Below are 67,500 nucleotides of genomic sequence, written 5' to 3'. Positions count from 1 at the left end.
CTGCACAAGGATGACAGGATGGCTGTGCAATTGTCCAGCATCTGTGTGGGTGATGGGGATTTGAACTCAGGTCCTCAGTTTGCATGGCAACCGCTTTACCCACTGAGCTGGGGAAAGCTAACGGGAGGGGGATCTGGGCAGAGAGAACTGTTTTTGCAACAGTTCCTGGGGTAGGAAGAGGCTGAGCTTCCCAGGGGCCTTGACTGGAGGCAGGTTGGCAAGCAGGCTGTGTGTATGAGCATGCCTCCACCCAGCAAACAAATTAAGACAATGTTTTTAAAGGCACGCATGAGGCCAGGGGTGCCATCCCTAGCACTACATAAACCAAGTGTTGTGGCTCACACCTACCATCCCAGCACTCGGATGTGGAGACAAGAGGATCAGGAGTTATCCTCAGCAGCAAACCAAGTTGGAGGCCAGCCTGGGCTACATGAGTCTCTGTCTCAAAACACAGAAGACAAACAGAAGACTGGGTGCGAACATTCTAGAACCCATCAAGTAAGACACCATATTGGTGTGTTACAAAAAGTTTTAATAAACAAAGTCAGGTGGGCCGCACACCTTTAATCCAGCACTCAGGAGGCAGAGGCAGAGGCAGAGGCAGAGGCAGAGGCAGAGGCAGAGGCAGAGGCAGAGGCAGAGGCAGAGCAGAGCAGAGGCAGAGGCAGAGGAGGCAGGTGGATCTCTGAGTTTGACATCAGCTTGGTCTACAGAGCAAGTTCTAGGACAGCCAGGGCTACACAGAGAGACCCTGTCTTGAGCACCCCCTCCACACACAAATAAAAACAAAAAACAAACAAAAATCAAAAGAAAGCACTCTTAGTAAACAAAACTGAAGCAAGAGAGGATCCTTCTTCTGTCTCTGTCTCTCTGTCTCTGTCTCTGTCTCTGCCTCTCTCTGTGTCTCTGCCTCTCTCTCTGTCTCTGCCACTGCCTCTCCCTCTCTCTCTCAGGTGCTCCCAGTTCTCTGGTAGGGGGCACTGTGGTGGCTGAAGGAGGGAGGTAGTGAGCTGCTAGTCACCCAGACAGAGACAATGTGACCCCCAAGGGGGACTCCCACAGCCCTGGCTGTCAGCCAGGCGGGTACCAGGAACTGCTTCTTAGATGTGGGATCTAACCTGAGCCCCTGCCCGCCCACAGCACAGTGCCTCCTGGGGTTTCCACATTCGATACCTGTCTACCTGCGAAGCCACTTCCTGTCTGTCTGTCTGCCAGCCTGACACCTGGCATGTCCCCTGCCTGGCTTCCTTGTTGACAACCCAGGAAGAACCCTCCTTGGAGCTACCAGGCTCCAAGGGTCTCCCAGGTCACACCCTGGCTTTGTTATTGGCCCCTCTGGGCATCTTCCAGCAACAGACACCCCTGGGAATCACTGCAGCCTGGGTCCTCGCACCATCAGTTTTCTCTTGGGGACATTGTTCAAGAATTTTTCAGGAAGGGCCAACTCCCAGAAGAGACCTTCCCTGACTGCCCCGCCCACAGGTGCCTAAACCCCGGTTTCAAACACTAAGTGATATCAAGGGCTTGGGAGATGGCTGGGTGGGTAAGAGTGTTCGGTGAGCAAGCAAGAGGGCCTGAGTTCCTCCCCCAGCCACATGCAGAAGGGCAGGCATGGCTATGTGCCTGCCATTCCAGGGTCGCCAGCATCGCTCCGGCTTCAGTGAGAGAGCCTGCCTCGTGGGAATATGGTGGAGAGTGGCAGAGCAGGGCACCAGGAATCCGTGTATGCCCAGAAGTGAACACACCTGTACACACAGGTTCATACAGAACTCACACACCAAATAACACAATAAATTAAATGATCAAAAACCAAAGCTTGTCTGCACAGCTTAGTCACCATTATTGACACTATTGTAATAATCTCTTCTTAAAATTTTTGTTACCTTTTTTATTTACTATGTGTGTATAAGGGGGGGTGAATGCCAGGCTGTGAAGACACCTGTAAGAGCTGGTTTTCTCTTTCCACTGTGTGCTACCAGGCGAATAACCCAGGCCTTGAGGCTTGGCAACAATCACCTTTACCCAGTGAGTCATCCTGCCAGCTCCTCTTTTTACTTTTAATTTCTTTTTTTTTTTTTTATTGAGATGGAGCTCATGTAGCCCAGCCTGGCCTTGAACTCCTGACCCTCCACCCTCTGCCTCCAGATGCCTCCAGGTGCCGGGACGGCAGGTGTTTATATCGCCATGCCAGGATGTTTTTACTTTGACAGAATCTCACTGGGGTTGCTCAGGCTGCCTTTGTGTTTGCAATCCTCCTGCCTCAGCCTCTCCAGAAGTTGGGATGATAAGATGGCTGGGTGGCTGCCACATCTTCAGCTCTGGCTCCATAAGACCCCCTTCCCACTTCACTTCTTCCAGGAGGCTTCACAGAAGTCCCCCATCCCTGACCCGTTGACTCAAGACCCATGGGCATTGGGCACAGGCCAGTGTCTGCTGTGTTCAAGCACCTTGAATCCCAGCTGCGTGTGTTTGGTATTTTTTTCCAGCCACCCCATGTTGACACAGGCTGGCACTTCTGGAAAGAGCTAGACCCTTAACCCGCTTGCACCCCACCCCACCCCCACCCTCTACCTGTCATTGATGGCAGATAACAGCCTCGAGCTGTGGTTTATAGAGAACCCAAATTGTTAACAGCGGGTCAGAGAGCAGAGATTCAAGTTCCTTCCTCCAGCATGGTGATGCTTTCTTTCACAAAGTGAAGACACCCTAGAGGGCAGCTTGTCTTGGGGACAGTTTGGTTTTCTGGAGTTGAGGCTTGAGGCTGGCAGGGGGCAGGCAGGCATCCTGTCTCCACTAGATACAGAAGTCAGGCTCCAGAGTGCATTCATGCTGTTGTGTATGGTTTCACACTAGTCCAGGTTCTTCAGGACAGCACCGTGGAGCTCCCGAGGGGGAGCCTGAAGGCCCTGAGGCTGTGATGGGGAGATGGGGCCCTGACAAAGCATGCACACAGGTAAAGTTGGAAAAGAATATGCAAACCCTCCATGGAGGCCCATGTGCTCTGGCCCTAGCTGCCCTCTGCTTCCATCTTGCCCATTCCAACAAACCTGCTTCCCAGCTGTCCCAGGATCACACCAGGGACAGTCCTTCACACTGGCTGTTGCCTCAAATCTGAAAGCTGTTCCTAACACTGTTGTGTTTCCTGCTCACATGTCCTGCTCAGTGTTCTTAACCTCGTCAGCTAAAATGCCCCCTCACCTGCAAACTCGCTTCTCCAATCAATTTTCCCATGTTACAAAGATTTTATCAAGCCAGGCATTGGTGGCGCATGCCTTTAATCCCAGCACTCGGGAGGCAAAGGCAGGTGGATCTCTGTGAATTCGAGACCAGACTGGTCTCCAGAGTGAGTTCTAGGATAGGCTCCAAAGCCACAGAGAAACCCTGTCTCAAAAAACCAAATACAAAAAAAAAAAAAACAAAAGACACAAAACAGCATCCATGGCAGGGGTGGAGGTTTACATTTATTTATTTATTTGCATTTATGTGGACGGGCAGGCACATGTGTGCCACAGTGTTCATGTGGCGGTCAGGGGGTGACTTGTGGGAGCAGGTTCTCTCCTTCCATCATGTGGGTCTCAGGCTGCTAGGCTTGGCTGCAAGTGGCTCTACCCACTGAGCCTTCTCCCCAGCCCTCTGTGGTGTCTGGGTAGCTCAATGCTGCTCCACCTCAGGGGTGACACTGGCACTAATGTGGGGAGGTCTCTGAGCTGACACAGATGCTGGCTGTACTTGCTTTCCGTACATGGCCTTATTGCACATCTGCCAACCTGCACTTGGGAGGCTGAGGCAGGAGGATGGAGAGTTCAAGACCCACCTGGGCTGCAGAGTAAGGCCCTGACTCAAGATACCAGCCATGAGTTCCTGAGTTCCTGAGGTCTGATGTTTTGGGCTCTCTCATTGTCTGTCTGTATCTCTCTCTCTCTCTCTCTCTCTCTCTCTTCCAGTAACTATTTGGGGAGCACATGTGTGTGAACTTATGCGTATGTGCGAGCATGTGTGTGTGTGTGTGTGTGTGTGTGTGTGTGTGTGTGTGTGTGTGGTCACTTCACTTTGGGTTATGTCATTGAGTGTCTTCTCCACCTCACACAGTAAGGTGGGGTCTCCTGCTGAACTGGAGGCTACGGGCTCTGTTCAGCATGCACTTGAGTACTGGGATCTGAACTCATGCCCCCTGCTTGTGTGGCAAATGCTTTACTGACTGGGCCTTTTCCAGGCCCCCTGAACCAGCAGCTAACTTCCAGGGTAATAGCTCTATTTGGAGTCAGGTTTGACCTTCCTCAAAGTCGGCCCAGGAGCCTCTGTAGCTGTTGCCTGTGTGGTTCTGAATCCTAAGGCGCTGGTGTCCCTCAAATCCATCCTCAGCACCCTGACATGGCAGACTTCATGCAAACATCAGGTTTCCATGTATCATTTGCTGTGCTAGGGCCCCACTCACTGTCCAACATGTTTTTATGATCTGGGTTTTCTCTCTTGAAAAGGTTATGGAAGGCTTCAGTGGGGGTTCCTGCTGCACCCCTGGGGGCCTGCACCCAAACAGGGACCCCCGAGAGGCAGCTTCACTGCCACAGGCAGGAGAGCAGGCCCCAGTGGAGGCTGAGATGCCTGGCAAGTGAGAATCTTTGGGCCCTGGGAGCCACCTGGGGTGAGGGTTCCAGTAGGCTTCCCTGAAGCTGGCAAGTGTCCTATCATGGAGGGAATTTAAGTCAAGGGATGTTTGGATTCCTGGACAATGTTCTATAGGGACTTCGGCACTCGGAGGAAAATTTGGATGGGATTGAGCTCTCTACCCACCTAGACTTTGCTCTCCAGTTTGAAAGGATTTCTGGAAAAAATTCTTTACAATTTTTTTACAGGGTCTCAGTCTATAGCCCAGGGTAGTCTGAAACTTTAAGCAGATGGCACACACGCCACCATTACCCGGTTACTTTTGTTTATTAAAAGTTTTGTATTTATCTGTTTCTGTGTGTGCTTGCATGCACACATGTTATGGCATGCATGTCGAGGTCAGAAGACAACCCGTGGAGATGGGTTCTCTTTCTACCACGTGTGTCCCGGGGTGGAACGCATGCCATCCAGGTGGCGGCCAGCACCTTTCCCTGCTGATCCTTTATTGTTTCTTTGAATCGGGATCTTATGCTGTAGCTCCCTAGAGAACATTCTACCACTTGTTGGGATCTCTTTCTCTGCCCTCCTGTCTGGAACCTGAGTATGCAGGTCTCTTTCTCTGAGCCTTGGTTTCTGGGTCCATAAAACCAGTTTTCCAATGTGCAAGGAGACATAGCCTATCCGGCCAGTACTTGGGAAACTAAGGCAAGAGGATCTTGAGTTCAAGGTCCTCTTGGGCTACACAGAGAGCTTGGGACCCGCCTGTACTATATGAAACATGGTTCTGGGGGCGTGGCTCAGGGGTGGAGCCTCTGCCTAGAATAGCCCAGTGAGGGGCTGTGTTTGGCTCAGCTATAGAACACTGGCATAGCATGTTTGAGGTCCTGGGTTCCTTCGCCAGCTCAGCAAATGTATGACTGAAATGGCGACTAGAGAAGAGTGTTTCTTTAGCTGGATTTGTTAGGGTGTCAGGAGCCCCATGCCCTGTCCCCTCCCTCTGTACAGTCACCCCCTGGTCCCCCAGTGCTCAGATCTGCCCCCAGGCTGCCATTTGCTGCCAGTCAGTGTAGAAGTGGCAGTGTAGGGTAGAGCTTGCAGGTGGCTGTCACGAGCCCGTGGTAGCAAAGGGGAAATGGGGCTTTTGTGGTCTCTGGGTCCTCTATTTGCATGGCCACTTTTACATAGAAACCTTTCCAGGCTGTGATCAGACGCCTTGCACTGGACTGTGGGGTCAGGGCCCAGGGACAGCAGCTGCCTGTGAGTTCCATTTTGAGAGAACATTATACCATGTCTTCTTAGAAAGAAAACAGCCAGGGCTGGAGAGATGGCTCAGAGGTTAAGAGCACTGGCTGCTCTTCCAGAGGTCCTGAGTTCAATTCCCAGCAACCACATGGTGGCTCACAACCATCTGTAATGAGATTTGGTGCCAGAACACTGTATACAAAATAAATAAATCTTTAAACAAAGAAAGAAGACAGCCAGCACCCCAGGTCCCCCTGCCTTCCCCTGACATCTGGGAGAAGGTGATACCTTTTCTGAGGTCAGTGGGAACACTGATCCTGTGGAGGTGACAGTAACTACTGGCCAAGCCTTTCCCAAGTGTGCCCTCTGACATGGCAGGGAACTCCTCTAGGAAATGTCACACCCCAGCCTAACTGTTCAGCTGAGGGAACTGAAGTTAGAGAGGAAGGCTGAGCAGACTAAGTAGCCATTGACCTGCCTCTACCCGAGACTGGTGAAATAGCCACTTAGGAAGGAGTGCAGATCTCACACCATTGAGTCAGGCTGTAGACACTAGCCTAGAGTCCTGGGTGCCAGGGCTGGGAACCAGTTCAGGGTCCCACCCTCTTGGTGGCCAGAACAAAAAGTGGCTACTTAAAGCAGATAGGTTTGTTGTTGTGTTAAATTTTGTGTAGGTGTGTCTGGGGGCGGGGCGGGGGGGGGGAGGTGGGGGCCCTTGGAGACCTGAAGAGAACACTGGAGTTACAGGTGGTTCTAAGCCTCCATGTGGGTGCTGGGAACTGAACTCAGGTCCTCTGCAAGAGCAGCAGGTGCTCTTAACCATCGAGCCAGCTCTCCAGCCCTGCTCTGTTTCTGAGACACACTCTTTCTCTGTAGCCTAGGCTAGCTTTAATCTCATGCCAATCCTGCCTCAGTTTCCAAGTGCTGAAATAACAGGTGGGGGCCACTACACTCAGTCCCCTGCCCCTTTTTTTCCAATACAGGGTTTCTCTGTGTAGCCTTGGCTGTCCTGGAACTTGCTTTGTAGACCAGGCTGGCCTCAAACTGTCTCTGCCTCCTGAATGCTGGGACTAAAGGGTGTGTGTCACTGTCCCTGGAACATTTTTTTGTTTGTTTTTAATTGCATTTATCTGTGTGAGTGTGTGTGTGTGTGTGTGTGTGTGTGTGTGTGTGTGTGTGTGTGTGTGTCGCAGCACAATGCAGACATCAGAGGACAACTTGTAGGAGTCAGTTCTTCCCTAGCACCTAGTGGGTCCTGGGATGTCAGGCTTGGCAGCAAGCACTTTTAACCACAGAGACATTTCGCTAGCTCATGTATTAGATTTTTAGAGACAGAGTCTCACTCTGCAGTCCAGGCTGGCCTTGAACTTCAAGCAATCCTTTTGCTTCAGCATTCTGAGTGAGGTATGACAGGCACAAGCCACCACACCCAGCTCTTTTCTGTTTGAATTTTGTTTTGTTGTGTTGTTTTTAACAGAGTCTTACTATGTAGTCCAGGCTGGTCTCCAGCTGGCAGTGATCCTCCTGCCTCCATGTCTGAGTGCTGGGGCCACAAGCTCTGCCGCCATGCTCACCTCCCAGAGCCTCCTTGGTGCAGACTGTGCCCTCCCAACCCCCAGCCCTCAACCTCTTTGCTGTTTCCTCCTCAAAGTAGCTTTCTCAGAAAAGCCACCTCTGCCATCGTCCGCAGCTTGTGAAATGTCCTCTGCGTTGCCTGGCATTGGCAGGCATGAAGAGCTCCATGTGCAATCATGCAGGGGACTTGTGGTTCAGCGAGCGCCACCTATGGGTGGGCTGAAGCGATGCTCTTCCCCTGGGATGGGAGTCCACTGTGAGGCCACCCTCCAGGAACACAGGACAGGAAAAGAACAAGGCCATGGCAGCCAGGTCAGCTCCCTCTTATGTGGAACCCTGCAGTCTGGCTTTGCTGAGCCTGTTTCCCCTCTGGGAAGTAGGATGAGCCAACCCCCCCTCCCCCACACACTTGGTTATGGATGTCTCAGTTCCTGGCACTGGGAGGCCTTAAAATATGCACACTGTAACCTGGTGTGATGGTATACACTCTCAACCCCTGTGCTTGGTGACAGAGGCAGGCGGATCTCTGTGAATCCCAGGCCAGCTTGGTCTACATAAAGAACACACACACACACACACACACACACACACACACGCACGCACGCACGCACGCACGCACGCACGCACGCACGCACGCATGCACGCACGCACGCTCCGAGGCAGGGTTTCTCTATGTACTGCCCTGGAAGCCTTAGGACATTTAGCCAGAGGCAGCTGCAGGTCCCAGTCTCCTGCTTGTGGAGCACACTGTCCTAGGTAGCAACTTTCTCTAGTCTAAGTTTCAGAGCTGTATGGCTGGCTTGCTGGCTGGTAGCGAGCCTCCCGTCACGACACAGAGGCCAACCCAGAGGAAGGAGTTCAGGCCTGCAGCCCTTTGGCCTGTGGCCTCAGACAAGAGAAGCCTTGACTCCTATTCCTCACTGAGGCTTAAGGACGTTGAGGGACATGTGCTCACACTGAGTCCATTCTTGGGGTACAGAAACTGAGGCTCAAAGTGGCTTTTCAGGCATAGAGGCTGAGAACTGCATTCTGGGTGGGGTCTGGCCCAGTTATATCTGGCACAGCCGTTCCCTTTGGGTGGCTGCAGCTGCCCGGGTGGGGGCCATAGTGCCTGCTTCAGCACTTGTCCTGGCAGGTGCCGGTGGCCGCTTTACATAGCCACGCTTGGTGGCCCTCACCCACCTCTCCTGGCTTTGACAGGGGCTGTGCAGACACAGAAAGCTCAGGCCTCTGTCTCACTTCTACTTTTCACTTTTACTAGCCTGGGGAGGAATCGCTTGTCAAAAGGACCTGGTAGCTGGGGTGTGTGCTCCACCTGGATGCAGTAGTGAAGGTGGAACTGAGTTCGAATCCCAACTCTGCTTCTGTCTGGGCAGCCAAGTAACAGGAGAAGGGGTCAGCATAGACTGTGGTGGCTAGGGCCTCTGGACTGCTATATGGCCTCAGGCTAGTGCCTTCACTTCTCTGGGCCTCCATTCAAAACTCTGGAAGATGAAAATTATAGTGGTATCTTTATAAACTGTCAATCTGCTCCAGCTTGTGTTCGGTGGCCTTTTGGCTTGGAACTCACAGAGATTCCCCCCTGCTTCTGCCTCCTGAGTGCGCAGGAATTAAAGGTGTATGCCACTATGCCTAGTTTTCCTCTTTTTAAAGAATACTTTAAAGCCACATTTATTTATTTACTTTATTGTGTTTGTATAGGTCAGTGGACAACCTACAGGACACGGTCCTGGGGATCAGACTCAGATTGTCAGTGGCAAGTAAGCCCCTTTATTTGCTGAACTGTTATGTTGCTGACTGTTTCTTTTCTTTTCTTTTTTAGTTTTTTGAGACAGGGTTTCTCTGTGTAGCTTTGGAGCCTATCCTGGCACTCGCTCTGCCTCCCGAGTGCTGGGATTAAAGTTGTGCGCCATCAACGCCCAGAGCTGACTTTTTATTTTAGGGTGTGTTTCTTTCTTTTCTGAGATAGGGTTTCTGTCTATAGCCCAAGCTGGCCTAGATTTCACTATGTAGCTAAAGCTGGTCTCAAATGTTTTGCAATCCTCCTGCTTCAGCCTCCCAAATGTTGAGATAACAGCTTCCAGCCAATACACCACCTGTTCTTTTCTTGTTTTTATGAAACCGAGTCTCATGTAGCTCAGGCTAGCCCCAAACCCTGTATATAACTCCTGATCCTCCTGCCTCCACATCTGGAATGCTGTGTTTATGCTGGGGGTGAATTTCAGGCTTCAGTGCATGCTTGGCAAGCACTCTACAAACTGAGCCCCAGCACCAGGCCCTGGCTAGTATTTTTTTTTTTTTTTAATTAGGAACAAGCTTGTTTCACATGTCAATCCCTTGTCCCTCTCCCTCTCCCTCCCCACACCCTCACCCCTCCTACCCCACCCCGACCTACCCTCCCACCCCATCTGGCTAGTATTTTTAATCGTTTATTTTTTATTTTTAATGGCGTATGTGTGTCTATATGTGGGCTTGTGCACATCAGTGCAGGTGCCCTCTTGGGACAGAGGTGCTGGCTCCCCAGGAGCTGGCGTTACAGTGGTTAGGAGCCCCTTGACATGGGTGCTGGGAACCAAAACCTCACCTCTGCATATGCTCTTGCCCACTGCACCCCTACTTACTTATTTTAGATTATATTTGTGTGTGTGTTGACCTGCATGTATGCATATGCACTGCATATGTATCTACTGCCTGCACAGAGGTCATCAGATCCCCTGGAGCCAGAGTTACAGACGGCTGGGAGCTGCCATGTGGGTGCTGGGAACTGGGTACTCTGCAAGAGCAGCCAGTGCTCTTAGCTGCTGAGCCACCTCTTCAGCTCAGGGTCCTGTTTTCACTTGAACATGAGTCTCCCTCACAGGCTGGTTTAGTCTGGAACCTTCAGACAAGGCCCTGGCCTCCCAATTGGTTTTTCACCTAGGACAGAATCCAAGGACTCTGAAAGGAAACGCAGGCCCAGAGAGGTAAAGCCACCTGCTTGGGTTGTCCTGCAGCGGCACACAAGAGGTTGTGTCTCTGGAGAGGATTTGTGCGATCTGGTCCTCATGTCCGTGGAGCCTCAGGCTTTGAGGGTTGTGGACACACAGCCTTCCTCTGGGGAACAGTCTGCTCAGAGCAGGAGCCGAGTCTGGCTTAAATAGCGGCTCCCAAAATATCAGGCCAAGGATAGGCTGAGTCCGGAGCGGGCGCGGTTGGCTCACGTCGCGGTTTCCTGCTTGCTAAGATGTTTCCTGCTGATATCCCACTGGCAGCCTTATCTGTGACCAGGGGACACTCAGGGGACACTCAGGGGACAGGCTGTCCTGGCCCTGGTAGGGGCTATGAGGACCAGGAGGAGGTAGGGCCTAGGCGGCTGCCGCTGGGCATCTGCATACATACGTTTTGGGAATGAGCACTGTACTGGGAGTCCTGCGGCCCTGAAAATCTTTTACCACCTTCCAGGCCTCCATGTCCCTCAAGGAGCTCCAATCTGGGGGACACAGATGTCCCCGACCGTGCAACCTCAGGGGTCTGCTGCAGGCAGGGTGAGAACACAAAATGTCTGTCTGGAAGAGGGACACAGCATGTGAGGTTTAAAACACACAGAGGAGTTCACCAGGAAGATGTCACGGAAGGGATGGCCAGGCAAAGGGGACGGCGTGTGCAATGCTTAGAGTCAAGTTATGCTGCCCCGCTCCCCGGGGAGGACATGGAGGGCATAGGATGGAATAAAGTGTGCACGCACGCGTGTGCCTCTGTGTGTGTGTGTGTGTGTGTGTGTGTGTGTGTGTGTGTGTGTGTGTGTGTGCACGCACGCACACATGCACATGGTGGCCACGGAGAAGTCAGAGGACAACTTGGGGTAGTCAGTTCTCTTCTTCTACCATGTGGACCCCTGCAAATTGGACTCAGGCCCTGCGGCTTGGCATTGGCAGTCAGCACCTTCACCCACTGAGCTGCCTCCTCGCCTGGAAATCTGATTCTGTCTCTGCCCTCACTGACCAAGACAGACTTTGGGAGAATTCTTTTGCTATTGATGTGGTTGTGGTTTTGATATAGGGTCTTGTTCTGTGGCCCAAGCTGGCATGGAGCTCATATCTCCTGCCTCAGCCTCCCCAGTGCAGGCACGGGACCTGGCTCAAAAACACTGTTCTTTTACCTTAAAGGTGTTTTTGTTTTTGTTGTTGTTGTTTTTTCTTTTTTTTATGGGAGGCACGCAGTTCTTGAGACCGGGTTTCTCTGTGGACCAGGCTGGCCTTGAACTTAGAGATCCACCTGCCTCTGCCTCCTAAATGCTGGGATTAAAGGTGTGTGCCACCACCACCTGGTTTAAAAAGTGTTTTTATTGTAAACTTATTATTGCAAATACATAAATGACACCCAATATATATGTCTGCCTGTATGCCTGTGCATGTGTGGACATTTGCATTTGTGGATGGTCAGAAGGAAGTCGACTGCTAGGAATTCACCCAACATTGAAGTCATACATGAGTGACAGAGACATCCTTTACTTGAGGCAGGATGTGGCAGGTGAGATGATAGCTTACTGGGTAAAGGCACTTGCCATCAAGCCTGAGAACCTTAGTACTCGGAGCACACATGCACACTCAAATAATGTGATTTTTAAAAATTAATAAAAAGATAAATGTTAAAACAAGCTATATGGTATGTGTGGTGTACGTGGTATGTGTGTATGTGATATGTGTGTAATGTGTGTGTGTGTGTGGTGTGTGTGTGTGGTGTGTATATGTGTGGTGTGTATATGTGTGGTGTGTATATATGTGGTGTGTGTGGTGTACATGTTGTGTGCGTATGTGATGTGTGTGTGTGTGTGTGTGTGTGTGTGTGTGTAGGTTTACTGTGGAGTACTACTCAGCCTTGAAAAGGAGCAGAGCTTTGATATACATTGTCACAGGACAGACCCTGAGAACGAGACCTTGAGTGGCAGAGCCAGGCACAGAAGGCCCTGTCACAGCATGTGATCCACCACCATGCAAGATCCACATCAAGCCAGGTAATTGACACAGGAAGCAGACCACAGGCTGCAGGGGCTGGGGTGGGTGGCTATGATTACTCCTGGTATGGGATGGGTTTCCTTCTGGGTAAATGGAATGTTCTGGAAGTAGGTGGAAGTGATACTTGTACTACATTTACTGCCGAGCAGTACATTCTACAAATGCATGTCATATGGTTTTAAGTTCAATTAAAATGTTAAGGGCTAGGGATATAGCTTAGTTGTTATGGTGCTTGTAGCTCAGTTGGCAGAGTGATTGCCTGGTATGCACTTCCAGCATAAGCCAGATGTGGTGGTGCTCCACCATTGTCTCCTCATCACTGGGGGTGTGAATGCTGGGGGTCTGCAGTTCATGTCAACCTCTGCTTGACAGGTAAAATAAAATAAAGCTGTGTGTGATGGCACACATCTTTAATTCCAGCACTCAGACACCAAAGCAAGAAGATCCATTCAAGTTTGTGGCCAACCTGGGCTACTTAGTTTAACTCTATTCCCTAAAACTACACACATACATTTATTTGTGTATTTATTACTCTTTTTAAAAATTATTTGTGTGTGTACATGTGAGTGGTGTATGCACACGTTAGCCACGGTCCGGCTGTGTCGCTTTCCACCTTACCCATTGAGTCAGGGTCTCGTTGAACCTGAGGCCAGGCTGGCAGCCAGTGCGCCCCAGCATCGTCCATCTCCCCCCACCCCACCCCCCGGGCAGTGCTGGGATTACAGGCTCGCAGCCTGCCTTACACAAGGGTGCCAGGATCCGAACTCGGGTCTCCATGCTTACACAGAAAGTGCTCTTCCCTCTGCACCCTCAAAGCCCACTAAGTACCGACTTTCCAGTGTTTGACAGGGGTGGACCCAGGGCGGAATACTACGCTGTCATGGCAGAATTCTGGGGTTCTTCCTTGTCTGGAGACCTTGACCATGAGGCCACTGGCGTCCGGCATGCATCCCCCCAATCCCACCACAGACTCACCCTGAGAGTTCAGGGCCTCCTGAGCCTATTTCCCAGACAAATCATGGAGGCTCAGATGCCAACAAGGGAGCCAGCCAGTCAGGACCAGTGGGCCCCAGCGCCCTCGAGCCCTCCCTCCTGTGCAGCAGGTGTAGTGGGCAATGGCCACGTGACCACACCCCGCCCACAAACTCTCACGTGGTTCGCCTGCTGCTGCCAGGCCTGCTGGGAAGCTGTCCCAGGTGCAGCCTGTTTCTCTTGGAAGCAGTTTGGGTGGGGAGGGGCGGGAAACAGCGGGGTGGGGTGGGGAAAGCTGAAGGGCAGCTTCTGCAGGAAGGGGCTGCTGTGGGCTCCTGCCTGCTGGGTCTCCTGCACCTCCCGGGACTCAGTGTGCTTCTGTGGGGATGCATCCGGAGCGGCCACTGCCTGCAGACTCAGGCAGTGTGCGTGTGAGTGTGTTGTGTGCTGTGTGTGTGTGTGTCTGTGTGGAGAGTGTGTGAGCAGGTGCTGTGTGTATGTGTGGAGAGTGTGTGTGTATGTGTGTGTGCTGTGTGTGCTGTGTGTGTGTGTGCTGTGTGTGAGTGTGTGCTTTGTGTGAGTGTGTGAGTGTATGTGTGTGCTGTGTGTGTGCATTGTGAAGAGTGTGTGTGTGTGCTGTGTGTATGTGTGGAGAGTGTATGTGTGAATGTGTGCTGTGTGTGTAGAGTGTGTAAGTGCGTGTGTGTGCTGTGTGTGTGTAGAGTGTGTGCCCTGTGTGAGTGTGTGGAGTATGTGCAGTGTATGTCGTATGTGCCCTGTGTGTGTGTGTGTGTGTGTGTGTGTGTGTAGAGTGTGTGCAGTGTATGTAGTATGTGGAGTGTGTGGCATGTGGGTGTGCTCAGATTGACGTACCTGCATGTGCACAGAGGCCACAGAAGTGTGTCAGTCAGGCATCACCCTCTGTCATTCTCTGGCTCACTTCTTTGAGGCAGAGTCTTTTCCTGAACTTAGACTGTCTTTTGGGAATGCTGTCATCCCACTGACCCTTTTGCCCCCCTCAATGTTGGGGCTATGGGTGTTTTGGGGGCTCCTAGCTCATTACATGGATGCTCAGATCAAAACTCCAGTATGCATGCTTGCATAGCAAGTGTTTGTAACTGCTGACCCATCTCACTCTCCCGCCCCTTGGGAGAGACTTTTTTTCCGGTGTAGCCACTGGGAGCTTGTGCACCTGTGAACAGGCTTTCATGTTCCTATAGTAAGCAGCTGTCATGAAAAGTAACGGAGTCACCAAGAGGAGGAGGAGGAGCAGGAGGAGGAGGAGCAGGAGGAGGAGGAGGACTAGTTGGGAAGAGAAAGGGGATCAGTGGTATTGGAGGAACAGGAGGGTGAATACACTCAAAATGCATCGCGTGTGTGTTATGGAAACATGAGTGAAATTCAATATGTATAATTCATATAATATGTGAAATAAAAACTCCAGGGCACAGAGGTAAAGGTAGTTGTTGGGCCTCCAGAACTGTTGTGGCTCAAGAAGGTAGACATGGTCAGTTTCCAGCAGGTCCAGCAGAGGGCCAGGGCCTGGATTGCAAAGTGGTTGTAACCTGCATGAGCTAGTCCCTCTGGCAGGGCTGCAAACAGAGCCTGATATCACTAAGTGTTGGCATGGATTCAGAGCAACTGGAACATTCTCACTCGCTGCGTGGAAGAAAAGAGGCTTACCAGCTCGGAGAACTGCAGCACCCATTAGGCTGAGCTCAGATTTCACCCATAATCCAAACATTCTCTCCTGGACACTGGCCACACATCTGCCACCATGTGAAAGGCATGCTTGGATTAGCTTAATGCCCAAGAGCTCATGATAGAACTGTGTGCAGTCACGACAAAAACGAACGAGGTCCATGGCACACAGAAAAGTAGGAGAGTGATAAAGGTCAGATTTTGCGTGAAAGCCAGGCGTTGGTAGCACACACCTTTAATCCCAGCACTCGGGAGGCAGAGGCAGGCGGATCTCTGTGAGTTTGAGGCCAGCCAGGTCTACAGAGCTACACAGAGAAACTCTGTCTTGGAAAAAAAAAAAAGCAGTTAGGTAGAAAAGAGCGACCGCTGAGTCTGCTGATGTGAAGACACTCAAGTACAGAAGCCGTAGGAGAAACTGTTGACAACCAGCCAGGGATGGCTCACTGGCTGTGGGCGCTTGCAGACGACCAGATAGCTTCCCAGCACCCATGCAGGACAGCTACAACTGCCTGGAACTCCAGCTCCAGGAATCTGACACGGTCTCCTGGCCCCTGTGGGCTCTCATGTGCATTCAGACAAACACATAATAAAGAGAAATCTTAAAACAACTGAATCTAGCTAATGGTTTTAGCTGACATCTTTCTCTAGGAAGGAGAATGACCACAACCAAGGGCATCCAGGAAGGGTTCATGTGGCTCTGATCATGTGCAGTGGTGAGCCAGTGTCAGGAGGCGCATTTAAGGGGGACTTGAGTTTGTGTGTGGCTCAGGGGTGGAGCCCCTCTGCCCAGAACCCACCAGTAAGGGTCTGGGAGACAAAGTATATTCCACCCCCAGGTTGGGAGAGGGTGGATATTGGGTGGTGTGGGGCAATGTGGAGGGGAGGGGCGTGGCTGTCAAGCATTGAGCTGGGGCGCAGTTCACGCTGGGTGGTGGAAGAAGCAGGTGTGCCTTGCGAGGAGCAGGCGAGGAATTCCAAGACACCACCTTCCTACTTTGCCAAGAGCAAGGATTTTCACAAAGAAAAAAGAATTGCGGAGAAACCCTGTTTTGAAAAACCAGTAAATAAATAAATAAATTCCACTACTGGGAATCCACTTAAAGGAAGGAAGGCTGATGTTCAGACTGGTGTTTGTGCATAGGGTTTTTCGAAGGTAGAAGAACCCATGCACCTGCCAACAGACGAGCAGTTAGACTTGTCCAACAGCCTAATATTCCCACTCAGACACAGAAAGGAATGATGCGGTTACCTGTGCCACAGTAAGACGAAACTGAAATGTTGCTGAGTGACAGCGGACATGTAAGGCCCCACAGTGTGTGACCTCACTGACATAAGGCATCCAGACCAGCCCAATCCACACAGACGGCAGCAGAGCAATGGTTTGCAGGACTTGAGGAAGCCCGTGAGGATCATGGTAGGAGATGTGGTAGGATTATCAGAGGCCGCACAATATTGCCACTGTTTTGAATGCCACCAAATTGCTCATTTCAGAATCCCCTGTGAGCCTGGTGAGAGAAAGAGAGAGAGAGAGAGAGAGAGAGAGAGAGAGAGAGAGAGAGAGAGAGAGAGGACCAGAGCCTGGGCCCCAAGGACCCAAATGACAGCAACACTGTGTCTCTAATCCCAGTGCTCCTGCAGCCAGATGGGAGCAGAGGCAGGGCAGTCATCTGAGTGCCCAAGGAACCCTGCCTTGAACAGGGTGGAAGGCGAGGCCACACCTGAGGGTGTTCCCTGGTATCCATATGCATGCAATGTTACATATGAGCCCCCCTAAATCAGTGGTTCTCACATGTGGGTCATGCCCCTTTGGCAAACCTCATCGTTAAAGTAGTGCAATCACAGTTATGAAGTAGTAATGTTATGTGGGGGTCACCACAGCATGAGGAACTGTGTTTAAGGGTGGCAGCATTAGGAGGGTTGAGAGCTGCTGCCCCAAATAATAAAAAATAAATTATCAGCTCCATGGTACCTGAATTTCACCTCAGTTTAGAAACTTAAGTCCTATTGAGCAGTGGTGGCGATCACCTTTAATCCCAGTACTTGGGAGGCAGAGGCAGGCGGATCTCTGTGAGTTCGGAGACCAGCCTGGTCTACAAGAGCTAGCAGCCTCCAAAGTCACATAGAAACCCTGTCTCGAAAAACAAACAAAAAAAAAAAAAAAAGAAAGAAAGAAAGAAAGAAAAGATAAAAAGAAAAAACAAAACAAAAAACCCAAAACCAAAAAAACTGTAAGTCCTGCTCAGCAGTGGTGGCGCACGCCTTTAATTCCAGGACTCAGGAGGCAGAGGCAGGAGGCTCTGTGATTTCAAGGCCAGCCTGGTCTCCAGAGAGAATTCAGGACAGCCAGGGCCACAACAGAGAAGTGCTGTCTTGACAAAACAAACATGTTAAATCAGGCATAGCGCTTCATGCACCCTGACTTAATATAACAAACCAGGGTTGGGCTGTGTCTCACTTGGCAGAGAATTTGCCTGGCCTGCATGGAGCCCAGGGTTCAATCCCAAGCACTGGAAAAACTGGGTGGCACAGAGGTGGAGGCAGGAGGATCCTGAGTTCCAGGTCCTTCCTGGTTAAGAGCACTAGATGTTCTTGCAGTGGGTGGGGGTTGGGTTCCCAGAACCCACATAGTGGCTCACAACCATCTGTAGACTTTCATGTGGTGCGCACACACTCATGCAGATCAAACACCCAGAGCTAGAACATCCAACCCTGTGGGTCCCCAGCCTGCCAGCCGCCTTGTTTGTGGACAGCTATTTCTAACCCGCGTGTGCCCTCTAGTGGCCAAAATTGGAAGAGTCCCATGGAAAAGTCTGCGCAACCCAAGCATGTGACAGCGCATTGACAACCAGACCTTGGGGACACAGACAACTGTAGAGCCAGAGACAGCTCTGTGCTTGCGTGTGTGCGTGCGTGTGCGCTTGTGCGTGAGTGTGAAAGGTTGGGCATGATTTCTGCCATGCACGTCAAGACGTGGCTGACAACACAGCAGGCCGTGTTGCAGCGGCAAAGGATGGGAGGGGCAGGGGCAGTGTGGGGACAGAGGGAACCAGCAGAGCAGGGGGTGAGGGTTTTTCTCTGAGGCACTGGAGAGCCATGGTAGGCTTTTGAGTAGGGGAGGGAGATAATCGCAATTATAATCTTATTAAAAGCGGCCTTAGGGGCGTTGGTGGCGCACGCCTTTAATCCCAGCACTCCGGAGGCAGAGGCAGAGGCAGGCGGATCTCTGTGAGTTCGAGGCCAGCCTGGTCTCCAGAGCGAGTGCCAGGATAGGCTCCAAAGCTACACAGAGAAACCCTGTCTCGAAAAACAAACAAAAAGAATGGGGCTAGAGAGATGGCTCAGAGCACCGACTGCTCTTCCAGAAGTTCTGAGTTCAATTCCCAACACCCACATGGTGTCTCACAATCATCTGTAATGGAATCTGGTGCCCTCTTCTGGTGTGCAGATATACATGGAAGCAGAACGTTGTATACATAATAAACTCTTTTTTAAAAAAGCGGCCTTAGGTCATGCCAAACACCATCATTTTGGGCCTTTGGGGGTCCCGTGTGTGGGGTGTGCATCTGGACACCTGACCATGCTTACTGATTTTATTTTTGCGGTGCAGAGGCTGCAGCCCAGAGCCCTCTGCATGCTGGGTGGTACCCACCCTAGGGCTGGCACGTTTGAGGTCACTGTCTGAGGAATGTGGTTCAGCCTTTGGGGACACTTAAGTGTGTAACTGGGGTTGGGGTTTTCCCTAAGTTGGTTGGAAATGTCACGTGGCTATCCCACTTCTTTGAAAAGCCTATCTGTCTGGTTTTTGAAGGTCGTGTATATTTTTTCCTCTGGTTGCCTTAAAGATGTTTTTTATCATTTTTCTCACTTTGTGCTTTACCTAAGTGTAGCTGTAAAGATGAGTGAATAAATAAACATAAGAACTATTTTTTTGGGGGGGAGGATAGGTTTTCTCTGTGTAGCTCTGATTGTCTTGGAACTCTGGAGACCAGGCTGGCCCTGGACTCAGAAATCCACCTGTCTCTGCCTCTGCCTCCTGAGTGCTGGGATTAAAGGTGTGTGCTACCACTCCTGGTTTATGCAATAGCTAGTCTTAAAAGAGCCAAGAAGATGGTAGAGTGGGTAAAGGTGTCACCTAGTCTGACAACCAGAGGGGAGAACGATTCCTCAAAGGTGTCCTCTGACCTCCACACCAAATACACAAGTGGAAGTGAGCAGGGTGGTGGGATAGCCTTTAATCCCATCACTCATGTGGCAGAGGCAGGCAGTTCTGCACATTACAGATTAGCTTGGTTACATAATGAAGCTATCTCAAATAAACAACCTGTTCCCCCAGGGGTTGCTGAATACCCATTCACAAGGGACCCTCCATGCGGCCCAGTCCACATCAGACTCCATTTTGCTGTATTGGTGTAACTGAGCACTGTAGGCTGGGCACAAGCACACCTTCAGGGGCTCTCACCTTTAAACCCGGCACTCAGAAAGCAGAAGCAGGATAGCTCAGGGAGCTCAAGGCCAGCCTGGTCTACATAGTGAGTTCCAGGACAGCCAGGGCTGTCTCAAAACAAGTAAAACCAATACCAACAACAAGAACAGAAGTCTGCCTTAACAGTTCTAGAGGCTGCCATGTTTTCTGGCACCTTCTCATGTTATCTCAGGGCAAGAGGGCAAAATGCACAGACTCTGTCCATTGGGAATACTTGTTTTTTTTCTTTGTAGTGTGGAGACAGAGTCCAGAGGTTTATGTGTGCCAGATGCCAACTTTTTTTTAAACATTTATTTTTATGGGGCAGGGGAGCTGGCTCAGTAGTTAAGAACATATGCTGTTCTCACAATGGACCGGAGTTTGGTTCCCAGCATCCATGTTGGCTCACAACCTCTAACTCTAGTTGCCTGGGCCATCCAATGTCCTCTTCTGGAATCTCTGGGTATCCACATACGTATGTACCTACCACACCCACAAATAAGCAGACAAATAATAAATCTTTAAATCTCTAATTTATGTTTTTGGGTATGGGTGTTTTACCTGCATGTATGCATGTGTGCATGAAGGCCAGAAGAGGGCATTGGATCCCCTGGAACTGGGGTTTACAGAGTTGTGAGCCTCCTTGTGGGTGCTTGGGTGAAACCCGGATCCCTGTGAGACAGCCACCTCTCCATCCCCTTCGCCCACTTCCTGTTATCTGGTGAGACAGAGTATTATGGTCCTTTCCCCATCCTCCAAAGTGCTGGAGTCACAGCATGGGCCTCCACACCTACCTTGATTCTTTTTATCATGAGCGTGCACGCTGGCTCACACGGAGGTCAGAGGGCAGCTTTTGGGAGTTGATTGTCTCTGTCTTGCATGGGCATCCCAAGGACTGAACTCAGGTCCTCAACTTGGCAGCAAGCCCTTTCACCTGCTGTGCCATCTGGCCAGCTGCTGGTTCTGGTTCTTTTTTTTTTTTTTTTTTTTTTGGTTTTTTGAGACAGGGTTTCTCTGTGTAGCTTTGGATCCTATCCTGGCACTCACTCTGGAGACCAGGCTGGCCTCGAACTCACAGGTACTGGTTCTTACACTGGCCAGTAGACTGCAGACCAGCTTCCCTCCTGGTGTCTGTGTTCTGAGAGGCTGGCGCTTGGCCTTGCTGCCTGCTTGGGGTTGAGTGTTGGATATCTCTGTGCTCTCTGATGACCCAGCCTGCTCTTCTGTTGTTTGGCTGTCATTTCTTCTTGTTGGTGCCCAGGGCAGAACCCAGAACCCTGAACATCTCTGTCCCTCAGTGGTGGGTAGGTTTTGGGTGGCTGCACTAAAACAGGATGCACAGAGCCACAAACTGCAGTGCGACAGACCCGTGGAGGTCGACAGGGGAGCAGGACAGTGTCTGGAGTGGGCAGCCTCGGAGACACTGGTGGATAAGGCAGGGCCGAGAAGCCTCCAGGCGCTGGCAGGCTCTGCTCTAGGCCGTGAGCTAGGATCTGGCCTTGTTGTACTAGGAAGGTTATTCTTGGCCATGGGAAGTGACATGAGCATGACTCATCCCAAGTAGGAGTGTGATGACAAGGAACGGCAGGAGAGCAAAGGCCACAGACAGACAGGGGGACACAACTTCCAAGCCCATTGGAACTTGTAACTCGGTAACCAGTCTGGGGGCCCAGCCCAGGTGGGAACACGGGAGTCTCCAAGTTCAGACCACCAGAGGAAGGCTACCATCCACAGGAGACAGCAGGCTAGAGACCCAGAGAGGACAATCTACACTGTGTCCCTCTTAGAAGGGTTCCAGCTACTATGGGGAAGGCCCATTAGTCCCTCACTGCTAGGCCTACTTTGCTGCAACCCAGGGCGCCCAGGTGGACCTGAACCACACAGCACGCAGCAAGTGTAACAAATGGACTTTAATGTAACTGTCACACCCAGGGGTGGAGAGCAAGGTGGCTTTGTACAGTGACAGTAGCCCATGCCTGCCCAGGTACCCTCGGGGGCAAAGGCTGAGGCCATGCACCCTCTTGGGGAAACACTGATGTGGCCAAGGGCTGGCATGGGAAGCATAGCCAGCCAGACAACTATCCTGGACATGGACCAGGGTGGAGAGGGGACAGCTGCCCTCACGAAGTGCTGCATGGTGACTGCACAGGACACATGTAGGAAGGTGATGGGACAGCAGCAAATGACAATGACAATGATCAATATGCTCAACAAAATGGCAACAAAAGGAGACCCTGGTGGTGGTGAGGATGGAGTCCACAGGGTGGTGAGTGGCCAGGCATGTGGCACCGGGAGCCGAGGCTCAATCTGGCTTGTCCCTGGGGGAGGCTGGCAGGCTCTCCCTTCCCACCCTGGACCAGAACGGGACCAGGGAATGGTTCTGCGTGGGTGCGCAGGGTTGACAGGAGGGTGGCTCCTGTCCAGAGCCACCCCTCAGCTGCGGTTTCGATGCGTGTGGCAGGTGTGTCCTGAGGCCGGGTGGGCGGGGGTGGTTGCAGAGGTCCCTCACTGAGTCCGGAGCTGGTAATCTGGAAACACGGGCACCACGCAGAGACATGGGGCACCCACCCTCAGCTCCACATGGGAAGCCCCAGCCCAGAAAGACCTCTGCAGGTCTTGCCAGGCAGCCAGGCAGCCAGGCACTCACCTCCGTTCTGTGTGATGTAGCGCACCCAGGGGAGGGCCTGGTAGCCACTCTTCTCAATGATCTTCAGGTAGCGCACCTGGACACAAGGGCCCTGATTGTGCTGTACCCCACCAGTACCCCTCACTTAAGGGGCAAGGCCAGGGGGGCAGGCCTGGCACAGCAGGAGGGGCTGCGGAGCATGGGGGGGGCTGCAGAGCAGGAGGGGCTGCTCGCTTTTCCCTTAGTGACCTTGACCTTTGCAGGGGACCAGGATGTGTCTTTCAACCATGCTCTTTCTGAGGGGCCCCAAGGAAATAGGCCCCATGCCAGGATGCGGGTCTGGGGTTTCTGCTGTGACTCTGGGGTCACATGTCGCAGGCAGCCAGCCCTGGCACACTCATACCTGGATGCCAGAGGTAGTGAAATAGGGGATCTCGAACTTGACACTGATGGGAGGCTTGCCCTCCTTGTCTTCGGCTTCCACACTGGGAAGACCAAAGTGGGCCCGCATCAGGTACTCCTTGCCACCCTGGGGAGCCAATGCAGGAGGCAGTTAGGCAATTGCCCAGCTGTCTGGCCCATAACCAATGTGCTGTCTCCCCGACTGGGTGGGCTGTAAAGAGGCTCCACCAGCTCCTAGGAAGACAGGGTGCTGCCAAGCCAGACTGGCCATGGTGGGAAAGGGAGCCTGGGAATACACTAGGGAGGGGGTGTGTTCCATTGCACTGCCCCTCCTACTTGGTCTCAGAACGTGTGAGATTAAAACCAAAAAGGTCCAAGGGGACTATGAACACACAAGGGATGGCATTGAATGAAGGATGGGCTTAGGTTCCCAGGAGCCCAGCAATAACTTGGAGGTGGTTTGAGAGCAGGTCAGTTAGGACTGGCTGGGATCTTTGCCCTGCCCTGGCCAGGAAGAGCACAGGCCTAGGCCTGGCTGTCCCCTGTGCCTGGCACCCTGGTTCTAGCTATATCTGGGACAACATGGCCTTTAGTCTCCTGAGCTCAGGCCAGGGGGAACAGGAGTGGCTATAAGTAGGGCCCTGCTTAGAAGCTAGGGTACAGCAGGGCTGAGCCTTGACTCCTGCAAAGGCTCTCTGCATCAGCTCCCAGTCGTAAACAGCACCATGAAGTCTCCATGGGAGATGGTGAAAATAACATTCCAACTTTGGACACCCAACAACAAGGCCAGGAGGAAATGGAATGTGAAGATCTACCCATAGGAAAACTAGGCAAACTGAGTGTAAGCTGGGCCTACTGGCTCAGCATTCAGGAAACAGAGGCAGGAGGATGGTGGCAAGTTCAAGGTCAGACTGGAATACATGGTGAATCTGAGGTCAGTCTAAGGTACATGGTAATTTCAGGGACAACCTAGGATACATGATGAATTTCAGGCCAGCCTGGGCTACATGGTTAGGAGGTCACTCAGGGCTACAAAGCTGAGTTGCAGACCAGAGACTACACAGGGAGACCGTTTCCAACAAAGTCCCCACAAAACAAAAACACAAAACTACTTCTATTTGTAAAAAATGGCATTCCAGGGCTGAGAGATAGCTCAGAGGTTAAGAGTACTGGCTGCTCTTCCAGAGGTCCTGAGTTCAATTCCCAGCAACCACATGGTGGCTCCCAACCATCTATAATGAGATCTGGTGCCCTCTTCTGGACTGCAGGGATACATGCAGACAGAAAACTGTGTACATAATACATAAATAAATCTTAAAAAAAAAAAAAAAGAAAGCCGGGCATTGGTGGCGCACGCCTTTAATCCCAGCACTCGGGAGGCTGAGGCAGGTGGATCTCTGTGAGTTCGAGACCAGCCTGGTCTACAAGAGCTAGTTCCAGGACAGCCTCCAAAGCCACAGAGAAACCTTGTCTCGAAAAACAAACAAACAAACAATAAATACATAAATAAAAAAGAAAGAAAAAAGGGACTGGAGAGATGGCTCAGAGGTTAAGCGCACTGGCTGCTCTTCCAGAGGTCCTGAGTTCAATTCCCAGCAACCACATGGTGGCTCACAACCATCCCTTTGAGATCTGGTGCCCTCCTCTGGTATACAGATATACATGGGAGCAGAATATGTAGTATACATAATAAATAAATAAAACCTTTTTTTAAAAAAAAAAAAAAGAAAGAAAGAAAAAGAAATGGCATTCATGCCAGGCGTTGGTGGCGCATGCCTTTAATCCCAGCACTCCGGAGGCAGAGGCAGCCGGATCTCTGTGAGTTCGAGGCCAGCCTGGGCTCCAGAGCAAGCGCCAGGATAGGCTCCAAAGCTACACAGAGAAACCCTGTCTCGAAAAACAAAAAACAAACAAAAAAAAGGCATTCCATGTTACATGGTAGATTTTGTAGGTGCCCAGGGAGAGCTCAGAGAAGGGACATCAACACTGATGTGAAATTACCAGTGAGTGAGCTGAACGAAATGGGGACTGGGTCAGCATATGTTCATAAATAACGACTAAGGAAGCATGAGGATGGGTGTGGTGCAGGTCTTTAACCCCAGCACTAGGGAGGCAGAGGCAGCAGAAGCAGGTGGAACTCTGTGAGTTTGAGCCAGCCTGGTCTACACAATGACTTCAAGTCAGCCAGTGCTACACAGTAAGATCCAAACTCAAAACAAAAACAAAAACATGGAGGACAAGAAGAAGCCAGAGCCCTCATGCACCTCTGAGGGGCATGTGACATGGTGCCATTTCTAAACAAAACACTTTGCAAGCCATTCAGAAATTCTGCTTGTGGGTGTGCCTGAATGGGGGCAGGGCAGGGGACCAGAGTGCCTGTCAATGGAAAGGGAAGGGACACAGTATGGAGAGTCATCTGGTCTTAAAAAGGGCTTCAGTAATATTCAGGACACTGATGAACTTTGAGGATACTGTGCCACATGACAAAAGGCTGATTCCATTTATAGGTGGTCCCCCGTGGTCTTCAAAATCAGAAAGAAAGTGAAATAGTGTGAAATAATGGTCACCAAGGGTCAGGGGCAAGGAGTAGGTACATCACAGGGAAACACATCTTTTTCCTTTTTTATTTTTTTTTTTTTTGAGACAGGGTTTCTCTGTATAATAGTCCTGGCTGACCCGGAACTCACTCTGTAGATCAGGCTGGTCTCCAACTCACAGAGATCGGCCTGCATCTGCCTCTGGACTGCTGGATTAAAGGCCTGTGCCACCACTTGAAAACATATTTTTGAGTTAACTCTGCATGAGGGCAGTGGGCACTGGACAGCATCTACCCTGAGCCTGGCCATCCTTCCTGCTTATACTCCGACTCCACTCAAGGCTCTGAGGCCAGGGGTGCAGTACTTGGTGTGCCTTGGGAAAGGGTAGAGAAGAAGTTGGCCTTGGCTCTCAGTATCTGAAATGCTACAGGTCAGCACAGACGAAGACCAGGGCAGAGGTGGCAGGGCAGGGTCCAAACATAGTGTGAACCTTTTATAGTGGCTGTGTTGGGGCACCAAGGGCAAGGTCTCCTGGGATGGATCTGCGGCCTGTCCTCCCCCAGCCCTGCTGGGATACAGAGAGGAACTGCACCTGTGTTTCTGGGACCAGGATGCCACTCCCCAGGGCTGCCCCTTGCTCCCAAGAACACTGTCCCAGAGGAGGTGGTTACGTGAGGGGGGCTGTTCAGGGATATGAATATAGAGCTCACCGGAAAGGACTTGATGGACCACACGATCTCGCTGTTCTCGGGGACCCACTTGACACTCCCCACTGTAGTCTTGAACTTGGGCGAGTCAGCGTCGTTGGGGACTGGTATGTGAATCTCTACGTTGTTGGCTGTTGACCGCCGCTTGAACTGGCTCTTGGCCTGCAAGGAGGCCCCGGGCAGAGGCTCTGGAGGATGCAGGGAAGGGAGTCTAGCCACCCCCCGCCCCTCGACTGACTGCCACTACCAGAGCCACACAGTCCCTACCTGGCAGTGCCCACACCTGCAGGGCTCTCCCTCCTGTCCTAGGCCTTCAAGGTGCCCATCCCTCCCTCTAGGACAAGGTGAACACAGGACAGGCTGGCCTCCTTGTTCCTGCTGCGGAGGCAGCTCCAGGAGGCAGGCTGCCCACTCTCCCACTCACCTTGATCATGTACTCGATTCGGCTGTGGGAATGCTTCTCAATCACAGACTCGATCCAGATCAAAGGCTTCACCTGTGGGACGCAGGAAGGCACTCACACCAAGTCTCACTTTACTGAGGAGAAACTGAGGCCTGATCTTCCAGGAGGCAAGTGGTGGGGCAGCCTCCCTAGGCTCCTATGAAGGTGGAGCAGCTATCACTGCCCAGCAGTCTGCCCAAGAAAGTCAGCAACGGGCACGGCTACCACACACCTATGGGGCTGGAAGGTGCCCAGAGGGTGTGTGAGAACTGAAGCCGAGCTTTCCTGGGAACCTACTACCCTGGGAGACACTCACATGGGTGTTGAGGCGGTAGGACATGAGTTCGAACTCTCCATCGGGTGGGATGAACGAGATGGTGCGGTCGTTCTCAAAGCGTGACAGCCGCACACACTGGTGAAACTTCACGTCCTCCAATTCCACCGACTTGCTCTTCCCTCCTATGTGGGGCAGGGGTGAGGTTGGCATGGAGTTTAGAGACCTCCTACTGCCAAGACCACCCTGGCAGACCAGAGCCTGCCCCAAACTCAGAAGACATCCCTGTCTGTGTACACAACTGTCTGTCATCCTACCTCCACACCTCAGCCTGACACTGGCATGGAGTCCCGGGGTCTGGGCCCCTGTGCCATACCAACTCTATAGAAGTCAGAGAACAGCTGGTCAGGACACATTTGCTAAGTGGCTGTGGGTGGCACTATGGTGTCCCACTCACTTCAGAGGGCCCAGGAACCTGGAACTAGGGCCTAGGCAACGTGGTCAATGAGGAGCCCTAGAAGCCTAGGAATGCCTACAAGTGCTGTGCTCTGCCATTGGAAGCCACACCACAGAAAGAGCCCGGCCTTGGTGTGTGACCTCCCAACAGCCCACACTCAAAGGGAAGGGGCAGAGGATGGGGCCAGGCTCCACTCCAGGCCTCACTGATGAGAACCTTAGCCTCTGCCACCCTCTTGACAGTTTCACATTGTAGTCCACGGTAGCCTCCAACTCATAATCTTCTCACCCGGGTCTGCTAGGTCACTGTTGACTGTTTCCTGATCTGCACCCTAGCCTTTGAGGTCTTTTGAGCAATGAGAACTTCTTTGTTCCATCTTATTCACTGTGTATGAGCGGTGTGTGCTGCGTGGCCTCGCAGCAGTGGAGGACAACCTGCAGGAACTGGCTCTCCTTCCACCACTCGGGCTCAAGTGACCTCACAAAGGTCGTGGGGGAGTCAGTCTCCTGGGGCAAGACTGACCCAGCCTCTGAAGTGCTCCTGGTACTCACGGCCTGTGTTGTCGAAGAGGACCTTGTCATTGAGGCCCAGGCGCAGCTCGGGCATGCCTGAGAGGAAGACCCGCATCTTGATGGAGCCCACAATCTCACTGCGCAGCACGTTACCGTTGGCACTGACCTGGGGACAGCGGGGACTATATAAGGTGTGACCTCCATGACTCTGACTTAATTGCAGACCCGACTTTCTCCCCAGTGTTTGTCCTGAGGAGGACAAGCAGATGAGCTAGAGGAGGTGCTAGGGTTCTGCAGCATGGAGGGCTGGTGACGCCCCACTTCCAGAGGCAGACGGGCACTTGTCTAAGCAGAAGGAAGCCCAAGCCCAGTTTTACACACTCAGCAACTGGACTGTGGGGTTTGGTGACATCACCACAGAGGGCCTACTCAAACCTAGACAGGCCATGGGCTACCAGCAGGCACTACCTGAGATTGGCAAATGACACACAAACATGGCTGCTGCTTCACTGGCGTGTCTTCCAAAGTTGCAGCCCAATGTTGAAAGGATGACACCAGAAAGGTGGGTGCAGGGCACACCAGCACAACCTGAAGCATGTGTTTATGTTTATGTCAGTTCTCACTGCACTGCCGATGACAGGGAAGCCTTAGGGAATTCCCAGGTCCGGTGGTCCTCAAGGAAGCACTATCTTGAGTGTGATCCATCATTTGCCAAAATAGTGTCATGCAATACACAGCTAAAGGCACTTTGCAGACACCACTAAGATAATCCTGAGACAAAGATGGAGGCTCAAGAAGAAACAACAGAGCCCTTAAATGTCCCATGACCCACAGGGAGAAGGGGACGAGACAGAACAGGAAGCAGAAAAGAAGGCAAAACAGCAGCCCTTAGTCCAGAAACTCAGTGAGTACATATGGTCTAACAGCAATCACAAGACAGAGACTAGGGCTGGGAAGTGGCTCAGCCATGCAAGCATAAGGACCTGAGTTCAAGGCCCCAGAGCCCCATAAAGTCGGTATTTATTGTAAGCACCTGCATTGGAAGCGGGGAGCCCCCCCAACTTTGGGGTCTCCAAGCCTGGTGTAGACAGCAATAAACAAGCAAACAAGAAAAGGACCATCTCAAACGAGGTGGAAGGAAGGCTCAGGGCTGACACCTAAGATTGTCCTCTGACCTCCACTGTAGCAACCATGCACTTGCATTCAAACACATTCTCTTTCTTTCTCACTCAAAATGGATTTTCCTTTGCGGGGGAGGTAAAGTCTACTATGGAACTCAGACTGGCTTCAAAATTATGATTTTGTTGCTTCAGTCTTCTAGTTTCTGGAAAGACAGATGGGTGCTACTAGGCACCGTCTCAGGTTAGGTTTTAAAAATGATGCTCCTGCTGGGCACTGGTGGCGCACGCCTTTAATACCAGCACTCAGGAGGCAGAGGCAGGCAGATCTCTGTGAGTTCGAGGCCAGCCTGGTCTCCAGAGCGAGTGCCAGGATAGGCTTCAAAGCCACACAGAGAAACCCTGTCTCGGAAAACAAAACCAAAACCAAAACCAAACAAACAAAAAAATGATGCTCCTACCAGAACTCACTTTGATTAAGATGTGGGCAGATTCCAAGTAGAAGGACAAGGTGTGGTGGTCTGAAAGAAATGCCGTCCTCAGCCTCAGGCATTTGAACATGGTCCCCCGTTGGTGCTGTTCAGGGGGGCTTACTTAGAAGGTGTGGTCTTGCTGGAGAATGGTGGGGATGGGCTTTCAGGTTTCAAAGCCTCATGCCATTCCCTGTTCACACTGTCTGTTTCATGTTTGCAGCCAGAGGGCTCAGCGCTCAGCTCCAGACACCATGTCTGCCACTTGCCATGCTGGCCCTGACATTATGGACCCTAACCCTCTAGAAACCATACGCCCAGTAAACTCTCTCTTAATAAGCTGCCCTGGTCACGGTGTTTTACCATAGCAGGAGAAAAGCAACTAATACAAAGGGAAGTGCAGTGATAGAGGAAGAGCCAGCAGGCGTGGGGGTACACTCCTGTCGTCCCAGCACTGGGAACCTGAGGCAGGCAGATGTCTGTGTGTTCAAGTATGGTAGTGCTGTCTGTCTTACTCAATGTGGACTCTCTGTACTAGTGCCAGATGCTTCAAGCTCAGGCTGTTCCCCTTTCTGTCTTCTCACCATCTGCTCAGTTGGCTCACTAGAGAAAAAGACTGTCAGCATCAGTATTTAGCATCATGCTCAATTCTTTTGCTTTGAATAAAGAGGCAGAGACATCTCATTTAGCTCAGAGATTTCCATGAGTTCCATGCCAGCCAGGGCTAAATAGAAAGACCTTGTACTAGAACAAAACAAAACCAAGGCCAGGTATGGAGGTGCACAGCTTTAACCCCAGCACTTTGGGGGCAAAAGCAAATGGATCTCTGAGAATTCCAGGCCAGCCAGGGCTACATAGTGAGACCCTTTTACAAAAGCCAAACTACAATAAACAAACCAAACCAAAGGAAACAGGTTGTAAGAGCATACACTATCCAAGACCTAATAAAAAAAACCCACTGGGACCAGGTTCCCAGCACTCATGTCAGGAGGCTTACAACAGTGACTGCAACTTCAGTGGACCCTACTCCTTTACTGGCCTCTGTGGGTACACACACACACACACACACACACACACACACACACACACACACTACACATATACACACCCTTCATGCAGATACACACAAGTACATACATACATACATGTACAAATACACATACATACACCCCTGAATGCACGCACGCACATACACACACACCATGAAAATGTTTTGCCTGATGTGATGGTAACTTTTGACTGTTCACCTGACAGCTCTAGAGTCACCCAGGAGACAGACCTCTGGGTAGAGGCAGGTCTGGGAGTCTCTAGATTGGGTTAACTGAGTTATGAAGGCCCACCCAGCATGTGAGGGCCCCTTCCCACAAGCTGCAGTTCTGGATGAGTGAAAGGAAGGAAGCAAGCAGAACCGCAGCCTTCTTCGATCTGATTCCTGACTGTGGACACCATGTGACAGCTGCCTATACTCCTGTCATCAAACTTCCCAACTGTGACAGGCTGTGATGCAGAATGAACCCTTTGTCCCTGAAGTTGCACCTGTCAGATATTTTGTGACAGTCAGACAAGTAACTAATACACCCTGTGCACAGAGCTCCTGGGGTCCACACCTACTACCACAAACACCAAACACCAAGCAAGGAACACACAACCCAAAAGCACAAGCCACCCAAGATCTCAGCATTCTAGAAAAGTAGCAGTCTTGGGATATGTGATCTTTTGGGGTCTCTTGGTAACAGAGCTGGCTTTCCAGCTTTATAATGCTTTATGAGTTTGGTTTTACATGTGTGCACATGCCTGTGTGTGAGCGCCTGGAGGCCACAGTTTCACATCAAGTATCTTGCCCTATGATTCCCCCTCCTTTGTTTGAGGCAGGGTCTCTTACTGAGTTGGAGATCTCATTTGGCTGGGCTACCCTGTCCTTAACCATCAGTGCTGGGGTTACAGTGTACACCACCCCACTCAGCTTCCACTCGTGTGCTGGGATCGGAACTTTTGTCCTCACACTTGTACCTAAGCATTCTGCTGATATACCTATTTTTTTACTTAAAATGTTATTTTGACTGTGTATGAGTGTATATGATAAGTATTTGTCGGGTGTCACCACCTCCATGTGGAGGCCAGAAGACAACTTTGTGGTGTTCTCTCCTTTCACCTTTCTCAGGCCTCTGGGGATGGAGCTTGGTCATTAGGCTTAAACAGCAACTTGGCTCACTGAGCCATCTCCTTGGCCCTGTATTTCTTAAGTTGTAATTATTATTTGTGTGTGTGAGTGCACATGTGTGAGGTGCAACTTGCAGGAGTCAGTTCTCTTTTCCCACCATAGGTCCCAGGATGGAAAGCAGATGGTCAGGCTTTGTGAGAAGCCCTTTACCTGCTGAGTCATCTTGGGGACCCTTCTAGTTTTGTTTTTCTTAGACAGTGTGACCTGGAAGGTTTAGAACTCGAGGTCCCCCTACCTCAGTCTCTCAAAGCCACCACAATGTTGTCCCTACAGATTCTAAGTGAGAGGGAGGCTGGGTCTCTCCAATGGCCAAAACTAAGCCCTGCCATCTGCTGCCAAGGCCTAGGATTACACACCTGACAGCTCTGCTGGTTTTCAGTCTTATCCCTCTGACTTTCACCCTGGAAAAGCGGCAAGTTAGGAAAGGAAGGGAAAAGTTGGCCTACCAAGAGGTTAACCGCCTCAATGACGTCCAGGAACACTTCGTTCTTCCGGTACTTGATGCCCTCCGAGCGCCAGGACACAGCATTGGTGACAGTGGCCGGGGGGCGAGGGGCCCCGGTTTCCAGCTTGTGGCCTTCCTGAGTGATGTACCTATGGGGCCACCCACTCAGTTATAGAGGGGAACATGCAATGTTGGGCCTTGACACCGGGGTGGGGCTATGGAGCAGGGAAGGCCCAACCACTGGAAGTACCCACATCAGCAGGCTCCCGGGAGCGGCCTCTCACTAGGTATGGTGTGGCTGGCTATGGTGAGTGGGCTGTACACATTTACTTTCAGAGGCAAGGTGCTGGTGTAGGGTGGGAACGGGGAGTCAAGTAGTCAGCATTGTGGGCACCTGGAAGGGACTGAGCCCTGGGCCACCCACTGACCCCACCCCACCAGAAAAGCAGAGTGGCAGCTTTCCCTGGTCTCCCTGTCAAGTGGGGAGCTGGCATCCCAGGCTGCACTGTCCAGGACACGTGGCCTGCTCCTGTCAGCCCCGCACTCACTCCTGCAGGATCTTGCTGTCCGTGGTCTGGGGGTAGCCAAAGTCCATGAGCTCGTCCAGCAGCTCGTAGATGATGACGAAGTTGTCCCGGATGCTCTCCTCCTCCAGCTCCTTAAAGTACTCGGAGAAGACCTGGGCGCGGTGCACAAGAGCAGGCCTCAGCCCAGACCCAAGGGCCATTCTGCCCTCCCCATGGGTGATGCTCCCCGTGGGAGACAGCACAGGCCCTGAACTCAAGAGTCTGAACATGGCCTACAGGCACTGGCCAGGAGGAATGGCCCTTTGTTACAGCTACCTGAGGCTTCTGCAGGTCAAATCCAACTCTGCCTGTCACCCCTGCCGCTTGAGTCAAGGCTGCTGCCTACCTCCCTAAGGTGTTGGCTGTAGGGCTGTAAACAAGCATCTCCATTTCAATGGGCAGGTAGGAGGCTAGGGAGGGGACCAAGGAGGGGTACCAAGAGGCCAGTCCTCATACTGACATGAAAGCAAGCCCGGCATTAGAACAAGTGGGAAAGGCCAGCCATGGGGAGAAACCTGGCACATCCCTGCATCCCTGCTCACCACAGCACCCCGTCACATCCTGCCCACCCGCCAGAGGCGGCAAGGCTTGGCTCTTCACAGTGGGCCTGTTCACAAGGAAGTCACCTGGGGGCTCTCCCAGTGGGCTCCCTGGCTCCATCCCCAGCCCCCAGCTAAGAGGCACCTAAGAGGGAGGAGACACAGGGAAAGGGTTCCCCACCCCCAGAAGCACTCAGTTGAAACCCAAAACCAGCCCTGGAGCCCTTGCTCAACACCAGCAGCAAACAAAGAGTTTGCTATGGCTCTGCTGCCTTCATCCCAGCTGACTCAGCAATCCAAAGGTGTCCTGGTAAAGCTGTGTGCTAACCAGCACCAGACTGCATATTCCTACACGTCCCCAAGACCCAGCCTGTGCACTTAACTGACCCCAAGCCCCTATGTCCAGGCACAGGCCCTGGATCACACTATGCACCCTCCTGCCCCAGTACGCTTGCATAGTCATGATGTCTCCCCATCTTGTTCACTTTCTTGGGGATGCAACGAAGGCCAAGACCTGCAAGGAGGTTGAGGATCACCTGGGTATACAATGCTACAATCCCTCACCAAAGCCCTTCCCAGGAGGAAGTCCCACCACTGAGGGTCTTACCTGCACCACCTTATAGAGGAAGGAGAATACCAGCGACACACAAGCATTCTTTTTTGAAGTGGCGACCACTGCATGGTGGCAGAGTCAAGGAGCCTTCTGGAACTAGGATACCACATCACAGACCATCCCACCCCCATGTCTGCCTGCACCAGCTGCACGCTAGCTGTCCATTGGGCCCAAGATTAGGAGGACCAAGCCCCAAATCTGAGCCAGGCCAAGGACATGTGGTAAGCAGTCAGTGGAACCTTGGGGGGACACAGAAAGTGGAAGGCTTAAGGGGTGACTTCTGGATCCTGCATTTGGGAGCAAGGCTGGGAGAGCCTAGCTGGGTGGGGAAGCAACCAGGGTCAGGACTGTCTGTCTGTCTACTGTGCAGCTTTCTACTTTTCCTGGGAAGATGTTACACACATCTACTCCCCCCCAGATAGGGAGCCCAGGGAAGACCCTTGGAAGCTGCCCACTGGTCCATATAAAGTCTGGTTATAGGGAAGCCAACACAGGCTGGAAAATAGTTAAGTCTTCTGGCATTCCTGTGAAATATCCTGCTATTTTGTGTGCTCTTCAAACACATGATTATGGCCTGGGCAAATGGATGGGTCACACACACATGAATCAACCTGTCCCATAAGAGACTAGCAGGCAGATTTCACAGGGCCTGTGCCTATCAGTGAGGGATGCAAATATTTCCTTACTAATGTGGAGACAGCCACAGGCCTCTTACAAGCGTTTTCGTGCAAGTTAAGGGGCTCTAGTCAGCCCAAGCATGGCAAACAAGTCTCCAGCGGGCCTTACCTTTCTTCCCCATTTCTAGCCACCAACATTTAGTCCCTTATTTGGCCACTTCCTCCTCCTGATGCTGACTACCAAGGTCCAACTGTCAAAGTATTGAAATTCAACAATCAAAAGCCCCTTTTGGGTCCCTTAATTAACATGCCCAATCAAAATTAAACACCTCAGCCTAACATGGGGTTTCCCTTTTATCTTTATAAACCGCCATTTGCCTATGGGCGGAGTGTGTCTCGTCTATCCAGAGGCAGTCCTTTGTCCCCTAGGACAAACATCCCTTCCCTGTCCCCCTTGTTCCCTTCCCCTTCTCCCTCATCCTCCATCTTCTATCTTTGTCACTTATTGCCCGCCCTCTGTCCCTTTGGGGCAAATATTTCTCCTTTGTGCTGAGAACTTGGTTTTGGGGTCCTGAGCCCATAATTCACAAGTGAGCAACAGAGGAAGCTACCATTAAGGGTCTCACCCAACTAAGCACTATATATGGTTGTCCACGAAGAACAGAAGGTGACAGAGACAAATATTTCACTAACACTGACGTACAGAATCCACTGAAGACAACCAGGTGCAATGGTACTTCCACCTACATTACAACCCAACCGAGGCTTGGCTAACTGAAAGGAAAAATGGGGTGCAGGAGAGATGGCTCAGTGGTTAAGAGCAGTGGTGGCTCTTCTAGAGGATCTGAGTTCAATCCCTAGCACTCACACAGCGGCTTATTACTGTCTGTAACTCTAGTCGTGGGATGGGGTGGGGTGGATCCAATGCCTTCTTGTAACCTGCATAGGCAGTATACACAGACATACATGCAGGCAAAATATCCTTACACACAAAATAGAAATTAAAAAAATGTTAAAAGAAAAATAGGTTGTTAAAATAGGTAAAGAGTTTAAAATTGCTCCCTACATGGCTGGAAAAAGACACTCCCAGAGGTCATAAGGTTATTGAATGAAAATCCAAGTGCTGGGGTGGGCTACCTGAAGGGACACTAGCCTGCTGGAGCATGTGACTCTGACAGGCCTTGCCCTTCTCTCCATTCCCTATGCTTTGCTAAAAATCCTTAGATTACAGCCCTAAACCTAGCCACCATGTCTATTCCCTTATTTGGCTCCTCCTGAGGCTGATCCCTAAGGTCTAGTAATCAAAAGCAAAGATTCTGAGACCAGATCAGCTGCCTGGAAGAAGCAGAAACCAGCAGAAGTAGCTGCCTGGCAGAGGGTTAGACCAGAGTCACTGGGAAGGGACACTCTCCAGTCTGCTGAGCTGCCTGCAGGCTGTACAGTGTGCTTGCTCCAGGTCCCCAGCTTTCTTGAGCTGTCACCATGCTGGGGTGGGCTTTGGTGACAGCAGCTGTCTTTGAGTCATTTCTGCTCCTGTAAGTTACCCCTCACCCATACTCCTATAGTAACTGCAGTAAAACTCACTGGTTCATCAAGTTGGACTTCAGTGGTGTCCATACTTTGGACTTTGGTCTGTCTCAAGCTCCCTATGTAATGTCTTCCCAGCACATAGCACCTTCCTAGCCTTGCAGACTGCACTAGGCCAATCACACTTTTTACAGAAACCTCGATCCACAATGACTGTGCTGGCACACCCTGCCTACCAGCTTCCTGTTTCCCTTTCCCATCAGCCTGAGCTACCAGGGAAGGCCTGTGGCCAGTCCCCCAAGTCCCTATTTACGCCACACCCATGCCCAAACCTGTGTGCCGGGCAGGAAGGCCTGAGAAGGAGGGAGAAGGCCATGTCCACTTGAACCTTGCTCCAACTATAGAACACAGGGTCCAGGAAACCCAGAGGACAGCAACGGGTGGGGCAGTGGTGGAGGATGCCCCAATGCAGGGGTGGGGCAGGTGCAAGCCTTCTTATGCCCCTGCTGCCACACTGAGGTACTATGGTGGCAGGCACTTGACTGCTGATCCAACAAGCGTCTCACCTATTCCTGCAGCTGGGTGGCCACTTTAGAGCTTGGCTTCAAAGGATAGCCACCTTTGTCTTAGAGGTCTCAGGACACCTATTTCCTCTCCAGAGCTATCCTCAGGAATTCTGGAGATGGGGATATTTCTGGAATCCACCCTGAGTAGGAGGCACCTATCATCACAGCTAATCTGTGGCTCCAGGGGCATGCCTGGGTGGGAGGGTGGGGCAGGAGCTGCAAGGCCAGTACACCTGTGCATAGGAAGAGGCAGCATTGCACCTGTTGGGGGCACACACACACACACTTACTTCCTGACCCTGAGGGAACCTGCAGTTGCAGAGCTGGTGTGCCCCAGTTTACTGCAGTCAAACCCTGACAGGCCTGCCCGAAGCCCTAAGTGGTAGTTATATCCATGGTGGGCTTCCAGCTGATAGCACGCTTTGTTTGAGGCTAAAGAGGGGCTGGGGAGGCAGGTCATGAGAACTCCCCACCCCTACTCCTACGCCATTTTCCTCATTTGTCCACTCCTGCCTCTGACAGTCTGGCCACCCCATCCAAAGACCTACCCTGTTTAACATGACAGGCCTCCAAAGGCCAGCCTCGGGCCCAGCTGGTCCCACTCTCGTTACAGGTCCCTCCCTCCCCTGGGCTGCAGCTTCTGGGATACTTAGCATTCCCTAAAGGGTCCTTTGGCTGCCCAGCTGTCCTGTGCTAGTGGGTAGGCATGTCACCCCCAAGACCCCGCTCCGCAGCACAGGGATACGGTACAGGTTGTTGTGCTTAATCCACATGAAACGAACGCCACCATGGGCCAGGATAGGTGACAGCATGCCCTCCTCCTCCTTCTCCATCAGGATGGGCATGAAGTGCTCCACCTCTGCCATATCCACATCCCCGCGGTAGTTCCGGCAGATGAGTACCTGCATCGGGAAGGAAAGAAGGGTTGGCATCCACTCTCAAGTGCCTGGGGTAGGGGTGGGAAGTCCTGTGAAGGGACAGGACTTCAGGCCAGTTTGACTTCCACAAGTTCCACCACAAGGCTCTCCTGCCGTGACAGGGCAGGGCAGGGCAGAGCAGGGCAGGGCAGGGGCAAGCCCCACCCCAAGAGCACTCCAGGCAGACCGGTGGGCGCACTCGGCTTCTGATAGCATCGGGCATCTGATCCCCCCCAGGAGTACAAGTTCATAGAACCTCACTGGGGCCTGTACAAGTATAGCCCTGCCTTGGTCTTCCTCCCCACACAGAGGGTCTGAGCCACTGACACGAGAGTTAATAATGACCCAGTGGCTCCTCCTGGAGACAGTTATGGTAGAGAGGAAGTTATGTGTGGCAGTGCTCAGACACTCAAAGGAGAATGGAACTGGGCCCAATGAGCCCAGGCCAGTCTCAAATCCACTATATATAGCCAATGATGACCCTGAACGCCTGTTCTCCTGCTGCTACCTTCTAAGTGCTGAGACGACAGGCATGAGTTACCACCCCCAGCCAACATATATGAACACTTCAGTGGCTGAATTTTAAACAGACCCAGACCAGAGACAAGGACATGTCTTTCAACAGATGCACAGAGCATCTGGGTCCATACCATCCCAAAGCACTCCACCCTTCAGTTCCAGGACCCCAGGATAACAGAATCTGAGGGCCTTCCAATCTCTATGCCTAGGTGCCTGGAGATAGCTACTCTGACAAGAAAGATGCCTGTAGCTTTTGCTTTGTTAAAATGATTTCACTGTGTAGCCCAGGCTAGCCTCAAACTCATGGCAATGCTAAGTGCTGGGATTATAGGCACTTCAAATGCAACGTGTGTGTGTGTGTGTGTGTGTGTGTGTGTGTGTGTGTGTGTGTGTGTGTGTGTAGTACATGAGTCTGAGTGTGGAGGCCAGGAGTTGACATGGGATGTTTTCCTCAACCTTACATATTGAGCAGAGTATTTCCATAGTGTAGTGGTTGTCACACTCGCCGCACAGATTGAGCAGGGTCTCTCACCTGAGCTCAGAGCTTCCCACCTCGGCTATCCAGCATGATCCCAGGATCCTGGGGCACCATACCCTCCTGCCATTTATGTGAGTTCTGGGGATCTGAACGCAGACCATTATAGTTACATAGCAAGCACTTTCCCTGCTGAAAATACTCTACCAAACATGGTGACACACATTTCTAATCCTAATGCTACAGCCTGGTCTACAAAGTGAGTTCCAGAACAGCCAAGGCTACACAGAGAGATCCTATCTAAAAAACAAACAAAAAATCCCAGGGTTGCTGGGCAGTAGTGGCACACACCTTTATTCCTAGCACTTGGGGGGCAGAGGCAGGCAGATCTCTGACTTCAAGGCCAATCTGGTCTACAGAGCCAGCTCCAGTACAGCCAGGCTATACAGAGAAACCCTGGCTCAAAAAAACAAACAAATAAATCCCAGGGGTTAAAGAAATAGCTCACTGGCTGGAGAGATGGCTCAGAGGTTAAGAGCACTGGCTGCTCTTCCAGAGGTCTTTAGTTCAATTCCCAGCAACCACATGGTGGCTCACAACCATCTATAATGAGATCTGGTACCCTCTTCTGGACTGCAGGGATACATGCAGACAGAATACAGAAAAAATATATATATATATATATTTGGGGCTGGAGAGAGGGCTCAGAGGTTAAGAGCATTGCTTGCTCTTCCAAAGGTCCTGAGTTCGATTCCCAGTAACCACATGGTGGCTCACAACCATCTATAATGAGATCTGGTGCCCTCTTCTGGCATCCAAGCATACATGTAAGCAGAATACTGTGTACATAATAAATAAATAATTAAAAAAAAAAAAAAAGAAATGGCTCACTGCTTAAGTCCATTGCTGTTCAGAGGCCCAGGTTCAGTTCGTAGCATCCACATTAGGTAACTCACAGCTGCTTGAAACTCCAGCTCCAGGGGATCTGATTTCTTCTGACCTCCAAGGGCACCTGCACTCTTGTGCACATACCCAATCTCTCTCTCTCTCTCTCTCTCTCTCTCTCTCTCTCTCTCTCTCTCACACACACACACACACACACACACACACACAAGAAATTTTACAATGTAAATCACCCTTTCTATGCAGAGTTAGCTGAGCACAGATACAGAAGGTGAAAGCAGGACATGGGACTCTGAGATACAGGACACGAGGATGGGCAGGGTGGGCTCTACCCTCAGAGTCACTGTGCACCCTGGGGACCCTGAAGAAATTCGATGGAAGCACGAGTGGCTACAAGGGAGGTGCCATGTGGGAGCTGTGGGTGAGGGCTGAGAACGGGGTGGCAGTGCCATCTTATCACACTGCCTGCTGTTAGCATGGGTGGTTGGCGGTATGGCAGAGCTGCAGCTCCCCTGAGCTGCTGTGGTGCATGGGTACCACCTGCCTCAGAACCTGTCACTTCAGAAAACATTCTGTCTCTGTTGCTTTCAGCTGGGACAGTGTAGCAAAAGTGGTTCCTTTCTTTCCTAAGCGCTTAGGCCTTGTAGGGGACATAGCACCCACTGGGTAAACTTCTGAGTCTGATGTTGGGCCGAGGGACTGCCCTTTGCCTGCTCTGATTCCTGTTTTACAGATAGAGACTACAGTGCCCAGAGAGGCAGACTTAGACTACACAGGTCCTTGTGAGTAACAGGGGGCAGCCTGGGGTTTTGCCTTCAGTGCCCAGAAGGACAGCATCAAGAAGAAGGAGGGGAAACCAGCACCCCAGACCTAGGGTCACCAGGGCCACACTGCCAAGCAGGGAAGCTGAGGGGCAGCTGTGGGAGAATAGAGAGCAGCCAAGCATTCTTGGAGGACCTCCTGCTTGCCAAAGGTGGCCACAGTAACCAGCAAGTCAGCCTGGCACAGTGTCATAAGGTTGTCTTGATTTTGGAATGAGGCAGGGAGCTCTACAGCCTCTCTGAGGAACTTTCTAGAGGCAGGTCTGCTTACATACCATCATGGGACCTCCTTCCTGGAACTGCAGTGCCCTGGGGCCTCCTCCCATTGGTGCCCTAAAGTGCCACCACTAGTCTGTGGGCTGCCTTATACCACGCATGACAACTTGGATACCTGTCACCTCCTCAGAACCATCTCAGGTGCCCAGCTCTGCCTGGAAGTCTTTTGTAATTTTCTCTGACTGCCAAAGAGAAGGCAAGCAACCTAACTGTTAGGCCTGTGGAGCCTAAATTCCATGCTCTTTGTGCCTTGTGCAGGGCCAGGCCTGAATCACACCTACAATAACCCAGATAAGATTCTTTGGACCAGCCGGGAAGGCAAAGCTCAGAGATGCCATGGGAGGTATCTATGGCCACACACCTCAGCTGTAAAGATGGGCTGAACCTACACGTGAGTCTAGTTCTACAGCTTGAGTCCAGGATGGATCACCTGCTAAGCACCACTGAGGTGTTTGCTAAAGGAACAGGCAAGCCATGACAGACAGCCCATGTACCTCTAGGCCAGGGCAAAAGGCAGAGCATGTGCCATAAGGCCTAGAGAACACTGTGCCTACTCAGGTTCCCAGAAGGCTGTGGAGGAAGCCCAGATTGGGGACTCACCAGCTGTTGACCTTGGGTGGCATCCAAGGCAGGCACACATTCTAGGGACTGAGGAAGAGGCTGGAGCTAGGGCACACCTCCTCTTCACTTCTGGACACCTCTAGCTCTTCCATGTGGGCTGGACACCAGTGTTCTTTGTTTACTGTGGCTGGACCTGTTCTGGTAGCTTCCAAATATAAAAGGCTGGCCACCTGCCTTCTACCTTGATGGATTGAGGGATAGTGATAGCCCATTTCTGAAGGCTGATCATATATTCCAGTAAGAGGTTTTTGCATTGGGCTTACTGTGGTTCCCTGGCAGAGCGCTCATTGAACAGACTTGAGACACTTGGGGTTATTGCCTCTGCATCACAAAACCACAAATTAGCCATATCCAGATACCATGTAAAAGAGCCATGTACATGCCAGACGGTGGTGGTGTACACCTTTAATTCCAGCACGCCTGAGGCAGAGGCAGGCCTATCTGAGGTCAAGGCCAGTCTGGTCTACAGAGTGTGCTCAGCGACGCCTGAGCTACACAGAGAAACCTTGTCTTATAAAACCAAGGGGTGCTTCTGGGAAATACAGACAGGCAGATCCATGTAGTTTAAAGGCCAGGCAGCCTCGCTGAATCAGTCCAGCGACTGAGTGTGATAACAAGAGCCCATGTAAGGGTAGCAGGGTCTCCTTCCTCCACACACATGTGCAAACCCACACAAACACACACAGATGAAGTTTTCTTTCTCAGACACCCCTGGGGAAGATGCCTGGACCCTGATTCCTTCCAGGGCCTTCATGTCTCAGTCAGGAAAGCTTTCTGTCCCCCAGCTGGGGCTGCTAGTCCGTTATGAACACACGGTCCCAACAGTCATTCATGTATCTGTGCTTTTCCATGTGCTGAGAGCCATGACAGATTCTGCCCACCCGTGGGGCCCAGGGCTTAGCACCCTGCCTGGCTTCTCTGAAAACATAAGCTGAAAGCAAGGATGCTTGAGGTGGGACTTCCAGATGGCTACTTCCCAGTCATCAGTGTGACTCTAGGCAAGCAAGTCTGTTTCCCCTCAGCAAGACGGCATTCCTATCACTCGCCTCTCTGAACCCAATGTCACAGGAAGCGCAGCTGCTCTCGGGAGAAAGCGGAGCAAGGGGCCGACCTGAGGACACAGTCCCCGCCACGCCTCCGGCCAAGGGTCGCGCGATCCCGGGGCGCGGGTCCTCAGCTTCCGGACCCGGCGGGAGAGGGGCAAAGCCGACGGTCACCTAGCAACCACAGCCCACCCAGTAAGCTAAGGAGGGGGCGGGACTCTCAAAGACCACCGGCCGTTTCCTAGCAACAGGACAGGGTCCGCAAGTGAGGCTGCCCCGCCTGCCCAACGCCCTGGCAGGGTTGGACGGCCAGTTACCTAGCAACAGGGTGGGTCCCGGCAGGGCGAGGCCCCGCTGTTGCCTGGCAACGCGGAGGGTGGAGAGCCCTTCAATACCTTGCCTTTCAGGTCCAGTACGTAGACGGCGCTGGCGGACATGGCGTCTTTGGAAGGCCTCGGCAATAGCCGAGGGCGGCGGCAACGGCAGGAACTGCCGGCGTTCAGCAAGGCCCGGCGCGCCCCGCGACACTTCCCTTCCACTTCCGGTCCATGGAGCAGCGCGCGGACCGTTATGTCCGGTCTGAGGGGCAAGCCGCGAGTGCGCACATGCGCAGCAACATAGGTGCAGGCGCAGTACGAACTTTGTGGCAGTATTTTTCATCCACTGCTGAAGAGGGCCGGAAGTAAGTCCCGGAGGGCGGACCCTCCCTAGTGGGCGTGGCCTGAGGGGCCTGGGCGGGGCCATCGGGCTGTGGCTGGCTGACTGGAGGTGGAAGCCGGGTGAACGCTTTCAAACCCGCTGCTGTGGGTTTGAAAGCGGAACCGATTTGGGTCAGCCTTGCATTCGACAGCAGTCTAGTAAACCAATATCCCGTCACCAGCTGTGATTCGCTGTCAGGTGGCGATTAAAGGAAGTCAGTCTCTGAATGGCAATCAAAACTTATCAGTAATCGCCTCTGTCAACTTATCAGTGGCTGCCCCACCCCAGTTTGCCCAGTGAACCCAGGGGACTAGACTAGCACGTGTGTTATTTAGACATCGTGCCTAGTGCAAAGTGTGGCTGATTTTCTTTTAATTCTGTCATTCTTTTTTAAGATTTTTAAAAATTTATTATGTATACAGTGTTCTGCCTGCTGGCCAGAAGAGGGTACCAGATCTTATTACAGATGGTTGTGAGCCACCATGTAGTTGCTGGGGGTTGAACTCAGGACTGCTCTGAACCTCCGAGCCATCTCTCCAGCCCTAATTCTGTCATTCTTAACCGTCCTGGGAGACCAGCCAACACCTCAGCACCCGCCCCTTTGTTTTTCTTTCTTTCTTGTAGTTGCTTTGTGTGTGTTCCAGTACACACAGGGAGGTCAGTTTTCTCCTTTTCACTATGTGGGTCCCAGAGATCAGGTTATCAGTTTCCGCAGCAGGCGTCTTTACTTGCAGCCCCCCCCCCATTCCTTTTTCAGTTTTTTGGGCAGGAGAAGTATTCACTCCTAATGGCCGAGACCTCTCTCTGTTCCCAGCAGGCACATATGATGCTTCACAACTGCCTATAACTCCAGTTCCAGGTGATCTGATGCCTCTGTGGACAGCTGCACTCATGCACACACACCTGAATATGGACTTTTTACAAAGTACTAAGTTTTAGTGAGGCATAGTAGTGTGTGCCTTCAATCCCAGCACTTGGAAGCAGAGGCAGGCAGATCTGTGTGTTCCAGGTCAGCCAGTAAGATGCAGTTTAAAAAATTTTAATTTATCCTTTGTCAGTTTCATAATGTATACATTTTATATTTTGAACATATTGGCCCATTTCCCTCTTATTACTCCCTCCCTTCTTATTTAACATTTATTGTGTGTGTTATGTGTGAGCATGTGGAGTTCAGAAGACAATTTGTGGAAATCAGTTCTCTCCTTCCACCGTGAATCCTGGGACTCAAACTCAGGTCTGCAGGCTTGGTGGCAAGAGCCTTCACCTGCTGGGGCATCTTGTCCAGTTCCTGGTAGGACTTCATGCAGGTTTGCAGCCTTCGCTATAGAACCTAGGTAAAAACAGGCGAAAAATGGTGTGGTGGTGCATGCCTTCAATCCTAGCACTTCAGAGGTAGAAGCAGGAGGATCTAATAGCCTGGTCTACAAGAGTATTTCAGGGCAACTAGGGTTGCTCAGTGAGACCCAGTCTCAAACCTCCTGCCTCAACAACAAAAAAAAACCCCAAAAACCCCCAAAAATCCTCAAATAATTAAATCTCACGCCATTAAACTGTCTCATGCACAAAATTCTTCAAAAAAATTGTGCATTTTATTTGGTCAAGGTGTTTTGTTTGCTTGTTTTTGTTTTTCCGAGACAGCGTTTCTCTGTGGCTTTGGAGGCTGTCCTGGAACTAGCTCATGTAGACCAGGCTGGTCTCGAAATCACAGAGATCTGCCTGCCTTTGCCTCCCCAGTGCTGGGACTAAAGGCGTGCGCCACCAACGCCTGTTGGTCATGGTGTTTTATCACAGCAATAGTGACCCTAGCTAAGGCAGACATTGGTAGCAGGATTGTAGGGTATTGCTGTGACAGACATGACCATGTTATTTTGTGGAGGACTAGGGAAGGACTTTAAACTTTGGGTAAGAAAAGGCATTGAATGTTCAAAACTTGGTGGGCTGTTGTGTGGGAGCTTGGGGAAAAAAAAAAAAAGGGTGTTGAGAGAAATGCAGGCCTGGCTTGTGAAGTTCCAGGGGGAAGTTCAAGTGTCACTTACTGAGTTTGGGCCATTGCATATTTGCTATTTTGAATTGAGATTCTATGGTTCTGGGCTGGAGAGATGGCTCAGAGGTTAAGAGTGCTGGCTGCTCTTCCAGAGGTCCTGAGTTCAATTCCCAGCAACCACATGGTGGCTCATAGTCATCCATTATGAGACCTGGTGCCCTCTTCTGGTGTGCAGATATACACAGAAGCAGAATGTTGTATACATAATAAATAAAATCTTAAATAAAAAGATTATATGGGTCTGGCCAGCTGGGGCTGAAGAGTCAGCCATACTTAACAGGAGTCCAATGCCACTGAAGTGAAACCTTTGCTTTATTGGGACAACTGATGTTGGTCAGCTGGAGCTGAGAAATTAGCAGCAATTAAGAAGAGACTAGCATCACTGAGGTGAAATCTTCTGGGAGGTATTCCCCTGGATCAGCACAGAGAAGCTGTGTTCCAGAGGCAGCCAAGGTTGTACCCAGTGCTGGCAGCTAAACTTAGTAGTGTAAGAATCACCTAGGTGGTACTGGTTTTGAAGACATTAAAAGGGTCATGGACAGCAGCTAAGACTTGACACTGTGAGAGGCTGGCAGAGGCCATTAATGAAGATGCAGCCCGAGTGGCAGTGGAAGCCCCAGGACTAAAGGAGTCATGCAGAGAAGCTGAGGCTTGGTATCATGAAGAGAGCCCAGGAGAGGCTATTGGTGAAAGTGCGGCCCAGTTGAAACAGAAGTCCCAGCATTTTGGAGACGCCAGCACCATCGGATGACCACCAAGAACAGCAGCAGTGGTGTAGTGGAGCCAGCCAGAGCCTAGGAGACAAGGTGTGTATGCTGCAGAGGACGGAGCCAGAAAAGTGACCCATGATCTTTGGCATTGCCCAGACAATCCTGAGTGAATCCCAGATATTGGACATTGAGTTATTTATACTGTTGGGGTGTTATTTTGCTTTGCTTTAGTTGTGACTGTAGCCTGGTTCTTCCTTCTTGAAGTAAGTATTTAACTTATTTTTGGTTTTATGGTAGCTCACATTTGAAATGAATTTTAAAAGACTAGACATTTTTAAAAAATCGCATTTTGTATACTATGTTCAAAGACAAAAAAGTTCATCTAAAATGACCACAAAGGTACAAATGAAATAGAAATGAAATGTATGCCGACTTGTGACAATGACTGAAACATCCCATTACATATCACAAAATTACTATGTTGCCCAAATCTGGAAAAACTCCCAAATCCAAAATGGTCCTAAACACTTGAGACAAGGCACGCACACCCCACAAGCCATCTCCCTCAGGCAGAACACAGTGGAATAAATGTGTCACCCAGACTGAGATAACTCCGTGGGTAAAGGCACTTAGGCTAAGTCGCACAGTTGGAGTTAGATCCAATCCCCCCAGGATCCACACGGTGAAGGAGAGGCCAATCCTCCTATAATACACACACACCATTTCTGTCTCTCTCTCTCTAAAACAAAAGCACCTAACTTTACCCACAGGTTTGTACCGTGCATTCTTCATGGGGCAGAATGGAAAGGTGTCCCTGTGATAGACAACATGTACAGACAACACTCACAGTCTTCATGACTGGCATTTGCTTTATTCTACAAGACAGCTCCAGCGATTCCTGGCATTTTTTCTGTATCCATGGCAACACAAGCTGCTTCTCTCAACAGTGTGTGTGCACAGGTTCTCCAAGTGGTCACCTAGTCTCTCAGATGCTTTGCCCTGGCCACTGTCTGGCATTTGGTGTCCTTAAGCCAGGAATGCCACACAGGTTCATGATACATACCATATGCTTAGAGTCCCAGGTGCCATCATTGAGAACTGAATTGATTAGAAATGTCTGCAATGGCCCCCACAGGGTGGACTGAGGAACTGGCCATATGCCGGAGGCCCGTGTCTCATCCTTGCTTCAGGTGGCTGTTGCTTGATGTAAGCTGTGTGGTCTGATGTCCAGGTTGCCCAAAAGGAGCAGCACTGTGGGAACTTCTGTGGTGGTCCACAGGCAGGAGCTTCCTGTCCTGGCATTGTGGTACAGATGAAGACAGATGCTGAAACGGGGTTGGGAAGGTACCCTCCTTCCATGGCTCTCACCCAGAAATGATCCCAGCCTGTCAATTCACAACATCTCGTCCAAATAGGAAATGGTACTACCCAGAAACCAAAACTCAGTGAAAGGACAGCCTGACTTTAATTCAAGTTTCAGAAAGCCTGGGCTCAGCAGATGCACCAGGCAGATGTAGAACATTCTAGAAAACACTGAGGGAGCAATACAGCCAACCTGGCCTGTCTTTTGCACCAGGGGCAGGTTACTTGGTCCAGCTGACTTTAGGAATGTCATAGTGCTCTGTGAGTGTGTCCAGGTGTCTGTTGAAGTCCTGTGGAAGAGAGGCCACATCAGTGTGAACCAGGTGGGTAGTGCACCCATCTGTGCCCAGCCTGTCTCACACACTCCACCACTGGACTCACAGCACCCCAAATGAGTCTGGGGAGGCACCATGCCTAATGGTGTGCTCCAACAGTCCAAGCTATACTGCCCTGGGCTCTGGGCTCCCCACAGGGGTAGGGCTCACCTCCACTCTCTGCTTATGGGTTTTGGATGCCTTCTTCAGGATTCTTTCCATTTGCTGGAGAGAGAAGAGACTGGAGTGAGTCACCATGCCCCACAGCCCAAAAGCGCCCAAAGCAGCTGTGGTCCCACAGCTGTCGCTCTCCTGATACCCCACTCAGGAGGGGCCCCTGCTTAGTCTCCCTGCAATCCCAGCATTCCTCAGGGCAGACCCTGCCAGGAGCTGGACAATGGCTTTGTGCTGCCCTGGGCCATGGTGAACGCCTGGGACTGGAAGGAAAGAAACCATGTGCCACATGGAGCAAGAGGCCCCAGGGAGGAGGGGCTAAAGAGAATTCAAATGAATGTTCAGTGTTTTCATTTCTCTTATGACAAAATACTCAGGCGAAAAAGCAACTTGGGGAGAAAGGGTCACACAGTCCACCATGGAGGGATAGTGAAGGCAGTCTTAGGGCCACAACTCAGGCAAGGGCATAGAGAAATGGATGTGAGTATGGGTCATGCTCAGTTTTCTCTGCTCTTACATAGTTCAAAACCCAAACCCTGGGCTAAAGATCTTTAGCTCAGTGGTTAAAAGTAACTGCTGCTCTTTCAGAGTCTGCACCAAGATGGTGGCTCACACTTTTCTGTAAATCCAGGTTCAGGGACCCTACACCCTCTTTCTAGTCTTCTTCGGCAGCACAGCACCACACCCACATACAGACAAAACACTTGTACACATAAACACAATGCCTGAAGTCTCACACCCAGGGACTGGTACTGTCTAAGACAGGAAAGGACAGCAGGTCTTCCCATCTCAGTGCAAATCAGACAGTGCCTCACTGAGACTCTCCTTCCAGGAGACCCTAGCTTATGTCAAGTTGTCAGTTAGGGCAAGACCACAGCCAGTCAGCTCATGTCTTCACTCAATTATAGATGCTAAAAAATTGACTTCACAAAGTACAGACTAGACCAGAGAACACCACTGGCTAGGAGAAGACAGACAGGATGGGGCTAGCAAGACAGCAAGGGGTAGTGTCCCAAGTCTCACAGCACAACGGGGTGACCAGAACTTGTGGATTAAATGCCCTTCATTAGATGGAGATTGTGCCCTCATGGATTTGCTCAGCAAATGGGTATCACATTATAACACTGCACCCAGAAGTTCAAACACTACTAGTTATTTTCAAAAGGAGAGAGAGAGAGAGAAAGAGAGAGAGAGAGAGAGAGAAGAAAAAGACAGACCTATGCTGGACATGGATGGTGGCACAAACCTCTGATCCCCTCACGGGAAGGCTGCAGCAGGAGATCAGAGGGTCCCATTTCAAAATGAAGACAAGGACCAGCAAAATGGCTTGAAGGGCAAGGGTGCCTGAGTTCACTCCCTGGGATCCACATGTGGGAGGGGAGAAGCAACTCCTCCAAGTTGTCTTCTGGTTGTCACACACACATGTGACACAGGTGCATGAACACAAAGAAAATAAGAATTTTCTTTAGAAAGATGAAGATGTGGACAGCAGTGAGCACTCAGTGGTTAAAAGCACTGGTAGGTTTTCCAGAGGATCAGTTCGATTCCCAGCGACCACATAGCAGCTCAGAACCATCTATAGCTCCAGCCCTTGGGGACCTGCTGGCCTCTTCTGTCCTCCTTGAGTATGTGTGTGTATTTATATTTATAGTTGCCAGTTTTTCTTTTTTCAGTGAAGATGAGGACCAGACTGCAGAACTGGAACAGGGGAGAAGAGGCAGAGCCTGGATCCCTCCAACTGATGCCCCTACTGTGTGTAGCTGACCCACTCCACCCAAAGGGGCCTTCTGGCAGGGGCTGGGAACTGTCTAGCAATCTCATCACCTTGGCCCACGTCCTTGTCGAATCTCAGCACAATCACCTCTTCCATGCAACAGAACAGGCTGCAATTTGAAATAACAAGCTCCTTGCCTGAGGTCCAATCTTCTTCTGTTATTTGTTTACTTATTTATTTAGGGGCAGGGTTTCTCTGTATAGCCGGTGGCTGTCCTGGAACTCACAGAGATTTGCCTGCCTCTGCCTCCCAAGAGCCAGGATTAAAGGTGTGGGCCACTGCCACCTCACAGACTCTCCAGCACCTGTTCAAAGGACCTCCTATTCCACCTCACCCATGTCTGTCTTTCTGGGCTTCCTCCACTTGTCCTCAGGCCACTAACACTGAATGAGGAACCAACTCTGAATACAAATGCTTGAGTTTCAGGTTGAAGATTAAGAAGCAGATTATGGATGGTGAGACGGCTCAGTGGAGTAAATGTGCTTGCCACCAAACCTGACAACCTGAGTTTGATCCTGGAACCCACATGGTGGAAAGAGTGAACTGATTCCCACAAGTTATCCTCTGACCTCCACAAACATACTGTGGCATTCCAGTTCATACACTAGTAACAATAAATAAGATTAAAAAAAATACAGTGGTGCATGTCTTTAATCTCAGCACTTGGGAGGCAGGGGGAGGCAGATCTCTGTGAGTTCAGGCCAGTCTGGTCTACAGAGAGAGTTCCAGGACAGCCAGAACTGTTACACAGAGAAACCCTGTCCTGAAAAACCAAAACCCAAAAACCGGTGGTATGACTGGATCCTATTACAAAGAACGTGGTGACTGATTAGTGATGTCTGGGAGGAGTGCATGTTGCCTGAACAAGCACGTACTCCAAAAAGCCACTGCTTTTGCGTTTTGAAAAAGGTCCCAAACTGGCCTGAAACTCCCAACACCCACCACTCCTGGCTCCAAGATGCTTTTTCATTCCTCATTCCCACCTCTGCCTTTGTCCCCAGACAGGATCTAACCTGCCATCCTTCCTCCTCAGGCCAACTGCCGTCATCACCATCACTCTTGGCTGCACCAACTGCTCACCCTGACTGGTGGTTGAATGTCAGCTCTAGCTGTGACCTCCAGGTGACAAGGGACAGAAGCAGTCACTTGTTAATTAAATTCTTAGCACACCCCTGCAAGGGTGACTTCAGCCCTCCTCTCAGCTCTGGCCTATCCCTCTGAGAGGTGGCAGAGACAGCATGAGACCCAGGCCTGCCCAGCGCCCACATGCATGAGAAAAGTAGACCCACATGATTCAGGAACTTTGCCCAGGGCCAGTGTACGGGAACACCAGGCTGGTGATTCTCAGCTCAGCCTGATATTTGGGAGAAGATCACTTCTTTCTTTGTAGAAACGTAGTAGTGGCCTTCGTCTCTTCCCACTAGATGTTAATGGCACTCTCTACTACTACAGAAGGATTCCAAACACCTTCAGATACTCATCTGGGGAGACAGGACTGCCTTCAGAGAACCACTGACCTGGGTGTGCGTGTGGGCACGCACTGGGCCCTGAGTGCAATCCTCCTACACTGCAAAAGGTGAGCCACACACTGGGCTTATTTTCCGACAGCCTGGCAGGCTGAGCCTCTGTCTTACTCTGACCTCTCCTCTCCCTCACAATTTCTAATATTAAGAGAGTAACTTAAGGAGGTGTTAAGTGCCTGTCATTCCAACAAGCAGGAAAATTACAAGTCTAAGGTCGTCCTTGGCTACAGAGTGAGTTTGAGGCTAGCCTGGACTACATAAGACAAAACAGTGCCTCAAAAACAAAATAAAGCAAACACACCCAAAATAACTGGCATGGTCCTGTGGGTCACACCAGTCATTCCAGGAACCAGAGGCAGGAATTCAAGGCTAACAGCAGCTAGTTCCAGGAGTGTCTGGTTCCATACAACACACACCACCTCCAAACAACAACAAACCCATCTGAAGTTACTAAAGCAAGTTGTTATGGAAACAGACTTGGTGGTAACTTAAGAGCAATGAACATGGTTATCAACAACTGGCGGAAAGTGGGGACACCTGCCTACCATCCTAGTAGGCAGGAAGGCCAGGGCTGAACGGGGGCTGGGGGAAAGACTGGGCTACTGGGAGTTGGGGAAAGCCTGTCTACACGGGGGCTGGGGAAAGGCCTGGGCTACACCGAGGGTTGGGGAAAGCCTGAGCTATACGGGAGCTGGGGGAAGGCCTGGGCTACACCGGGGGCTGGGGGAAGGCCTGGGCTACACCGGGGGCTGGGGGAAGGCCTGGGCTACACCGGGGGCTGGGGGAAGGCCTGGGCTACACCGGGGGCTGGGGGAAGGCCTGGGCTACACCGGGAGCTGGGGGAAGACCTGCGCTATAGGGGGGGCTGGGAAGGCCGGGCTGCCCCGGGGCTGGGAAGGCCCGAGCTACTCGGGGGGAGAGGCTGGGGGAAGGCCTGGGCTACACCGGGGCTGGGAAGGCCGGGCTGCCCCGCCCTCGGCCTCACCCGTTTCTCCTGCATCTTCTCGAAGGCCGCCTGCGCCGGCGTGCGCTTGTCCAGGCAGCGCCGCTTCTCCTCCTCGCTCTTCTTGCTCGTCCCCATGGCCTCCAGCAGCTTGGCCTTGTCCTTGTCCTTCTTCTTCTTCTTCCTGGGGGAGAGGGCCGGTGAGCGGTGCCGAGGCCAGGGGTCCGCCCTCAGGGACAGAGCGCGGGCTCCGGGGCCTCACCGCTTGGTCACGCCGAGCTCCGCGACGCCTTTCAGCTTCAGGGGCCCCTTCTGGACCTGCTCGTACGCCTCCATGGCCACCGCGCGCGGAACCCCACACTTCCTGTTTGTGCGCAGCGCTTCCGCCCGGCGCCCGCCTAGCTTCCCTATCATTGGTCGGCTGGGAGAGACGCATGCGTACTCGCGTCTACCACTCCAGCATACTTCCGTTCTCACAGCGCAGCCTGTCTAAACCCGTAATTGTGCTTGGACATCCGTTTCCTACTTTGTGGGCATCTGCTTTAGCTTTGTGTCATGCAACGTCTTAATTACCCCAGAGACAGAGGCAGGAGGATCTCTGAATTCGAGGTCAGCCTGGTTTACATAGTGACTTTCAGGACATCCAGGACTATGGAGACATAGGTACCCTGTCTCCAAAGGGTTAGCCTTTTTTTTTTTTCCCCCGAGACAGTGTTTCTCTGTGTAGCTTTGTAGACCAGGCTGGCCTCGAACTCACAGAGATCCGCCTGCCTCTGCTTCCCGAGTGCTGGAACTGAAGGCGAGCGCCACCACCACCCGGCTTAGGTTAAGTCTTTAAAATTACATCAGAAATTGTTTACCTTTATGGGTTTGTGAGTGTGTGTACGCACAGGTCAGGACATCTTGCAGGAGTTGGGTCTCTTCCACTTGCAGACCAGAGCCTCTGCCTGCTGAGTCTTTCTCTGGGCCATCGCTCCTGTTTCTGTGTGGGTTTGAGAGCAGAAGGGTCATGCTAAGTGAGTCTCATTAAACCTCGAATTTGCTGTGTAGACCCTCTCTGGGCTCTGCCTCAGCATCTAGAGACCTGGGACGGCAAGTGTGTGGCTTGTTTTGTTGGTGATGGGGTCTTGTATGCAGCAGAAGGTAACTTTAAACTTTCTTGTTGTTTGTTTTTGTTTTGAGGCAGGGTCTCATTATGTAGCCTTGGCTGTCCTCGAACTCACTCTGTAGACCAGGCGAGCTTTGAATTCAGGGAGAAACAACTGTCTCTGCCTTTCAAGCGCTGGGATTAACGGTGTGTGTGGTTGTTGCGTCGACACAACAACCTTACTTCTCCACTACTGGGATCACAAATGAGCTTGGATTTTCGTTTTGTTTCGTTTTCTTTAGCAGTTGTTTTGGAGGTTACATTTATTAGTGGACTATGTCGAACGAGTGGAGTTCAGATAACAACTGTGGGTTTGTTCCTTTCACTGTGTGTCCAGGGAATCAGTCTCTGCTGCTGCCTACCTTAGGGCTAAGTAGTAGATCTCAGCCACTATACCCAGATCACTAATGTGATGGCTATTCTTGGTTGTCAATTTGACTCCATCTAGAATTAAGGAAACTCAACTGGGCACACCGATGAGGGATTGTTTTCTTAATTAAATCGTTTAAAGTGGGAAGGCCCACTTTTTTGGTTTTTCGAGACAGGGTTTCTCTGTGGCTTTGGAGGCTGTCCTGGAACTCGCTCTTGTAGACAGGCTGGTCTCGAAGTCACAGAGATCCACCTGCCTCTGCCTCCCAAGTGCTGGGATTAAAGGCATGAGCCACCAACGCCCGGCAGGAAGGCCCACTTTTAATCCAGATCTTTTGAGGTGGGAAGATCCACCTTTAATCTGGGCCACACCCGCTGGCAGCCTATATAAAGTACTTGGAAAAAGGAAATGTTGAAGAGGACCCCACACGGGGGTGGGGTGGGGGGGTGGAGGGGTGTCCATCCCTGGATTAGTCACACACCACACCCAAACAGTCTGTTTCCATAGACAGATCCTTTATTAAGTGGGAACGAAAAGTTAAAGTGGCTGCTTCCTGACTCAGGCTAAAACAGCAGCAAATGATCCTGTAGTGTAATTTTAAAATTTTATTTAAATAACATTTTTCACTTATTTTACATACCAACTGCAGTTTCCCCTCCCTCCTCTACACCCGTTCCCTCCCCCCTCCTCATCCAGCAGACATAGTTTTTAAGAAGAGAAAAGGGAGGTCTGTGATAGAATGAGCTAGGGTGTGGTGATAACAAAGGTAGGGACAAGAGAGAATCGGAAGGGAACAAGGGGAAGGGGTACTTGTCCTAGAGGGACAAAGGACTGCCTCTGGACAGAGGGGAGATGGACATGCCACATAAACAAATAGCAAAATGAGAAACCCCATGTTAGGATGAGCTGTTTAATTGGGCATGTTAATTAGGGTAACCAAAGTGGGCTTCTAATTGCTGGACTTCGATATTTTGATAGCTGGACCTTGGCAGTCAGCCTCAGGAGGGGCAAGTGGCTAAGGGAATAGACCTTGGGGGCTAGCTTTGGGAATGTAACCTAACAGTTTTTAGCAAGGCAGAGGGAATGGAGAAGGGCAAGCCTTCCTAGAGCCATGTTTGCCAGGCTTGGGCTGGCTAGAGTTCCCTCAGGCACTCTCCCTTTGTTGGCTTGCCCTCTGGCTGGCCAGTCCGTTCCTTCCCTGGCATGATAGTCTACTTCTCCAGGGTTTTGCTGGACACTGAAGACATCCAGCCTCAAGGACTGAACAACTACTGGAGTTTTGAACTTAATGTTGGCGGACTGTGGTGATATATTGTTTATAATTTATTTTTATTTTTTTAAAGTTTATACACTGGACATCATAGCTGGCACCTATAACCCTTATTTATTTATTTATTATGTATACAACATTCTGCTTCCATGTATATCTGCACACCAGAAGAGGGCACCAGATCTCATAAGGAATGGTTGTGAGCCACCATGTGGTTGCTGGGAATTGAACTCAGGACCTCTGGAAGAGCAGTCAGTGCTCTTAACCTCTGAGCCATCTCTCCAGCCCCTGTTTATAATTTATTAAAGCTACCAGGGATCAAAATAGCAAAGCAACCATACTAGGATTAAGAGGTAGACCGATCTCTGTTAGTTCAAAGCCACACTGACTACAGGAAACTGATCCAGTCCTAAAAGAAACAGCTTACACAAAGGTGATCTCAGCACCTGGGATCACACGCCTTTAATCCCAGCACTAGGGTGGTGGAGAAAGGAGTATAAGGGGGAGGAGACAGGAATTAAGAGCCTTTTACCTCTGAGGATTCATGAGGACAGGATTGACATCTCAGCTGGGTAGAGTAAGATCTACTGGCTGGCTGCTTTGCTTCTTTGATCTTCAGCTTGAACCTCAATATCTGTCTCTGGGTCTTTTATGCATCGTGCTACAGCAGAATGCCATGGTTGTATCAGCTGTGAGCCCTTTTAAATATATTCATTCTACCAGATCTATACCCTAACTAATACAATATATGTATATATAGTAATAATAAATACATATATGTAAATATGTGTATTAGGCCCCCAGACCTTAGTATGACTGACGGGCATATTGAAATCCTCATTCCGACCTTACAGCAACAGAGGCCCCAACACCTGCCAAAAAGGGAACAAAGACAAAGTCTAGCCCATCAAAAACTGTGTTCATAGTCCAGGATCCAGGAAAGTCCCTAAGTGTACTAACCTTGCTTTTTCACTTCTGTAATTTTGTTTCTTGCTGTTCTTGCTAACCAAAGTGTGTCAACTAGGATGTGGGTTTTTTTTTTTTTTGTATATAAAAGAACTGGCTGGGGGTGGGGGTGCCTCATCACTTGGGAGGCAGAGACAAGAGGAATTCACTCTGAGTTCGAGGCCAACCTGGTCTACAGAGCTAGTTCCAGGACAGCTAGAGCTACACAGAGAAACCCTGTCTTGAAAAAATAAACAAAACGGGCTGGAGAGATAGATCAGAGGTTAAGAGCACTGGCTACTCTTCCAGAGGTCCTGAGTTCAATTCCCAGCAACCACATGGTGGCTAACAACCATCTATAATGAGATTTGGCGCCCTCTTCTGACATGCAGGCATAATGTAGACAGGACAGTATATACATGATAAATAAATAAATCTTTAAAAAAATAATAAAAGAGGGCTAGAGAGATGGCTCAGCGGTTAAGAGCACTGACTGTTCTTCCAGAGGTCCTGAGTTCAATTCCCAGCAACCACATGGTGGTTCACAACCACCTTGAATGAGATCTAGTGCCCTCTGCTGGCATGCAGGCAGAAGACTGTATACGTAATAAATAAAATCTTTATAAAATAAATAAAAGAAAAAACAAAACAAAAGACAAAGAACAAGAGGCTTGGAGCTCTGTAAATTGGGTAAATTCACTGTGTAGGCTTCTGGCAAGCAACAAAGACTTTTTTTTTTTTTTAAGGATTTTAATTTATTATGTATACAACATTCTGCCTCCATGTATGCCTGCACACCAGAAGAGGGCACCAGATCTCATTACAGATAGTTGTGAGCCACCATGTGGTTGCTGGGAATTGAACTCACGACCTCTAGAAGAGCAGCCAGTGGTCCTAACCTCTGAGCCATCTCTCCAGCCCCTAAGACTTCCTTTTCAGCTTTAAGAGTGTCCATGTGTGCTCCCTGGCTTATTTATAAAACATATATGCTATGTATGAGTGTTTTGCTTGCATGTATGTAAGTATACCATGTGTGTGTTCAGGGAGGCCAAACGAGGGCATTGGATTTCCTGGAACTGCAATTACAGATGCTTGTGAGCTACCATGTTGGTGCTGCTGAGCCATCTCTCCATCATATAGTGTATGTGTGTGCGCATGCTGAAAACACTTAAAAAATATTTTTTAAAATTGAAGGCTATAGGCCAAGTGGTGGTGGTGCATACCTTTAGTCCCAGCACTCAAAGGCAGAGAGGAAGACAGATCTCTGAGTTCGAGGCCAGCCTGGTCTACAAAGTGAATTCCAGGAGAGCCAGAGGCATTACACAGAGAAACCCTGTCTCAAAAAACAAAAACAAAAAACAAAATTTAAGGGGCTGGAGAGATGGCTCAGCAGTTAAGAGCACTTGTTGTTCTTGCAGAGGTCCAGGATTCAGTTCCCAGCACCCACATGGTGACTCACAACCATCCATAGGCACACAAGTGGTGCGCATACAGACACACAGGGAAAACACAGCACATTTTAAAAATAAAACAAATTCAACAATATAAAACTTAAAAATGTTAGCACTATCCAGGTTTGGTCATTCAGGCCTACAATCCTAGTACTCAGAGGAGCAGGAAGAGGCAGGGGAAACAGCAAGTGTACCAGCCTGGTCTCCATAGCAAGCTCCAGGCCACAGAGGAGTGCAAAGGTAGACCCTGTCCTGAGAGATGGTGCACACCTTTAATTCCAGCACTCTAGATGTAGAGGCCCCTGTGGATCTGAGGCCAATCTGGTCTTCACTGAATGTTCTAGGCCACCAGGGGCTGTGTCAGGAGACCCTGTCTCAAAAATAAAACAAAAGCTAACCATTTATAGTCAAATTGTGCCACAGGAATAAGGTGAACTTATTCCTCCTACCTGCAACTTTGTGCTTTAGCCGCTCCATTATCCCTGTAAGCCACTCTTATTTTCTGCTCAGATGAGTTTGGTTCTCCACTCCCACAACCTTCTTCTTCTTCTTTTAAGTCCATGTGTCGGGGCTGGAGAGAAGGTTCAGCAGTTAATTCAGTTCCCAACACCCATAAGGGGACTCACAACCACCTATAACGCCAGCTCCAGGGGATCTGACGTCCTCTCTCGTGGCCTACACACACACACTTAAAAATAAAACAAAACCTTAAAGAAACTTGCATATCTAGACCCTTAAGAGAAATTGCAGAACAAATTGAGGAACCATTCTGTTAATTTGGTCCATTGTGCCCTCAGGCTCAGAAAGGCCAGGCACCTCACAGGGTTTTTTTTTTTAATTTACTTAACTTTTTTTTTTTATTTTATGTGCATTGGTATCAGATGCCCTGTAACTAGAATTACAAACAGTTGTGAGCTGCCATGTGGGTACTGGGAATTGAACCCAGGTCCTCTGCAAGAGCAGTCAGTGCTCTTAACCACTGAGCCATCTCTCCAGCCCCCTCACAGGGTTCTTAAGTGAAGGCAGGAACCACAGATGAGGAAGTGGACTGTGAGCAGCATTGCCGAGGGTGTTTTGTAAGGACAGTTGTGTCCTTTAAAGTTTTCAGCAGTGGGGGGTGGGGAATGAGTAGAGCATGTTTGTGGTGTGTGCTCATAATCCTAGCACTGGGAAAGCAAAGGCAGGAGGGTTTTGGAAAGTTCTAGGTCGTCTTGAGCCACAAAGTGAGACCCTGTCTCAAAAACCAAAACCATCAGAAGTAGGAGGGGTGGGCCTGGGGTTTCTTGATAGAGTGTACCACATAAAATAGAGAGGTAGAGGCAGGAGGATCAGAAATCAAGGTTATTTTTCCTGGCTATGTAGTGAATTTGAGGTTAGTGTGTACACCTGAGAGAGAGAGAGAGAGAGAGAGAGAGAGAGAGAGAGAGAGAGAGAGAGAAAGACTGTCTGGCTGTCTTCATAAGAAGTCCAGGCTAGTTATTTTGTTACAGTGTAGGAAACTGTCTAAAGTACTGTTGGGTGGGGACAGAGCCGAAGCTCAGAGGTTGAGAGAGCTTGTTGCTCATGCAGTGGACCCAGGTTTGATTCCTAGCACCCATGTGACATCTCACAATCATCCGAAACTCCAGTTCTAGGGGATACAGCGCCATCTTCTGACTTCCATGGGCACTGCACACACATGGTGCACACACGCACACGCGCTCTCTCACACACACACACACACACACACACACACACACGTGCTCGCAGACAAAGCACCCATATGCATAAAGTTTAAAAAATCTTTAAAAAGCGAAATACATACTGTGAGGGGGAATGTCACTAATATCCCCTATGTTGTCCTTGCTTCTTCCTCTCTTTTTTCATTCCTCCTCCTCATTGTGTATTTGAGTGCTAGAGAGGGAATTTAGGGCTTCTTGCATACCAGGCATGCAACTAACTGTGCTACTTAATTATATTCTCAGGCTTTTTGCAAAAAATTATTTCTTTTTTAAAAAGGTTTTATTTATTATGTATACAACATTCTGCTTCCATGTATATCTGCACACCAGAAGAGGGCACCAGATCTCATAACGGATGGTTGTGAGCCACCATGTGGTTGCTGGGAATTGAACTCAGGACCGCTGGAAGAGCAGTCAGTGCTCCTAACCTCTGAGCCATCTCTCCAGCCCCCAAATTATTTATTTCTTACTATTGTGTATGAGAGACAAGAGAGCTGTGTGGGTGTGTGAGGTGGTTCTACTCACTCCATTATATATGTCTTAGGAATGTAAGTCAGGCTGTCTCACGTGGCAATGCCTTCACCAGCTGAGACACCTGGCTGGCCGCTTCCATGCCCCCTTTTTAAAAGAGGTTCTCATTATGTATCCCTGGATATTCTGGAACTCTTATGTAGACTAGGCTGGCCTTGAACTCATTGAGAGTCACCAGCCCCGCCTCCTGAGTGCTGGAACTAAAGGCGTGCGCCACCATATCCCACTCCTTTCTTGCTTTGGGAGACAGCATCTCAGGCTGGCCATGAACCTGCAACCCTCCTGCCTCAGTCTCCCAACTACTGCAATGCCAGCACACACCCCCACATTCTAGGGAGATTTGCATGATGGCCAACAGAACACATCTATGGGAGGGAGGCATTGGCACCTGCCTTTCCCAGTGTCACCTGCAGGGGGCAGCAGGCCACTGCCTGATCCGGCCATAGGCTGATTGGAACCCAGGCAGGACAGGATGAACTTGTTGGGTGGTGCTTGATAGCTGCCAGCACCCGGCCACCTCACAAATTAACAGAGATGTCTGAGCAGGCAAAATGTCTGAACAAGTAAAAGCACTTGCCACTAAACCTGATGACCTGAGTTTCATCCTTGGGAACCACATGGTGGAAAGAGAGAACCAAAGTTGACTTCTGACATGGTACTGGTTAGTTTTTGTCAATCCAGACTCATCTGGGAAGAGGGAACCTCCATTAAGCAATTACCTCTCGCCCAGCACTGGTGGCACACGCCTTTAGTCCCAGCACTCGAGAGGCCGAAGCAGACAGATCTCTGTGAGCGAGCCTGGTCTACAGAGTGGGTTCAAAGATAGCCAGAGCTGTAACACAGAGAAGCCCTGTCTCCTGAAAAAAAAGGAAGGAAGGAAGGAACGAAGGAAGGAAGGAGGGAGGAAAAGAAGAGAAAATACCTGTCAGATTGGCTTGTATTGTACGGTGGGTGGTGTCAGCCCTGGGCAGATGGTCCCCAGTGCTAAGGCTCAGCAGTTCAGAGCACTGGTTGCTCTAGCAGAGGATGGGGTTGAGGTCCCAGCTCCCACATGGTGGCTCACGGCCATCTGTAGCTCTAGTTTCAGGGAATCCAATAACCTCTTCTTACCCCCATGGGCACTGGACACACACACACACACACACACACACACACACACACACACACACACGGATATTATTAAGAAAAGAAAAGAGCAGGTTGAGCAAGCCATGAGGAGCAAGCCAGGAAACTGATTTCCTCTAAGATCTCTGCTCCAGTGTCTGGCCCCTGGGTTCCTGTCTTGAGTTCCTGCCCTCACTTCCTATCAGGGTGGACTATAAACTGTAAGATGAAATAAGGCTTTTCCTCCCCAAGTTGCTTTTGATCATGGTATTTATCATAGTTATAGAAAACAAACAAAGGTAGTTCTCCATAAACAGATCCTGGCATTCTCTTTCTCTCTCTCTCTCTCTGAATGAATGAACAAAAGTCCTGCTCTTTCCCAAGCAGCCAAGCATCTTGGTCTCAGAGGTGAGTGTGGATGACTTTGAACATCCTTCCCTGAACACCTAAAGCTGTGTGTCCCTGAGGCACTGTCTTGACTTCTCTGAACTCTGATCCCTAGCAATGCTGTCACGATGACAGCAGCAGTAGCTGGTGTTCTGAATCCTTATTCAGACTGGTTTCTTATATTTTTGGTTGTGAGCCTAGCGTTTAACGGCTGAGCCATCCCTCCAGCCCTCAGATTGGTTTCTTTCACAGTCACAGACATTCCTTTAGGTAGAACATCCTCATTGTACAGATAGGGAAACTGAGGCATAGGTGTTATCCAGCCTCTGCTTAGTTAGCCTTGTTGGTTCTGTCAGTGCCCTCAGTGAAGTAGGGACTGAGCAGTGACTAGGACTGAGTCAAAGGGAAAGAGTGGAAGACGAGGAGGAGAGAGGGAGATGGAGGCAGAGGAGGAGGAGGGGTGTCCCGCACGCTCTGTATTTCTCGCCAGCAAGAAATCATACACGGGACACTCGGATCCTTCTGCAGACAAGCTTTAATGCGTCTTGAGAGTGAAAGAGCATAAGCTTCCCAGAGTGGAGACTGAGCGGAGACACTAAACCAAGAAAACCATCCCTTATAAAGGCTGGCCAGCCGCCTGGGACGTGTTACCCTATGAATGGCTTCAGCTCCTCAGGCCAAAATGAGCCATGGGATAGGCAGAGATCAAAGGAATGGAGATTACCCAGCGCCTGTGAAGTAATTTACATCTTGGTGTCTTCAGGCACCATTATAATGCAGGAAACGGCCCCTTACAGAGGGGGAGGACTGGAGGAAGAGGGAAGCAAGAACCACCCAGTATCTCTGCATAGCACTGACCCTGAAGAGGCTGCATGTAGAAAGAAATGGCTATAACTACAGGCGTAACATTCGACTTCTCCCCTGCACCCTAGTGGGACAAAGGTAGCTTCTGACAGCTTTCCCCAAATGACCAGGGAAGGAAAGGAGGGCATAAAAGGGGTGGGGACTGGGGACAAGCACTCAGAACGAGTGGGGTCTAGACTCGAAAATCTGCTGTTTTGTAATAGCAAAGGAAGGAAAGAAAAACGACCTATTTAACCTTTTACCACATCCCCCAGTTTCAGTACAAAATACACCCAAATAGCTTCTTAGAAATGGCTTGTTGGTTACCCCCAGCAGAACTAGAACATCAGACCCTGTTGCTGTAGAGACTCTCTGGCTGCTGGACACAGAGAAACCAAGCAGGAGCCAACCGGAAGCTTCCTCCTTGCTGGCCAGCTCTAACCGTTCCAGACTGTGCTACGGCAGCAGGTTGGCATGAGAGAGCTGGCACCAACAGTTTTACTGAGCTGTGGGTGCTGTGCCCTGCTTCAATAGTGGCACAGCTGTGACTAACCACTTTCTTCTTGGAGAGGGCTCATGCCTAGCATTTTAAATCAGGTCAAAAGTACATGGTAGCATTTTCTTAGTTGTGGTTCCCTCTTCGCAGATGACTCTGGCTTGTGTCAAGTTGACCAACCACACAGCACAGTTTCTTAGCTTTAGACTTTGGATCTCTTTCTTCGTTGTTGGGGTGCACCAGGTAGCGCCAGGTGGTTGAAGAAAGAAGGGAACTCCAACATAAAATTTTAAGGCCTAGGCGGCAGCAGGAAAATCCAACCTCTTCTGATGGACTGAACCCACAACAGCTGTACAAAGGTGTGGTTATTGAAAGTTACACAAAGTATTTCCTCACGCCAAGATCCCTAATATAATTTACATGTCTTACTAATAGGGAGCATCACATGCCCCCATAATTAGTCCTTTCTTATGTATCGTTTGCAATACACAATAATAGAAGAGCCTCAGGTGTGCCTGAGGTGTTTTGTGATCAAAGTCATGGGACTGCTGCCATCACCCTTCAGCAAAATAATCACTGTTTTCCACAAGGATTCTCCAAGGTCAAAGTACTTCTAGGAAATAGTTGTTCATTCTAATGTCCACCCCAATATAGTGATTCTGCTAAATTCTTACAAAACTTTGTCTAACTCAGCACTGAATACAGGGTGCAGTGCTCATGCTCCATCTGACTCCATTGGTCCCTGCATTCCCAGGGCCTAGAACTGGCTTATGACCAATAGTCTCCTCATTACACCCTCCTATTCCTGGTGTAGCGCACGTGTATAACCTGGCACCTTCCTCTGTCACTCACCATCTGTTCTTTTTGAGATAGGGTTGTGAGGATACATTGTTTATAATCTAACAAAGCTTGCCTGAAGATCAGAAAAGCAAAGCTAGCCATAACCTTAGAGGCCAGGCAATAGTGCTCCACACCTTTAATCCCAGCAGCCATACTAGTTAGCCTCAGAAGCTGGGCGGTGGTGGTACATGCCTTTAATCCCAGGACTAGAGAGGTGTATAAGGCAGGAACAGGGCCTCAGACCTGGCAGTTAGTCTCCAGCCATGTTGAGGACAGGAACTCCCCAGCCTTGGTAGATGTGAGAAGTCTCTGGTGGGTTGGCTGCTTTGCTTTTCTGATCTTCAGCTTGAACCCCAAGATCTGTTTCTGGGTTTTTATTATTTGTGTTACACAGGGTCTCTCATTAAACACAGAGCTTGCTGATTGCCTGGGTTGGCTGAGCTGTGAGCTCCAGGGATCCTCCTGTCTTCTTCCAACCTACCATCCCACTCCAGACACCTCACCACTGAGGTTACTGATGTGCACAGGAAGTCCTTTATTGGCTGAGCCATCTCCCTAGTCTACCTTCCTCCCTCCTACAGCCTCCTCCTCCTCCTCCTTTTTTGTTTTTTAAGACAGGGTTTCTCTGTGGCTTTGGAGGCTGTCCTGGAACTCGAGCTGTAGACCAGGCTGGCCTCAAACTCACAAAGATGCATCTACCTCTGCCTCCTGAGTGCTGGGATTAAAGGCGTGCACCACCTCTTCTTAATCTTTTCCTCCTTCTCCCCTCTCTCTCTCTTTCTCTCTAATAAGGTCTTGAAACACACACACACACTAAGGTCTAAGGTCTAACTATGCAGCTTCAAACTGACCTTGAACTCATGATCCTCCTGCCTCAGCCACACCCAACATAGTGTCTGTCATCCGCAGACTGATCCTATAATATAGACGGTAATGTCATTTCCATTTCACAAACAAGGTTCAGAGAGGTCAGACAGTTATCCAAGACCACACAGCCAGCAGAAGGAAAGTTGGGATTTAAGCTGGTGTGTGTGTGTGTGTGTGTGTGGGGTCTTCCCCTGAAGGTGTCCTAGGCCACTGGCCTCACCAGATGTGATGAGCCTGGCTCCTCTGTGACGTCCCTCATCCCTCACCTATGGACACACTCAAATGGTTGCCCAGAGAGCCAGGCTGTAACTTGAGCTTCACTAAGCTTGGGGTTACTGAATGGGTGGGCGGGTGACAGCCAGGGCAGGGACATCTGCTCAGACACTATGTGCCTGGGTGCCCCCAAGGAGCCACCTGTAATTTCATTTCCAGTGGATTCAAGACTGGGGTCCCCCGCATGGGCAACAAGCAGACTGTGTTCACTCATGAGCAGCTGGAGGAATACCAGGTGGGTGTGGGTGTCAGTCCTGAGCTGGCACAGCTGGTCTGGGATGCAGGCAGCCAAGAGTCTCCGCAGAGCCTTGTTTGTGACATCAGGCTATCTGTGTGGGTTTGGAGTGACTGGAGGGGCAAGCGGAGAGACAACCCAGAGGCAAGCTGGTTCCTCTCCCCACAGGACTGTACTTTCTTCACGAGGAAGGAGATCATGAGGTCAGTGGGGAGGTGACATCCCAAAACAACTTTCTAGTCACTGCTGGGCCTGTCTGCAATCTTTTGGTTGTTGTTCTGTTTTGTTTGAGAAGGAGCCCAGGTTAGCCTCGAATTTACCTCTCTTTTTTAGTCCTGAGGTCACAGGTGTGTACTGCTATAGATATCTGCAAGTTTAAAAAAAATTACCATTATTGTGGGGAACATGATTTGTGAGTGTGCAAATGTGTGTGCAAATGTGCCATGGTGCATGTGTAGAGTTCAGATGGTAATCTGTGGAGATGATTCCTTTTTACCTCCTTTGGGTGCTGGGGATGGAGTCCAGTTGGTTCAGATGTTCTCTTTCCACTATGTGTTAGTATTCAGGCATCTGTACTGGCCTGCCCTTGGGGTTCTGGTAGGATACTCCCTCAGCTGCTGCCACTAAGAGCAACAACTGTGCACATTCGCTATGTTCCCTTTTCAAAGGGCCTATCTTCCATCTTTCTCTCTGTCTGTTCTCTCTCTCTCTCTCTCTCTCTCTCTCTCTCTCTCTCTCTCTCTGCTTTTCTGCCTTTCTCTCTGTCTCCCTCCCACCTCTCTTCTCTTCTGTTGCTCCTGTCCCCAGAGGCCAGTACCCCCAACCCCCACCTCTCTCCCTTTCTACCTGTTCCCTTTCCCCTAATAAAAAGTCTTTCCATGTGAGCTCTGTTGCATGGCATCTTTCTCTCTAACCCTGCTTTTGAAGTTACAATGCCATGTGGGTCTCAGGGGTCAAATTCAGGTCATCAGGCTTGGTGGCAAGTCAGCAAGTGTCTTTCATCATTTTGGTTCCCCTTACATTTTTGGTGGTGGTGGTTTTGGTTTTTTTTTTTTTTTTTTTTTTTGGTTTGTTTTGGTTTTTGAAAACAGGGTTTCTCTGTGCAGCCCTGGTTGTCCTGGAACTCACTCTATATCAGGCTGGCTTCAAATTCACAAAGATCCATCTGACTCTGCTACCTGAGTGCTGGGATCACAAGTGGGCTCCGCCATGCTCTGTGTCTTTTGCAATGTGAAGGGAGTCAAGATCTAGCACCACCAAGGTCACAGCTTTGATGTGGGCGCTGCCTCCAGGTCAGTGGCCTGAGCAGAGAGGGTTGGCTGAGAAGTCACATCCTGTCATACAGGCAGAGTTTTTGCCCTGAGTAATCCCTGCTACCTTTGGGTAAAGGGAGCCATAGAAGGTGCTGGAGCCTTGGAAAGGCACATTGGCATGTTGAGGTTGGGAGTTCAGTGCAGAGCTGAGATCAGCTCTGAGCTGTGAATGCTGTGAAAGAGACTGTGATGTGGGTGGGTGGCTCCTGGGTGTCTGCAGGTCCCTGGCTCGAGCTGGGCAAGATGGATACAAATGAACCCCCCTTGCCACCCTCCTGTCTGTTGGATCACTATCCATGAAACCCAAGCCGGCCGGGGTTCAGCTGTGGGGCGCTCAGAGCGAGCCCCTCTTGTGTGGGCACAGGGCATCCATTATTGATGGGCACACCTCTCACCCATCAGCCCATTGTCTGTGTGAGGACAGTTGGCAGGGTCACTTTGGCCATCATGATCAGATTACTGGTGGGGAAACTGAGGTTTGGGCATGGAGGACTTCCCTTTCCAGACCTGCAGACAGGCAAAGTCCTGGTGAGTCTGGCATTTTGACTTGCCCAAGCTTCCAGATTGTCAAACAGAATAACTGAAACTGGGAGGAGAGAGGGGCTCGCTGGATGTCCCAAAGAAAGACAAACTCTGTGGGTCTTCAATATGGCTCAGCAAATAAAGGTGCTTGCTGCCAAGCCTGAGAACCAAGTTCAAACCCTGGGGCTCACACTGTAGGGGAGAATCCACTCCCAAAAGTTGTCCTCTGACAACTGTAACACACACACACACACACACACACACACACACACACACACACACACACACGTAAATACATAACATAACTGCAAAATTTTTTTCGAGACTGTCCTGGAACTAGCTCTGGACCAAGCTGGCCTCAAACTCACAGAAATCCACCTGCCTTTGCCTCCTGAGTGCTGGGATTAAATGTGTGTGCCACCACTGCCTGGCTCTGTAAAAAATATTTTTGAAGGAAAGATAAACACACTCAGGGCATCCCCGGAGAACTCTGGACAAGGGAAAGGGGCACTTAGGACTGAGCCTCATCCCCTGTACTCAGGTATGTAGTCCCTCCGAGAAAGCTCTTAGCAGTTTGGGGACATCAGATGTCAAGGATGGTGGCTTTGAGGTTTATTATGCACTCTAAAGGGGGTACGGTGTCACCAGTGTTTTGTAGATTCCCTTTTTAAAAATCCAACCAGAGGTGGTAGAACAAGCCTGGCATCCCACCCTTGGGAGCATGAGATAGCCTAGGCTATATAGGGAGACTGTTGGGGGGGGGGCGGGTCTGAACATTAACTGTCTGTGCTCTGCTACAATGGGGAAACCTGCCTCCTAGTGTACAGAGAGTGAAGGAAGCCTGAGACTTGGGTGGAGGGGTCAGTAGAGGCAGGATCCTGTCAATGTAATAATGAATCCTATAGGTTATATAGCCAGGTCCCTCAAACATTGGCTGTGGAATGACCAATCAGTCATTAGCACCTACTTCTTCTAGTTCCATCTTCCAGATCAACTCCTACTCCTACTTGTAAGCCCAACACCAAATGCTTCCTCCTCCAGGAAGCCCTTCTTCCTCATTACTTGGTTTCTACTTCCCCTCCCCTCCTTGGCTTTGTTTGTGGGGAGGGCGAGAAAGATGCCCGTTTCTGGTTCTGTGTGCTCGAGGTGCCTGGGGACCCAGTGTTCTTCGTTGTGGAAAAAGTGTGTAAGAAAAGGGACAAGTCCCTTCTGACTCTTGGCTCCCAGCCTTTCCCGGCTTCTCTCTCCCCACACCAGGCTCTTCTATCGATACCAGGACCTGGCCCCCCAGTTGGTGCCCCTGGACTACACCACCTGTCCTGAGGTGAAAGTTCCCTATGAGCTGATCAGCAGCATGCCAGAGCTGAAGGTATACCTGGGCTGTGGGGACAGAGGGAAAACAAAAGGATGATGTCTCCACTGTGTTCTTATGATGTGGGAGCTGATGATACCGCCATTTTACAGAAAAGAAAGCTGGGGCTCAGAGAGACACACAGGGATCCCAAGGAGTCAAGGTGGAAACCAGGTCGAGGGGCAGTGGGCACGGTGGCACTCAGATCTCCTGCAGAGGCAAACAGGTCCTGTGAGTTTGAGGCTGGTTTGGGCTACATAGCGAGTTCCAGTCCAGCTGGGGCTCCTCAAAAATAAAAATAAATGAATAAATAAAAGGAAGGAAGAAAAAAATCAAAAAGACAAAGGGCTCAGTTACTAGTTGGGAAGGAGACATCCAAATGTGTGGGAGGATGGGGGGTTGTGTGCCTGTGAGAGGGATGTGTATGAGAGGGGTGTGTGTGTGAGGGGGATGTGTGTGAGGGGTGTGTGTGAGGGGTGTGTGTGAGGGGTGTGTGTGAGGGGTGTGTGTGAGGGGGATGTGTGTG

General features: G+C 50.6%; 3 protein-coding genes across 10 annotated transcripts in view; 1 reads left to right on the top strand and 2 right to left on the bottom strand.

The window, feature by feature from the left end:
• Positions 1-21,446: 21,446 nt before the first annotated feature.
• Ap1m1 (adaptor related protein complex 1 subunit mu 1) lies at positions 21,447-42,331 on the bottom strand. Of its 3 annotated transcripts, XM_027394897.2 has the most exons (12): positions 42,161-42,331; positions 36,936-37,092; positions 33,475-33,542; positions 32,311-32,441; positions 31,764-31,911; positions 27,548-27,674; positions 26,582-26,724; positions 26,248-26,319; positions 25,827-25,985; positions 22,581-22,706; positions 22,199-22,274; positions 21,447-22,079 (listed from the first exon to the last, which is right to left on the bottom strand). In XM_027394897.2, the coding sequence occupies exons 1-12, from the start codon at positions 42,200-42,202 to the stop codon at positions 22,057-22,059; spliced, it is 1,272 nt and encodes a 423-aa protein (XP_027250698.1). In that variant the 5' UTR covers positions 42,203-42,331; the 3' UTR covers positions 21,447-22,056. The 3 variants fall into 3 exon arrangements, with proteins under 3 accessions (XP_027250698.1, XP_027250696.1, XP_027250697.1); XM_027394895.2 differs by lacking the exons at positions 21,447-22,079; positions 22,199-22,274; positions 22,581-22,706 and adding an exon at positions 25,305-25,684 and having other exon boundaries at positions 42,161-42,323; XM_027394896.2 differs by lacking the exons at positions 21,447-22,079; positions 22,199-22,274; positions 22,581-22,706 and adding an exon at positions 25,305-25,681 and having other exon boundaries at positions 42,161-42,323.
• Positions 42,332-46,067: 3,736 nt separating this feature from the next.
• On the bottom strand, positions 46,068-51,726 carry Fam32a (family with sequence similarity 32 member A). Of its 5 annotated transcripts, XM_027394900.2 has the most exons (6): positions 51,571-51,726; positions 51,351-51,492; positions 48,315-48,473; positions 47,066-47,119; positions 46,774-46,870; positions 46,374-46,513 (listed from the first exon to the last, which is right to left on the bottom strand). In XM_027394900.2, the coding sequence occupies exons 1-5, from the start codon at positions 51,720-51,722 to the stop codon at positions 46,802-46,804; spliced, it is 576 nt and encodes a 191-aa protein (XP_027250701.2). In that variant the 5' UTR covers positions 51,723-51,726; the 3' UTR covers positions 46,374-46,513; positions 46,774-46,801. The 5 variants fall into 5 exon arrangements, with proteins under 5 accessions (XP_027250699.2, XP_027250702.2, XP_027250700.2 ...); XM_027394898.2 differs by lacking the exon at positions 46,774-46,870 and having other exon boundaries at positions 46,068-46,513; XM_027394899.2 differs by having other exon boundaries at positions 46,070-46,870.
• Positions 51,727-63,737: 12,011 nt separating this feature from the next.
• Cib3 (calcium and integrin binding family member 3) overlaps positions 63,738-67,500 on the top strand; it is a 14,138-nt gene continuing 10,375 nt past the window's right edge. The window contains exons 1-3 of one of the 2 annotated variants that reach the window (XM_035451840.1): positions 63,738-63,788; positions 63,957-63,991; positions 66,881-66,992. In XM_035451840.1, coding sequence (XP_035307731.1) covers positions 63,738-63,788; positions 63,957-63,991; positions 66,881-66,992 — 198 coding nt within the window. The remainder of the gene's footprint in view (positions 63,789-63,956; positions 63,992-66,880; positions 66,993-67,500) is intronic. The other variant, XM_035451841.1, reaches the window with a different exon arrangement.

The sequence above is a fragment of the Cricetulus griseus genome, assembly GCF_003668045.3.
Source record: "Cricetulus griseus strain 17A/GY chromosome 1 unlocalized genomic scaffold, alternate assembly CriGri-PICRH-1.0 chr1_0, whole genome shotgun sequence".
NCBI lineage: Eukaryota > Metazoa > Chordata > Mammalia > Rodentia > Cricetidae > Cricetulus > Cricetulus griseus.
This window is presented reverse-complemented; position numbering and strand designations above follow the sequence as displayed.

What these genes read in the sequence shown, in the direction of transcription:
- Fam32a (XM_027394898.2), bottom strand. Translation starts at nt 51,722, where the DNA reads ATGATAGGGAAGCTAGGCGGGCGCCGGGCGGAAGCGCTGCGCACAAAC. An exon ending in AGAAGATGCAGGAGAAACGG is followed by an intron (nt 48,474 to 51,350) that starts GTGAGGCCGAGG and finishes TGTGACAACCAG; the next exon opens with AAGACAACTTGGAGGAGTTG. An exon ending in CCCATAAGCAGAGAGTGGAG is followed by an intron (nt 46,514 to 47,065) that starts GTGAGCCCTACC and finishes CCACAATGCCAG; the next exon opens with GACAGGAAGCTCCTGCCTGT.
- Ap1m1 (XM_027394897.2), bottom strand. Translation starts at nt 42,202, where the DNA reads ATGTCCGCCAGCGCCGTCTACGTACTGGACCTGAAAGGCAAG. An exon ending in TCCTCTATAAGGTGGTGCAG is followed by an intron (nt 32,442 to 33,474) that starts GTAAGACCCTCA and finishes CACCGCGCCCAG; the next exon opens with GTCTTCTCCGAGTACTTTAA. An exon ending in GAATCGAGTACATGATCAAG is followed by an intron (nt 25,986 to 26,247) that starts GTGAGTGGGAGA and finishes GCCTCCTTGCAG; the next exon opens with GCCAAGAGCCAGTTCAAGCG.